General features: G+C 38.5%; 6 protein-coding genes across 6 annotated transcripts; 3 read left to right on the top strand and 3 right to left on the bottom strand.

Moving 5' to 3' along the window:
* Positions 1 to 7,451: 7,451 nt before the first annotated feature.
* LOC129764647 (actin-1) lies at positions 7,452 to 9,376 on the top strand. The gene is made up of 2 exons (XM_055763927.1): positions 7,452 to 7,583; positions 7,804 to 9,376. Exon 2 carries the CDS (start codon positions 7,840 to 7,842, stop codon positions 8,968 to 8,970), a length of 1,131 nt encoding a protein of 376 aa, XP_055619902.1. The 5' UTR covers positions 7,452 to 7,583; positions 7,804 to 7,839; the 3' UTR covers positions 8,971 to 9,376.
* An 8,533-nt stretch (positions 9,377 to 17,909) lies between these two features.
* LOC129765943 (uncharacterized) lies at positions 17,910 to 19,605 on the bottom strand. The gene is made up of 2 exons (XM_055766399.1): positions 19,467 to 19,605; positions 17,910 to 18,568 (listed from the first exon to the last, which is right to left on the bottom strand). The coding sequence occupies exons 1-2, from the start codon at positions 19,603 to 19,605 to the stop codon at positions 17,910 to 17,912; spliced, it is 798 nt and encodes a 265-aa protein (XP_055622374.1).
* A 632-nt stretch (positions 19,606 to 20,237) lies between these two features.
* Positions 20,238 to 30,679, top strand: LOC129765942 (fibroin heavy chain-like). The gene is made up of 3 exons (XM_055766398.1): positions 20,238 to 20,255; positions 20,548 to 21,207; positions 29,177 to 30,679. The coding sequence occupies exons 1-3, from the start codon at positions 20,238 to 20,240 to the stop codon at positions 30,677 to 30,679; spliced, it is 2,181 nt and encodes a 726-aa protein (XP_055622373.1).
* Positions 30,680 to 41,142: 10,463 nt separating this feature from the next.
* On the bottom strand, positions 41,143 to 44,028 carry LOC129765941 (uncharacterized). The gene has a single exon (XM_055766396.1). It carries the CDS (start codon positions 44,026 to 44,028, stop codon positions 41,143 to 41,145), a length of 2,886 nt encoding a protein of 961 aa, XP_055622371.1.
* Positions 44,029 to 49,903: 5,875 nt separating this feature from the next.
* Positions 49,904 to 51,202, top strand: LOC129771312 (uncharacterized). Its single transcript, XM_055774831.1, has 2 exons — positions 49,904 to 49,989; positions 50,507 to 51,202. The coding sequence occupies exons 1-2, from the start codon at positions 49,972 to 49,974 to the stop codon at positions 51,107 to 51,109; spliced, it is 621 nt and encodes a 206-aa protein (XP_055630806.1). The 5' UTR covers positions 49,904 to 49,971; the 3' UTR covers positions 51,110 to 51,202.
* Positions 51,203 to 65,944: 14,742 nt separating this feature from the next.
* LOC129765940 (uncharacterized) lies at positions 65,945 to 67,122 on the bottom strand. Its single transcript, XM_055766395.1, has 2 exons — positions 67,048 to 67,122; positions 65,945 to 66,628 (listed from the first exon to the last, which is right to left on the bottom strand). Exons 1-2 carry the CDS (start codon positions 67,063 to 67,065, stop codon positions 65,945 to 65,947), a joined length of 702 nt encoding a protein of 233 aa, XP_055622370.1. The 5' UTR covers positions 67,066 to 67,122.
* Positions 67,123 to 72,089: the final 4,967 nt, after the last annotated feature.

The following is a 72,089-nucleotide window of genomic DNA, read 5'->3' as shown; positions in this document are numbered from 1 at the left end:
CAAACACTCGTGTCAATGTAGCGCCACACAGTCTGATAAGTGAATTGATCTATTTACGTGTGCTTTGCTCTTCTCTCACAAACACTATTACTCCATTTTTACACGTGGGTTTACCTATACTACTACAATGGCTAGCTTCCAGCTTCACCTTAAAGAAATCGAAAACCTAACTGTTAACCTAATTTTCTTCTGAATATTTTCATGATGTACTGTATATTATCAGTCAAGTAATTTCATTTGACCAGATATTGAGGGGATTGCAAAAAAAAACATTCATAATGTATTCATAATGTGGTATGTTCTCCATGTGAAGCCATTCAACAATTTTTCGCGGCGGCCAAATTGGATTTTCAAGGTCATGGAACACGCAGTTTTATAATGACAGCAGATATAAAGATGTGCTCCAAATTTCAGATCAATCAGTCAACAGGAAGGGGATCAAATTTATATTAATGTGGGACAGCACTACAGACAAAGTTATAAACCTACATACAAACAGGGCAACCTAAATAAAACCGTTTCAAAAAATATATATCGCCATTTTGTGGTGGCGGCCATTTCGGATTTGCATTTTTCATAAATAACTGTGTTCTACTAGTCAAGACAAAGTTACAAACGTTCATACAAACGGGTCAAGCTAAAAAACCGTTTGATAAAAATAAAGATGGCGGTATCCTAGCTACGACTGCATTGTTCACGTAAGTCAAGAAATTATTTAATTTAGGCCGCTTTGTTATTATTTTTTAAGAATGGAACGAAATTTGAGTATTGACTCCTTAGTAAATGTATGTATGTTTGGAAAAATTATAAAGCAGTGTCCAAGACACAACCGCATTTTTAATGTAGGACTACGGAATCATTGCACTCAATTCCTGCCTGTTTATTAATTCCGATAGAAATGAAGGAATGAAATTTCATAATTGACATTTCAAAAGAATTTGTTGATGGCCCAGATGCATGATTGTGGTATAATTTTCTCGCTGTCTTTTTGAAGCAGTTTTTAAAATTTTTATATTGAGTCTGTTGGCTATTGACTGCTCACTGTCAATAGTAAATCTAAATTATAGGAAATAGTGTTCAAGGGACGGACCGCATTGTTAACGTAGGACTACACAATTATTATATTCAATTCGTTTGTTTATAGACGAATTTCATGCCAACTCGTCTTAGGAGTTGGCAGTACCATCTCAGATAGCAGCAAAATGCTGTGGGTGTAAACACATGGATCTTTTAAGCCACTTTGCAGTCTTTCAAAAAAAAATTGGACTACTTTTTTGAAAGGGCCATAAATTCTTCCTTGATATATTACAAAAAAAAATAACTTAAAAAACTATAATACCTATTTTGTTCAAAGTCAAGATAGCAATATAGTGTATTCGACAAAGTTTTAGATCTTAATAAAATATGAACTTTCGTCGAAGACGTCAACTTTCTATCTTTTCTAGTTTCTGGAATATAGGGCATGTTCTGCTTTTTTCCTTTCATGTCAAACATGTCAAGATCCTGTCAAACGCGAGAATTTACACACAAAAATGTAACGAGTAAAACATATTTTTTTCAGGGGTCTCCATACAAAATTGCCCTATATTCCAGAAACTAGAAACTGCTGGAAGAAGCACAAATTCATTTCCAATTGAATGCTAAGACCGATTGCTTCATAGTCCCTTGACTATCCTCAATTGAATATGACTTTGCAGAGCTGAAATGTTCCAATGATCGTATACGAAAGCAATTTCGTATGACGATAATAGGAACAAGACAGCTTTCGTTATCGCAATAATTGATGTAAAATTGTACCAGTTATGAAAATACAAATTTTGTTCGATAAAATCGTGTAAGTTCGGATCACAACATCAAGAACATTTTGTGAACATTGCATGCGACTACAATGTGTATCTGAACTGCCTCTTTAGAGTATGGAATCTCATTATGTCGATCACATAATCCTTAGTAAAATGCATTTCATTCGTTCTTTTTTATTGATTCGATTAACTTTTTAGATCGCTGTAGATCTCCACGTGTCATGAAATTTTAAGACATTTGGCATCAAATTTTTTTTTGAAAACCCCGATTTCCGGTGATTTTTCGGTTTTCAAAAAACTCAAATTTTAACGTCTACGACACCAGTAAATGAAGTTCGCATGAGCTAATATTTTGCATAGGGTATATTATCGTCAAATGAACATTTCGTAGCAAGTTCCGAATGAAAAATCTATTTTTATTGACACCCAAAACCATACTTTTCGTTTTACACTCCGAAAAAACAGAAGTCTCAGAGTGCCGATTTTTGACAAAAAAAAATTTTTTTCGAGATGACACTAAATCTCGACGTTTTATGCAATTTCAAGATATTAGGCATCAAAAATTTTGTTTCAAAAACCACGATTTCCTTTACCTCCCCCCTTGGGTGTGATTTTTCGATTTTCAAAAAACTCAAAGTTTGACCGCTTTGCGCCACTCTCCCTTAAGTCCGATTGAGCTGATATTTTGCATAGGGTGTTTTGTCGAGGTGGTGAACATTTTGTATAGGGTAACTTTTTGAAATTTTAGGGTCGATTTTTTCCCATACATTCATTGGCACCCTAATATACAGGGTTTTCCATTTCGGGCTTCCGAAAGTATACAGCCCTGCGCTGACAACCGTTTGACATAGCTGTCAACCAAAGCGTCATATCGTTAGTTGAATGTCTGCCATTTTACAATATGGATCGTTTTAGCATCGCACAACGTGTTAATTTTGTTAAATTATACTATAAAAATGATGAAAAACCGGCAAATGTTTTTCGAGCATTACGGACGGATTTTGGTCGTCATTGCTGCTGTTGCTGCCAGTGTGGAGGATGACCCGAATGTTTCGATTCCACGGCGTGCTCAGCAATTCGGCTTGTCAAACACATCATTGTGGCGAATTTTGCATTTGGACTTGCACCTACATCCATATAAAGTCCAACTGCCAAAAGTCACTGTTTGGTGCGCATCATGGTCTGGTGGAGTCATCGGGCCGTATTTCTTTGAAAATGAGGACGGCGAGACGATATCTGTGAATGGTGAGCGCTATGGCCGCATGTTAACCGATTTTTTTTGCCACAAATTGAAGATATGGATACGGATGACATGTGGTTTCAGCAGGACGGCGCCACGTGCCACACAACACGACCAAACATGGCCATATTGCGAACGAAATTTGAGGGACGCATAATTTCGCGTTTTGGTGATGCCAATTGGCCGTCCAGATCATGCGATTTGAACCCGCTAGACTTTTTTTGTGGGGTTATGCGAAAGACCGTGTCTATGCCAACTCTCCGCAAACTCTTGAACATTTGAAAGACAACATTGGTGAAGTTATGACCGAGATACTGCCCCATATGTGCCGAAAAGTCATCGAAAATTACCTGTTCCGGATCAAGGTGTGCACAAAAACAGGTTTGCCTGTATAAATCGGGTGAAAATTGCCGGCATTATTTTTCGAGCTGTTTGGTTTGCAATGCAACAATTTGTGGTGTTTTTGCTTTGGGAAACATTTCAGCAACGTTTCAAAATATAAAATTCATCGACGTTCGAGAAGGAACTCGATTCGATAAGATTCTATCGATTTACAAAATACGAAAGTCTGTTCAGTGTAATAGTTCTAGGGATCGAATTTGACCGTTCGATTGAATTTACATAATAGGGTCCAATATTTCCGATAGAGGGTCCTTATACCTCTAGGTAATTGAGGGATACAATAATCTTGATCTTGAGTGAATTTTTATGGAAAATAAATGCTTTGTTTGCTCATAAATGACAATTCCCTAAAAAAAATCAACGATATTGATTGATGAGACTTTACAGAAAATAAAGTATTCCTTATCAATTATTTAGTAACCGATAATTATTTGTATTTTATAGAATAATTTATTCTAGAATATTTATTAGTATGACCTATGTTTTTCCTTTAATTAACACGTTGAGCACCGCGTCGGTCTCTTGTGGCCGACGTTGAGCTTTTGGTAGGAAAGTGCTAACTGACTGGGGCTGACATCTACAAAATAGGAAAATAAAAATACATACGGTTTGTTTTCGGATGTTTTACCAAATCTGACTACTAACTAGTCGAATTTCTGACTATTCTCTATTCATGCAATAAGTATCTTTGAGAGCTGGGACCGACACTGATATTATGCAAACGCTCCTGATGCGGGTTGAATGGAAAGCGCAGCGATAAAAGATCGGGGCTCAACGTGTAACCCTCCTATCACAGAGACAAGCACAGCCTATGATACCGTGCGCGAGTATGCGAGTTATGATTTTCGCGCGTGTACAGGAGGGTTAAAACTTTGTTTTATTCTCTAGTACTACATTCATTTTCTAATGACTTTTTGATACAGTCAACGTTGGTAGACCGCCGCCTAACATTTGAACAATTAGTCGCCCGTAATGCCCAAAAATAAATCATCCAACTTCAATCAAATACCTTATTAAATGCGGTTCATCAGCCCCTCCGTTAGTGGAGTTGACAACTCTAATTGGATCTTATCAATGTGACCTGAAACGGATGTCATCACCGGTAACTCCATGGTTCCTATCATGTGCATTCCTCAGTGATACAAGTTCTTCGGAAATTTGAATATTTAATTGAAAACAAAGATATCTTGTTGATGAACGAAACGTGGTTACGAAACAATATTACGGGAACACTGTTCATAATATTTAGTAACCGCTCAATTACCGTTGGATTACGGGAACACTGTTCATAATATTTACTAACCGCTCAATTACCGTTGGAAACATTCACTCTGATAGCAAAACGTTTCAATTTGATATAGAGCCCGACGTTTTTCCGTTGAATTTCGTCAACAAAATATACATAATATTTGAACTATTGAAATTACAATATGATCTACGAACTAAAAATCGTCATAGGATAAATCTCTTATAAATAACCAAATAATAATGTAAATCTAATAAATTGAACAATAACGATTCAATCTAAGCATGGGAAAGTTATGTACCATTCTGTCGAAACATAGAACTAACGTTCCAGCCAGCTCAGTTCCAAATATTTATATATGAGGTTGGGGAACAAGTAATCAATTACTTTTGGGTGACATTCCAAACTATTTTTAATATACTTCAGATTGTCCGATTTGGGTCGAATATGCACCGTTTTGTTCTCTTACATAGGTTTTTATTGGCGGAAAACTCTAGCAATAGATTTTTATAATCTTCTTTTGATCACAATTTCTCATCATTCTGGAAATTTTACAATGCGTGAAGAACTTGTAATCGCATGGTGCCAGTTCCGGATTATATGGTGGATGCATCAAAACATCCCAATCAAGCTTTCGGATTTGTTTTGTCTTGCATTGTCCCGATGGAATACAACACCTCTTCTGTTGGCCAATTATGGACGTTTTTGGTCAATCGTTAGCTTGAAACAGTCCATTTATTGATAGTAGAGATCTGAATTCAATGTATTGCAATATAAAAAAATTGTTTGAATAAAAAAATGAAAAAAATAAAAATAAATTAAATTGCACGTTATTTTGAAATTGCACCTATGGCATTTTCGCCTTCATAAAAGAAAAAGTGTAAAATGTATCAAATTTTCTCAAAAAACAGCTAAAAAAATTTTGTGAAATGTCACCTTTATAATGGGCCTAAACCTAAATTGTATGATCGATATTACGCGAGATATTGATCACTAAAGCCAGGTACTGAGAAAATAATGGATAACTTTTCCCCCAACCTAATGTTACAAATAAGAGCGGTAATATGAAGTATCTAGATTGATACTAAGATGAATTCTTTTCCTATTTTGACTGTATATTTTTTGACGAGCTCAATTAACTGAGTAAATAGATTGGTTCAAATTATATTATTAAATTGTACTCGTTATTGTCTACAAAATCCCCAAAATAACTGCTGTAGTATCTGTAGAAAATAATGCCTTTATTTAATATCGCGTCATTTGCTGAAAGCAAAAGAAGCAACTCCACTTAAATCTTATCACAAAGTTTTAGGCATGTTTGAGTTTATGACTTATTATAAACACAAGAGCTTGCGCACAAAGACTTTTCATGGTAGCATCGATAAAGATTTTTCTTTGCAGTACAAAGTTCGATAAACGTCGGTTACATTTGAACCTGCTAATGCTAACGAGTGAGTTGATCGCACTATCCACATGACCACTGATCCCGATCCTCTATTTTAAAGTGTCTACCAATATTTGTGTTGTTTCGTTGATGAGCTTCAAGTTTTCAATAAAGTTTATTTAAAAAAAAATCAGTTCATTATCAATCAACCCCTTCTTGAACGGTGTTAACGTTCTCTGTGGAACTTTTTGCCGTCTCAACGTATTTACTAACTAGCGTCAGTTGCTAATATTAAGTTCAGATTTCTTAAGTCAAATAACACGCTTTGAATGTATTCCGAGGGGCAAGCTCTTGAATACGCGTGACCACAGTGCAAGTGGAAGGAAATTTCTTTGACGAAAAATCCCCCGGCCAGAACGGAAATCGAACCCGAACACCCGGCATGATAATGTGAGACGCTAACCACTCGGCCACGGCTGCACAACCAATTTATATGACTTTAATATAGCCTCTTTTTTCTCTTTTCTATCGTGGATCTTGAACCCATTTACTTTTCTGCTTCCGTACCCACTCTTCGCCTGTAATAAATGCAGAAAATTGTGTTCAATAATCAAGTTATTAATTCGGATTATTAAATGCTCTCATTGATTATGCTTATGAAAAGGAACGAGTTACAAATTGAACCAGAACAATCAAGATGAATATATTTACACTACCATCATTAATACTTAATAACTAACATAACAATATGGACACCATATCAAAATCTGTTTCGGAATCATGTGTTTCCAATCAAATTGTTTCTTTTGGTAATATTATCTTCCATATCCACACCAGAATATATTACACAACAGCTAAATTTTGCATGTTCCAAAAAATAATCATGAAATTAGTTCGGTAAGTTTGACTGTGCTTCAAATTTTATTTTACATTAATCATTCGATAACCAATCCAAGTCAAACAGTTTCCGTTAATGATATACGGTGCATTTAAAAATATAATTGAGCACACGCGATGACCTCCAGTCTATGATTTTACCAAGAGTACAACATCATTTCGCTCCAAAAGAAACTGCAACTTCCCTTTAAGAAAAAGTGAAAAATATCTTTCCCTGCTCTCCTCTTTGAAAGAGTTCGTCTCGTCATCCGACAGATGATCGTTTCCACTATCCGGTGATGATGAGTAGGTGCAGTGAACATGTTCATACACCATATACACAGCGCAGGTAATCCGTCTCCCGTGGGTTCATCCCAACGCGAGAGTGAATGTCACTCTCGAGAAAATTGTTTCCATCGAGGTGCAGAGAGCGTGGAAGTGAACTATAACGGTGGAAACTCTGGCGTATGTCCCGTATATAAACATTGATCCCAGCGATCATTGCATTCATTCCACTTGCAAGTTTTTCCACCGCAACACGTGAATTAGTCTCATAGCATCGGATTACCCACAGTGCCCCATAGTTCCCAACTGCGAAGAAACAGATCAACGGACAGCATCTTCAATTAAAGCGTGAGTGTTAATAAGTATGGTGATTTATACAATAGGAAAACAGTAAAAGTTCGAATAGAAACTGATCATTTTTTAATGATATAGTGATTGGATAATTAAAGTTTCAGCATCATAAGTGCGTATGAATAAATAAATTTTAAATACCTGTCGGGCGGTTGAAGTTTTTCGATTTATAAAATACAGTGAGCATCTGCTAATACCATCTGTTACTTTCAAATAGATTCACCCCGTCGAGATTTAAACCAAAACAGTCAAAATGTGCGATGATGATGCTGCTGCGCTCGTTGTTGACAACGGATCCGGCATGTGCAAGGCCGGCTTTGCTGGTGATGATGCCCCACGTGCTGTTTTTCCTTCCATCGTCGGGCGTCCGCGCCACCAGGGTGTGATGGTCGGTATGGGAAACAAGGATTCCTACGTCGGTGATGAGGCTCAATCCAAACGTGGTATCCTCACTTTGAAGTATCCAATCGAGCACGGTATCATTACCAACTGGGATGATATGGAGAAGATCTGGCATCACACCTTCTACAACGAGTTGCGTGTTGCTCCAGAAGAACATCCAGTTCTGCTCACCGAGGCTCCACTGAACCCAAAGGCAAACCGTGAGAAGATGACTCAGATCATGTTTGAAACCTTCAACTCTCCGGCCATGTATGTTGCCATCCAAGCCGTCCTGTCCCTGTATGCCTCCGGTCGTACCACCGGTATTGTGCTGGATTCCGGTGATGGTGTCTCCCACACTGTCCCAATCTACGAAGGTTATGCTCTGCCACATGCTATCCTCCGTCTGGACCTCGCTGGTCGTGATCTGACTGATTACCTGATGAAGATTCTGACTGAGCGCGGTTACTCTTTCACGACCACCGCTGAGCGTGAAATTGTCCGCGACATCAAGGAAAAGCTGTGCTATGTCGCGCTCGATTTCGAGCAAGAAATGGCCACCGCTGCCGCTTCCACCTCCCTTGAGAAGTCATATGAACTTCCCGACGGTCAAGTCATCACCATCGGTAACGAACGTTTCCGCTGTCCGGAGGCCCTTTTCCAGCCATCCTTCCTGGGTATGGAATCTTGTGGAATTCACGAAACCGTCTATAACTCGATCATGAAGTGCGACGTTGACATCCGTAAGGATTTGTACGCCAACACTGTCCTGTCCGGTGGTACCACCATGTACCCAGGTATTGCCGATCGTATGCAGAAGGAAATCACTGCGCTTGCCCCGTCATCGATTAAGATCAAGATCATTGCACCACCAGAGCGCAAGTACTCCGTCTGGATCGGTGGATCAATTCTTGCCTCTCTGTCCACCTTCCAGGCCATGTGGATCTCCAAGCAGGAATACGATGAATCCGGTCCATCCATTGTCCATCGCAAGTGTTTCTAAACCTTCCCTATGATTAATTAACCAAAGATGCAGGTAATAAGTATTCTAGCTTGCCGCTCACCAACTGAAGGTGATGATTTGCAAAATCATTGAACCCAACCAATAATTATCTGATTTGATAGTAATAAGTCAAAACGAAAGTGTGTTTCAAACTATTGTAGATTAGAAAAGACACCCGTACTTGTGATATTCGAAAATCAGTTCAATTGGTTTACAAGGATAAGCGATGTGAAAAACAGAACATGAGCTGAACTCCTATTCACAAGATTCGAAATTAAGATGTGATCTCAAGTCGTCTCTTGCATAGTCCTGTAATTGCGTGTAGGTTAAACTAGTGTAATTAGTGGTTTAAACTAGTCTAATTATATGCTAATAAAAATTAAACTCACTTTTTGAATGGTAACCAGATGTTGTTGTTCTTGAAATTAGTGGAATTATTGTCATCTGCTTTTGAAAATTTCTGTATTTTGTTCTCCGATTCCATTGAAAAGTGTTGCAAACATTTCAAAGCAAAACAAATCATTGAAAGAAAAAACAGTTGTATTCAATCAAATTCTAATGGAAAAGAGTCATGAGGTAGTTCAAAAATTAGACTAATCCTCAGCAGGATGCCTAGCAGGGTGAAATAAATGCATGAGTCTATGTCTTCAAAATAGAAATTGATACCCATGCCGACGAGTTTCTATAAAGTACACGGAGTGAAAATACCAATACTTTTTTGGAAATAGATGCACCTAATATTAGGTTGGGGAAAAGTAATCCATTATGTTCTCGATAGCTGGCTTTGATGATCAATATCTCGCGTAATCTCGATCATACAATTTCATGGTTCGGTTCATTGTAAAGGTGACATTTCACACATTCTTTTTCTGTTTTTTGTTTGTTCCATTCAGTTGTATGTTACAGGGTGTTAACAATGGACGTTAAAAAAGAAAAAAAAAATGGGTACTTTTAGCATTTTTTCTTTTATCAAGGCGAAAATGCAAGCCAGGCCGCTGAAATTGTGAATGGTGTTATTGGTGATTTTGTTTTAGTCTCATCAATGCCCTAGATTAAAGAAGGAAGGGCTGTGATAACTACTAACTGCTACTTGCCTAATTATTTAGTACATTATCTGTATTATTATTATGTTTAATCACAATGAAACCTTTTAACCTCAAAAGTTTGTTTACTTATTTAGTTTTCTAGTTTTTAGTACATTATCTGTCATCATTAGTATATTTCTCTACAATAAAACCATTCAACAAACTTTAAAAAAAAATACCTAATTTTCTTCGGAATATTTTTATAATGTTTTGTATTTTAGTTTTTCATAATGAAGTATGTTCTCCGTGTCAAGCCATTCAACCATTTTTTGCGGCGGTCAAATTGGATTTTCAAGGTCATGGAATACGCAGTAGATATAAAAATGTGTTCCATATTTCAGATCAATCAGTCAATTTTATTGAAATCAAATTAAGTCAAATTAAATTTCTATCAATGTGGGATAGCGCTACAGACAAAATTACAAGATTTGTAGCATGTAGATGCAACAACAGCTACAAAGTTACAAACGTACATATCTAAATAAAACCGTTAATAGGGAGGCGATCTGGCGTAGTGGTAACATCCATACCTCTCACGCTAAAGATCATGAGTTCAATTATCACTCCCAACATTCTCCAAATAAATGAAAGTAAAAGTGACGAACCAGCCAAAATGTGCTTGAAAAAAAAAAGAAAAAAAAAAGTTGATGGGTCTGAGCCTAGGGGCACGGATGGGATCTTGACATAGGACTGTGATTGTGTGTAGTAATTGCATTTAAATTGAGTTTTTCATAGTCAAAATCTGTATTTTTTTCTCTTTTAATACATCAAATGGATGCCCTGGAAAAACCGTTTCCTGTATGTACTTGTATCCTTTAAACGGGTTATATGACATAACGTGGTAGAATTCGATACCTTTAAAGCCATTACTCCCCTTTTCGTCTGTTTATTCAATCATGCAGAAGAAGACAAAGAGTTATCATGTATCATTTTTAAACACAAGTCTAAATAGTTAAGACCTCCATAAATATAAGCCTGAGTCAAATCAAGCTATGACTACAAAAATATATTATATATAAAAATAGCATTTATCTTCTTCGTTACAACGTTGTCCGGAACATTGTTTGTAATAACTTTAAAGCCCTGTAAGATCGCGACTACTCAAGCTATCATAATCTGATTCACGTGGGTATACCCTTTCGATCTTCTAAATCAGCAGCCATTTAAATTAATTTATTGCATTTTCACATAACCAAACAACATACTCGATATTATGACATCCTGGACCACAATTACAGTAGTGAAACCTACACGATAAGAACATGAATTGAGCACAAATTGATTGGACAACATACAATATAATATAAAATGAATGCCTATTATCGGTAAATGGAGAATAATTCAATTTACGCATCAACTCACATTATGAGCTAACGCCCGAATTTAGGCAAAAAGATTGCTCATTGCGTCGGGGAGGAAGCGAGTAGATAGTGTAATCGAAAGAAAACATACCCCATTAAATCGTCAAATTGTTAACTTTTTTTACTATATTCACTGTTCATGTTTCAAGCAATAAAAATCTGGATAAATTTCCTGTCTAATGATATAAAACACAACATATGTCGCAATAACCATTTTGAGTAATATGCGTTTGAAAACTCTTAATAAATCGTTACATTTTTCGGAGAGTGACCTCCCTACATAGAAATCAAAGACATAGCCCTATGTCAAAACCGTTTATAAACAGCATATTTTTGAGAAAAAATCATTTTTATGCTCAAATTAATTTAGTCCCACCTTTTTTTTTTAAATTGTTTGGTATTTCTTAGCGAAAACATCAAAGCAAATCCTATGTTTCATTATTTGACCAAAATTTTGGAAGTGTTATAGTTTTTAAGTGATAGTTGAAAAACAACTATATGTTTCTTATTTAAAAACATGTCAAGAGCATGTCAAACGCAAAAAAATATACCCAAAAATGTTCTTGGCAAACAGTGCTCCGTGTAGTCTCCCGATTAAGAATGTTGTCCAAGCACTCGAAAGACGCTCTATCGGAAGAAAAACTCTGTTCCGCGTCCTTCATCGTAAACAAACGAAAACACACTTAACACGAACAACGCCCACAAAGAGTAGAACAAAACCACACACAACTGTTTGTCTCACTTTAGCGCGTGTGGCGGAAAACGTGACATGAAATTAGTCCCGCTACTTATGACCCACCCGTTGGTGCTCACGTTACGTTTGGTTGAATTAAAGAGCGATGTTAACCCCACGAAATAACGGCATCTTCATGAACCCGTTGGACGAAAATGATGAGTCCAGCTCGTCTTGAACTTTTCTGAACAAACTGACAATGACCAGCTGGACTGGTCAGAAATTATTGAGGTTTGATGCTTTTTATGATCTGTATTTGTAAGTCATATCGAGAAATGGATACAACAATTGAGTGAATATGAATCATCCCTTCTCTCGAAACTAAGAAAATTTAATAGTCTGCCAGAGCAATGCTGACTGAAAATAAATTGTCGCTCAAAGGGTTAATTGAATCACACAATCCGAAATGAAATTGTAAAAGCCCCCGCAGAATACAGACTGTTTTATCGGCCGATAGTTTGGTCGATTTCTCATTCAGTACGGAGAGGTGTGCATATGCGCACATTATACCGATTCAGTTGGGTCTGTTTTTGCACTAGCAGGTCAACACGACCAAACTATAGGTCAATTAAAGGTCTATAGGCACCATGGGTTGTTTTCTTTCGGCCCAAGGAAAAAGCTTTGAGAACTCTTAATATTTCAAGAGATTTGCTGCGTAATTATAAGGGCGTCTCGATACATAAAGAGAGACCGGACAAACTGCGTGTAGAAGCACCGACTTTTGATGTGGCCAACAAGATTGTTGACCACGAAGTTTTTAACAGGGAGTATCACATCTACATCCCTTCTCGAGAAGTGGAGATAGAAGGCGTAGTAACCGACGCGAGTCTGAGTGTCGATGAACTAAAGAAAGCGTCGGGTTTCTTCAAAAACTCGATGATTGGAGATCTTGTAAAGATCCTGGATGTTAGAAATCTGCATTCAGCATCTTTGGAAGAAAATAAAAAAAGTTTATAAGCCCTCGCACTCTTTTCGAGTTACTTTCGCAGGTTCTGTTCTCCCAAACTATGTAAAAGTAGAAAATGTTTTTTTCCCAGTGCGCCTGTTTGTACCGCGGGTTTATAATTGTACCAAATGTAAAAAGTTGGGACACTCGGTTAGCCACTGCGGCAACAAATTTCGTTGCGGCAAATGTGGCGATAAACATAGTGAGGATTCTTGCACTCATACAGTGGAAAAATGTATTCACTGTGGCGAGAATCCTCACCCTCTACAAGAGTGCCCAAGGTACAAACAGCACTCCGATAAAGTGAAGCGTTCTATCGCTGGACGCTCCAAGCGGACTTATGCTGAAATGCTAAAGACCGCATCAGCCGCTCAAAATGAAAACCAATTTTCGGTTTTGTCGTCTCAAGAATCGGATTCTGATTCTGATGAGGGTCATACTTCGGCTGCACCAGAATCTTCAATAAAGGATGAATCATCAAAAAGAAAGCTCTCTTCACCAATGGTGCACCGTAAGAAAGCTAAAATGACCCTCGGAAGATTGTCTAATTCCAAGGGTAATAGTAGCAAAAAAACGAATCCGAAGGCTCCTTCTCAGCCAGTTCCTGGTTGCAGCAAGGATTTTACGTCATTACCCAGAGAAGAGAGAAATAAAAACGCTGCTCCTCGATCTTCTCGTAGAAAATTCGCGTCTAATCAAGGATTGATAGCTTTTTCGGACATTGTGGACTTCATACTAAACACGTTCAAAATTCAAGACCCCCTCAGAAGCCTTATTTCTGCCTTGCTTCTATCTTTAAAGTCTTATCTTAAGCAATTGACTGCTTCATGGCCCCTCCTTGCATCAATCATATCTTTCGATGGATAATTCATCTACCGTAGTAGAAGATATGATCAATGTGCTACAATGGAACTGCCGTAGTCTAGTGCCTAAACTAGACTTCTAATTTTGGGTGACATGAACTCCCATGGTACTGGGTGGGGCGATCTTTATGATGACACTAGGGCGGCTATTTTTTACGATTTATGTGACGATTTCAACTTGACTATCTTGAACACTGGTGAAGTGACACGAATTGCAAAACCTCCGGCTCGGGAAAGCCGACTCGATCTATCTTTGTGCTCAAACTCGCTATCATTAGATTGTCAGTCATCAGGTCATCAATGATCCCCATGGTAGCGATTACTTGCCAATCAATATATCAATCAAGTGTAGCCCGCAATCCACTGAACCATCTCGAGTTCCATTTGATCTAACAAGGAACATCGACTGGCAAAAATTTGCAACGGCGGTAACAATCGGTGTCGAATCAATAGATATACTTCCACCATTGGAAGAATATCGATTCTTCGTCGATTTATTGTATAAAAGCTCACTGGAAGCACAAAAAAGAAAAGTTCCATGTGCTTCATTTAAAAGAAAACCAGCCACTCCTGGCTGGGACGATGAATGCACAAAATTGTATTTGAAAAAATCTGATGCTTTCAAAGCTTTTCGCAGACATGGAACATCCACACACTTCGAGGAATATTCAAAGCTTGAAATACAGCTGAAACAATTAGTTAAAGCAAAAAAACGCGGTTACTGGCGCAATTTCATCGAAGGTCTTTCTCGTGAAACCTCAATACGCACCTTGTGGAGGGTAGCTCGCAACATACGTAACCGCTCATCTACCAACGAGAGTGAAGAATACTCCAACCGATGGATATTCGATTTCGCTAAAAAGGTCTGTCCAGACTCAGTTCCAGCCCAACATATTCTCCGAGAAACGTCTCCGAGCGGTGGACCTCTGGACAGACCATTCTCAATGCTGGAATTTTCTATGGCTCTTCTTTCATCGAACAACTCTTCACCCGGAAGCGATATGATTAAATTCGTTCTTCTAAAAAATCTTCCCGATATCGCGAAAAGACGCTTGCTAGACTTATTCAATACCCTACTAGAAAACAATATTGTGCCACCCGAATGGAGACAGGTCAAAGTGATAGCAATTCAAAAGCCTGGCAAACCAGCGTCTGACCATAACTCATACCGTCCGATTGCTATGCTCTCGTGCATTAGAAAATTGCTGGAGAAAATGATCCTTCGAAGACTCGATCAATGGATCGAGACAAATAATTTGCTATCAAGTACACAATTTGGGTTTCGCAAGAGCAAAGGAACAAACGATTGTCTAGCGTTGCTTTCTACAGATATTCAACTGGCCTTTGCGCACAAGGAGCAACTGGCTTCAGTATTCTTGGATATTAAGGAAGCTTTTGATTCAGTTTCCATAGAAATTCTGTCAGACAATCTGAACAGATGTGGACTTCCTGGAATTTTGAATAACTTCTTGTACAATTTGTTGTCAGAAAAGCAAATGAACTTCACCCTCGGACAGCTGACAACTTCCAGAAATAGTTATATGGGTCTACCCCAAGGCTCATGTCTCAGCCCCCTTCTTTATAATTTTTATGTGAAAGATATTGACAGTTGTTTGGTAGAACAATGCACGCTAAGACAACTTGCAGATGATGGTGTGGTTTCCGTCAGCGGTCCCCATACCGAAAACTTGCAAAGACCATAGCAAAATTCTCTAGATAACTTGTCTTCTTGGGCAAGGAACTTAGGGATAGAATTCTCGCCGCAGAAAACAGAACTGGTAGTGTTTACTCGAAAGCGGTCCCCAGCCCAATTGCAACTTAAGCTTTTGGGCAGAAACATTACCCAATCATTGACCTTCAAGTACCTTGGTGTCTGGTTTGATTCAAAATGCACTTGGAATACCCACATTACGTATTTGAAGCAAAAATGTCAAAAAAAAGTCAACTTTCTCCGCTCGATTTGCGGCACGTGGTGGGGAGCTCATCCGGGAGATCTCATAACGCTTTATAAAACAACTATTCTATCTATTCTGGAGTATGGCTCTTTCTGCTTTCTCTCAGCAGCTAAAAGTCACCTTCTAAAATTGGAACGAATTCAATATCATTGTCTGCGTATAGCTCTCGGCTGTATGCACTCAACGCATAACATGAGTCTCGAGGTTCTGGCAAGAGTAACTCCTCTACAGAACCGATTCTGGGAACTTTCTCTCAGAATACTGGTGAAATGCGGTGTCACGAACACACTTGTGATTGAAAACTTTGAAAAAATGCTTCATCTAAATATACAATCTCGGTTTATGAGAATTTATCATCACTATACTTCATCAGATATTTATCTTCCATTGTTTACTCCAGACCGTGCTCACTTCACCATCAGCAGTTCCTCAATTGAATACGATCTGTCGATGAAACAAGCAATACTTGGGATTTCTGATCAGCTTCGACCAACTTTCATTCCCCGTATTTTTAACCGAAAGTACCAAAAAGTCAATTGCATGAAAAGATACTTCACTGATGGGTCTCGCCTCAATGGATCCACTGGCTTCGGTGTTTTCAATGAAAATTCAAGCGCCTTCCGTAAACTGCAGGAACCTTGTTCCTTTTATGTTGCTGAGCTGGCAGCAATCGACTTCGCATTGGGGATGATCTCCAACAAGCCTGCAGACCATTACTTCATTTTCTCGGATAGTCTCAGTTCGCTTGAGGCTCTCCAGTCGATGAAAACTAGTAGGCACCCATCTTATTTTCTCACAAAAGTGAGACAGCAGATGAGTGCACTGATTTAAAGATCTTATAAGTTAACCTTTGTTTGGGTCCCCTCTCATTGCTCAATTCCTGGCAATGAGAAGGCGGACACTCTCGCAAAGGTGGGTGCCCAGGAAGGCGAATTGTTTGATAGACAGATTTCATACGATGAATTTTTCCAATTACTGCGTCAGAGTTCCCTCTTGAGTTGGCAAACCGATTGGGACACTGGAAGTCTTGGGCGGTGGTTATATTCAATTATTCCAAAGGTTTCTTCGAGAGCGTGGTTCAAAGGTTTGGACGTAAGTCGTGACTTCATTCGTGTAATGAGTAGACTTATGTCCAACCACTACTCGCTAGATGTGCATCTCCACAGAATAAGTCTTGTTCAAAGCAACGTCTGTCGGTGTGGAAACGGTTACGATGACATCGATCACGCAGTTTGGCAATGTACGGATAATTATGCAGCCAGAGAGTACCTTTTGAATGCCCTTGAGGTCCAAGAAAGACAACCCTATGTTCCTGTTAGAGACGTGTTGGGAACTCGCGACATTTGCTATATGCAGTTGATCTATATGTTTGTGAAACGGTCTAGTTTAAGTATTTAATGCTTCTGTATTTTTCTTTTTCGTTATTAGTTTGTTTGTCTTGTCCCCCCATCTCACCGTCGCCCACCCTCGACAGATAGTCGAACACCAGATGCTATCACTGGTCATTATGCACAATGCTACAGTGCGTGCGGCAACTCTCGGTTGAGACAACGATACCTCATATCCATATCCCCAACCTGACCCGTCCCACAAAAATGTTGCCCTTTTAACCTCGAGTAAACCGCGAGTATTCGGTCGAATCCTACTAAACATAGAAATTAGTTGAAACTTTGTATAAACAAACCTTGAATTAGCGGCTCCGCAAAGCTTATGCGATTGAGCCTTACAAATAAATGAACTGGATAAAAAAAAAATAAAGGTCTATAATAGTTATGTGTAAAATAGTTTCCTTAGGAGCTTTTTTTTGCGATTTTTCCTTTTTGGTAGCAGCTGATTAAAAGATGAGTTTGTCCAGTGACAAGTGAATTATTAGATAACATGGACTATAAATGGATCTATATTGAAAAAAACATGTTCGTTTGTTTTTTGTATTGTATTGTTTAACGGTGATTTTAAATTTGTACTACGCCCGACAGTGACTGGTTTGCGAGAGGATTTACCTACGAATTGGTGGCCCATATACTGGGGATGGACCAGCGTATAATGGAGCAGCAGCAGCGTAGCTCGAAATACCGGCACCGGAAGATCCACCGAAACCTCCACCAACACCTCCGCCGAAACCACCACCGACTCCACCGCCAATTCCACCACCGACTCCCGCTCCAGATCCAGCTCCACCAGTGGCAAGAATGATAATATTACCAGCTCCTCCACCTACACCGCTGCCGGCTCCGCCACCGATTCCTCCTCCGAATCCAGAACCGCCACCAAATCCAGATCCTCCACTGATTCCACCACCAAATCCAGATCCACCTCCAAATCCGGAACCACCACTGGTAGTTAAAACGTATCCGCCGGAGCTGCTTCCGAATCCTCCACTTGAACCACCTCCGAGGCCGCCACCGACTCCTCCGCCGAATCCAGAACCACCACTGATTCCACCACCGACTCCACCGCCGACTCCACCGCCGAGTCCTCCGCCGGATCCACCGCTGGTGGCGAGGATGATGGTTGCACCAGAACCGCCACCGCTACCTCCACCTAGTCCTCCGCCGATGCCACCACCGAAACCGCCGCCGATTCCACCACCAATTCCACCACCCGAGCTAAATGATGGGGTAGGGTAGGAATACTGTGGTGTCGCCAACACAGTTCCTGCAAGGAGCACAACCGAAAGCTGAAAATGAATGAAAATATGTTAAAGTAACATATTTAACATCATAAAACGTTCTTAAAATATATCACAAATTTTTCATAAACTTTTTCACTGCTAATAAATATATCCAAGTTCAAGTATGAATTTGTTCCTTGAGGTTTAAAAAACACTTTGAATGCTCGTAATTGTCCATGTAACAAATGTTATTATTTAAATGTTACAAATGTTTACGTTTAATGATGATTCCTTCGTTGTGTCCCCGTTTCATATCCCTCCTATCCGATCGATAAACTTTTACTTAGTCGCGGCAATACATACACACACTCTTTACAGATACACGGGCCAAAGGTTGTGCAGTTCACTGAACATTCAACAAGAGCCAAAGGTTGTACCGCTCATGACAACTCTACACGAACTGATGATTGCGCCGGCTAGTGACCATTCTATCCTGGATTCCTTGAGTCGAGAAAGATGCACAACGCTAGATATGGGTAACAGACTAGGGCGGCGTTACTGATTAATGGTCAGCTGCATCCTAATAGGAAGTATCCCGTGTCGGGCACACGTACAGAGCATTGGAGACAACAACATCCCAATTACGAAAACACTTGTAATACTAACCTCGAGCCAACCGCGAGTAATCGGTTATATATTACTAACATAGATAATAAGAAAAATTGTCAAAGTATTGGACTCCCGGCCCTGTGAGGCTAACGCCATATGAGCCTTGATAAAAATATATATTTTGGGAAAAAAAATGTTTTAAATCCAAATCGTCTCATTATTATTTCAATGCATAATATAGCACTAAAAACGTTCGTTGATTCTTCAACACTTTCATTTGCACAAAAGTCTCATCGGATGTCACGTATTTTCTTGCTCTTGATCTTCACTCACCACTTTGAATCCCAACATTTTTGGCACTAAGATCAAATTTATACTGCACAATGTAGAACTTCTTCGGGAAACTGTTAGAGGTCTTCACTTCAGGAGACCACGGCGAGGACAATGATGATGCTTTACCTATCGAGGGCATTTATATATCCAAATCATTTACGGTGCAGCCAATTTGTCTCTTTCAACTTCTGCCTTCTAAATGAATATAAAAATAGTTACATTTCGCCCAATGTCACACGGTATATGTTTTTGGTCAATAAATGTTATTGAATGAAAAAAAATCCAATTTTTAAATAATTATGTACCGCACGACTAGAGATACAAACACATTTGACAAAATTCTCAAAGCAAATCTTTGAAAAAATGGTACTAAAAATATTATAATAGTTTCAGCATTCGAAAACGAATTCATTCTTGGCTAAAAATATGTATACATGTTTCATCCGCCGGCAAATCCCCGCCTTTGCTCTAACACTAGGCTCCAAAAAAGAAAGGCGTCCTGCTAAAAATAGTTATCACACAGCTCAGCCGCTAGCTCTTCTTGCGAGCCTGGAGCTTTTTTTGCACTATTCGAGGTTTTGACCGGTGGAACTAAACTTTCTGAGTGCAGCCAAGAAGAAGGCCGCTATTATTCTATCGATATATAAATGCGCCCGATGCGCGAAGCATTATCATTGTCCTCACCGTGGTCTCCCGGAGCAAAGACCTCGAACAGATCCCCGGAATAAAGTCCAACACTGTGCAGAGTATCAGTTTATCCTAGTGACAAAAATGTTGGGATTCAAAGTGGTGAGTGGAGATCAAGTGCAAAAAAACATTTCCGCTGGAACTTTTGTGTAAATTAAAGTACAGAAAATTTAACGAATGTTTTAATGCATATTATGATATAACACGAAATAGTAATGAAGCGATATTGATTTGGAAACATGTGTAACGTGAACAATGTCAAACACTTGAAGGAGCAAAATCCACCTGAACTTCGATTCATTATACGATAGTGAATATGTTTTCGAAAAATTTCCAAATTTGTGACACACTTTAATGATGGTTATTACTTAATCATTTTGTTACCCACTTTCAGCTTTCGGTTTTGCTGCTCGCAGGAACTGTGTTGGCGGCACCTCAGTATTCCTACCCTACTCCATCTTTTAGCTCGGGTGGTGGAATTGGTGGTGGAGTCGGCGGCGGTTTCGGTGGTGGCATCGGCGGAGGATTAGGTGGAGGTAGCGGTGGTGGTTCTGGTGCAACCATCATCCTCGCCACCAGCGGTGGTTCCGGCGGAGGACTCGGCGGTGGAGTCGGCGGTGGAATCGGTGGTGGTTCTGGATTTGGCGGAGGAGTCGGTGGCGGACTCGGAGGTGGTTCCAGTGGAGGATTCGGTGGCAGTTCCGGTGGATACGTTCTATCTACCATCGGTGGATCCGGATTCGGTGGTGGTTCTGGATTCGGAGGTGGATCCGGATTTGGCGGTGGAATCAGTGGTGGATCTGGGTTCGGTGGCGGTTCCGGATTCGGAGGAGGAATAGGTGGAGGTGCCGGCAGTGGTGTTAGTGGAGGAGCCGGTAAAATTATCATTCTTGCCACTGGTGGAGCTGGATCTGGAGCTGGAGTCGGTGGCGGAATTGGTGGAGGTGTCGGTGGAGGTTTCGGTGGCGGTGTTGGTGGGGGCTTCAGCGGATCATCCGGTGCAGGCATTTCGAGCTACGCAGCTGCTGCTCCATTATACGCTGGTCCATCCCCAGTATATGGGCCACCAATTCGTCGTTAAAACATCTTGCTATAATAGCCATAAATTGTCGGGCATAGTACAAATTTGAAATCACCGTTTAATAAAACAATACAAAAATGAAGCACAAATGTTTTTTTTCCAATTTAGCTCACATTCCATGGCAAACAAAAAGGAGAAACCAATCTATTAGTTTACTAGTCATTTAACAAAACCATCTGCTACCAGATAAGAAAATTGTGGAACTGTAAAAACGAACAGTGCCGAGTTTGTTGACCACATCCACGTCCGAAGGCTCCAGATTCGCTTCGAAAGCATTTAGAACGTTCTAACGCAGTCTATGGTCCACTGTACCGCTTCGGCATCTTGATTAAACCCCTTCCGGGAAACAGACGAACGTTTCTTGAAACATTTTAGCACTGCACAAACGGTGGGTTCGGCCATGGTTTTGGAAAGAACAACTTAGGCCTTTATCTAAATGTATTTATTCTATGGCATATCTTGAGATTTTCCAATCCAGGAAGTCTCTAGACCGATCGGGAATTAAACCCAATACCTATGTTAATATTAATGGGTGTTAAATAAAAAATAAGAATTTTTTCAATGACATATAAATTTTTTTTTATTTTTTTTCAACGATTTCAGTATTTTTTATTAATAACGTAATGTATTTTCTTCAAAAAAATGTCAGTGAATGTTTGAGTAAGGGCCGTGGTCTGCTGTTCGACGCAACTTTGTCGCGATGCTCTCACAAGAACGTTGTACGGCACTTACGTCCATTTTCCGGATACAATTCCGGATTCTTGTAGTCAGTTGCTTCGTGTCCTTGGCCCTCCAATTGTTTTTATACACTAGGGCACTGAGTGAGCCAAAGAAATCCTCTATTGGGCGGCACTGGGCAAGTTTGTTGGGTTACGATCTTTCGGCACGAACGGTATCTTTTTCTCCTCAAAATACGCCAGCGTCTTCTTGGCGTAATGGGAAGACGCCTTGTCCGGCCAGAAGACGTACTTCCCATCCGCGTGATGCTCGTTCAGGAACGGCAGTAGGATTTTATCGAGGCACTCGTCTCGATAGATTTGTTGGTTGATTGCCAGACCGCTCGGCTTAAACCAAGGCTTTGAAATGCCCCGGTCGGAAATGGCGATGCATAACAACCTTTTTTTCAAACTTGTGCTTGAACTTGTATTTCACTTCAGGTGGTGTGGATGACTTGTCGCTCGAGTAGTAACTATCATTTCCTGGAATATGCGTTTTGGACAGCGGAAAATAGCTTTCGTCGTCCAGAACGAATATTTTTTGGTCATCCACCAACACTGTGATTTAACCGGTGACCGGAATAAATCGCCACAGTAAACAACTGCAACAGAAACAACCGCTTAGAAAAAGTGTAGTAGGCTAGAAATATTTGGCGCGGGAAAAACATCATGTGCCTCACATTTCTATTATAAATTTATTCTCTTGTTCTCGTTTTTCGAAATTTATTCTGAGGACAATGTAATGGGGACGAAGTCCCCATTTGGCGAGGATAAGGAATCGAGGCGGCCCATGCCGCCAAGATGACGCAATCCGAGTCCACCGCCGACCCGCCGTCGGAAGCGGCGGTGTCTCGCACGCAAACCTGGGATCCACTGATTGCCCGGTTAGTTTGAAACATAGGATACGATCCTTTAGCAATGTCCGACCGAGCTCTAGCGAGCGTCGGACGGTATACGTCTGCCCGGGGCGTTACGTTTGCCTGGGGCGATACGTTTGCCCGGTTAATTCTTGTTTTGAAATACAATACCGCGCCACAATATTTATAGCCTACTACACATTTTATAAGCGGTGGTTTCTGTTGCAGTCGTTTTCTGTGGCGATTTATTCCGGGAACCGATTTAACCGTCTCAATCTGCTCCTCCGTGTATTCCGGGGACCTCGCCTTCTTCCTGCAGACGATTCCTTCCATCTTGAGGGTCCGATGGATCAATACGTGGGAGCAGCCATATTTTCGACCGGCGTCACGCAGGCTGTTTGCGTCCTTGTTTTCAAACAGCTTCTTTAACGATGTCTTCCACTGCTTCGTCATTATCGTCACCGGACGACCACTTCCGACCTTCCGCTCTACGTTCAGGGAACCCAGGATACGATATACCGTACTGACTGGTACATTTTATTCCTTAAAATGTGCCACCGTGAACTTTTTTTCTTGCTGGAAATGCGTTCGCGGAGCACGTGCTGTTTCGACGCCATCTTTGCTTTGACTAAATTCAAACTAGCAAAACCAAACACGCCTACTGTTTCTAGGGAGCCCAAAGAGCAATTTTCTTGGAGAAAGAAAATTTTACGCTCTTTATTTGAGTTACTGAAATGTATTGAAAAAATTCTCATTTTTTATTTAAAACCCGTTAGACATGAATTTACAAGAGGAATCCCGCTTAATTAGATTCCCGGCAACGGTTTGCTAATGCGATCGTTCTCGAGTCCAGATAGCTGAGCAAAACTAAGCCTAATTCCAGCCGACGATTCAGACCCTACATTAAACTTGGGATATAAACTTATCAACCTGAATCGGCAATAAGATCTGTTTAAACCTACTGAAATGCTTTTATCTAATGTTAAAACTGCCTTCGCTTATGTTCGATCTCTAATTTGTCTATGTTTATCAAGGCAAACGGGCCCAAACTGTTGAAAATTTCACATTTTTTTCAAAAAAAATTGTCACAATATTTCAAGAGAAAAATCTTGTAAACGAACTACTGTCAAAGAATCCAGAACCGACCACTGGGAGCGCTGTATTAAATAAAAAACGCACCCTTATGGAAAATTTAAAAAATATATTTTCCGATAAGGAACAAAACTACAAATTTTCATGAAAATCTCTCTCTCGAAAATCCACTAGATCGGTTTGGCATGGAATGGCTGTATCTAGTTATACAATTATAGCGATTCTTTCATATTTTTTGAGCGGCCGTAATTTAAAAGAAATCATACGGTTTCATTTGAAAACGAATTTCAGAAGTTTCGTACTTTTGAAAAGAAATTTCAGGTATTTCATACGGAGCATGATGTTCGAATTCGTGCGGTCAAATTTTCGTATGAACATTGTATGAAACTTTTGTTTGACTTTGTATGAAAACGTGGCAGTACGGATCGCCTATTCCGAGCTAACAAAATAGTTTGTTCTTTAACGTAAGGTTTTTTTTGGAATATGCAAGACATAATGAAATCGAACGAACCTATAACAATAAAAGAAAACATATTTGTTTTGAAGCAAATTATTGAATAATTATAAAATGTCAATTATTATCTAAACGGGCTAAATCTCACGTTCCGATTTGTCCAATTTACACTCTTCAAATTGTGCCGATCTTTACAAGCAAAGAATGTAACAGCGTATTACAATTTGAATATAGGGAAAGTGGGGGGAAACTGGCCACCCTAAGGACGATGTCCATTTCCTGCTTCCCCACACAGCTACAATCCCAGTTTTTCGAAGAATGTTGTAGCTTAGCTAATTGTTATTCAGGATAACAAACGGGGGTTCGAGCCTAGGGGCACGGACGGGAGTTTGACATAGGACTGTGATTGCTCAGAATACTTGGTTATTTTAAATGTAATTCTTTTCATTGTCCAGAAATCTGTTAGTTTAACGCTTTCGAAACTCAAAATCGTAGCTCTGAAAAGGGCCGTTTGTTGTATGTACTCATAAGCTTCAAACGGTTTGTAACGAACAAAGAAAGGCAATAAACTACTGGCAGGAAGTTCAACTGTCTAACTGAAAATGATTATTGAATTTCAGTGTGACACATAACAGGATGGAATGGTGGATCAAGTATATGTGGATCGATAAACAAAAAAAAATTTCGTCATTGATTACATTGAATATGAAATTTATGAGGAAGAAACGAAAAAACAAGTTGAAAATACTCAAGATTCCGTGAGTATTTTCCCAAGACGGAAACTGTCTCCGTCGAAGTTGTTACATATGATAGAGCGCTCTTTTTTATGTTATCAAAAATAGGGTGACCAAAATTGTCGATGAAAAAAAATCTAACTTTCTTACCTTATAGATAGAGATAAACATAGTTCGACAATGTTGTAGCCCCAATCGTTTTAAATAACTTTGTAGAACAAAGCTTTTTTCTATCTTTTTATATAATCGATTTTAGCGATTTTTTCCTAAGTTGCTTTAGGGTGACCATGAAAAAGCGGGTTTTTTGCTCTAACTTTTATATTTCAAATTCTACATCAAAACTGTCTTCATAGAAATTTAGAGCTTATCAAGACCAACATTTTGCGATGCAGAACTTGTTAATATCTTAATCCTACTCAAAGTTATTGATGTTTATTACCTAAAAACTCATGATTTCAATTTTAATTTACTCAAACACGAAAAATAACATAGTTTTCAAAATCACACATCATGTATAGTAAACTATGTTCTTTCAAATGTCGCCAATAAACTTTGTTTATGTTTGCCCCAGAAAGAATGACAAGCAATTGCAGAGAACGTATTGTTTGGGAAGAAATATCAATAACTTTGGGTGAAATTGAGATATTGATAAGTTCTGCATCGCAAAACGTTTGTATTAGTAAGCTCTAAATATCTTTTGAATATAGTTCGTATGTAGAATTTGAAATATAAAAGTTAGAGTATAAAAACCGTTTTTTTTTCATGGTGACCCTTACGCAACTTAGAAAAAAGGCGCTATTTCGGTTAATTCAAGAGATAGAAAAAATACTTTGTTCTACAAAGATGTAGGGGGTCTCCGTAGCCACATTGGTTGCGCGTTCGCTTAGTAAGCGATCGATCGTGAGTTCAAAACTCAGGGCCCCCATTGACCATCTTTGTGTTGTTACGGAATAACTACGTCCACGCAACAATCATCAGCGATGGAGATCGATCCACGGACGAAATAAGATCGATTCATCCATACAACTGCTCTGCTCTGCAAGAAACATCGGGCTGCTGTTCTATAAATAACTCAACAATGGATCAACGACTGTCTCCGCTGTCCAGTCTTAACTGGATAATGGAAGAACAGATAGAAAACTCTTACGCCTAAATGGCTACTGCGTAAATTTGTACCATTTGCAATGGTATAGAAGGGAATACTCTAACGCCGAAAAATGGCAAGTGTAATGTGCTAATTATAGATATGATAAATATGTGACATGTACACGATTAAAATTCGGCTCTGTTACAGCTAAAATGCCAATGAGCCTAAAATAAACAAAAGGGATAAATAAATACAAAGATGTCTCAAATAACATAACAACATTGTTAAACTATGTTTACCTCTATCTATAAAGATATGAAAGATATGAATATATATATTTTTTATTTCGTCGACAATTTTGGTCACCCTATTTTTGATAACATGAAAATGAGCGCTCTATCATATGAAACAACTTTGTCGAAGACAGTTTTTGTCTGAGGAATAACCGTCGAGCTCTAAATGCTAATTTCCACCTTAATGCATCTCCTGGACCATTGTGCAATGATACTAAAACTAAGATTATGCTTCAAAATTGAACAAATAAATTTAACCCTTTGCAGTCGTATTAACTTCGACATGTGTATCGTACTGGTCGCATTTTTTTTTACTTGAAAATGCAGTGATGTATAACTTTGTGAGATTATGAAAGATGAACTAGATTCTTTTGACGTAGAACTACGTATTACATTAAGGGTGCCAAATCAGAAAACAGGTCACGTTTTAATGAAATAAAGTTAACGTTAATAACTATTTTTGCCGTGAACCGATTCTGGTGATTTATCTAACCAAACGAATCGGAAATTCCTTAAGATTTGTTTGATATGCTATACATTACAATCCCATAGTCTGTATATGATTTAAATTGATGAAAATTGGATACATTCCCATTTCCTCATAATATTGAGATAATATTTTTTTCAAAATTTCAAACTTTTCGTAGCTTTATAAGATAATCCCCTTTATTCCGCGCGGCGTGTGACATGAGGTGACTCAAGTCACGGTGTTCCTGCAAGCGAATGCGGTGACTGTAGATTGTCACTTAGATGAGATTCGGAGTCGTGTCCTCATATGTTATGGACTTGGATATAAAACAGGTGCTGAAAAGAAACGTGGCTTCCACAATAAAGGGAGAAATTTTGCTATCTCACGTCATCCGCCGCGAATAAAGGGGAATATCCGCAATTATAAACGAGCGACTTGAATTAAACTACAGCGTAGTTCTACGTCAACAAGGAGTCGTGTCTTGAATACAACGTGCTGTAATTTTTTTCAATTTCTATCGATTTTTCAAATAGTGACTTTTGTTGTGACAGCTAATTTCTTATTCGACAATTTAGGCCGGCATTTAGGCAATTTTTTTAATTTTCAAAAACCACATGCAAAAAACAAAAAGTACACCTTTGCATATACCTTAACCAATTGCCAAAATATTCTAACTCTTCCAGAGTAGGGTTCCCCCATACTCTTTCGAAATACTTAAATTCATTTAAATTCGAATTTGGTTTAAAAATTATTCCGCTGTTCTTAGAGCAGCTTCTGCAAGGGATTTTAGAATGAAACTATAATTGTCAGTTCATTTATAAATTTAAATAACAAACTGTTAAAAAACTAATTTAATAAATTTCAACTTTGATCGAAACAAATAAGACTTAAACACGGAGTTTTGAACTTTGTCCGAACAGTATCCGAAAATCATCTCAATTGGTTTTATAGTTCCCTAGATAAATGATCCGTTAGCGAGGTACCAGCTTTTAGAGGGCATTCGCGCCCACTACTACCAGAACTCTTTGTTTCATATATTCGTTTCTCAAAACGACTAAAAACACAGCAATTTACAATTATTTATAACGAAATGATTGAGATTTATCTGCAGCAATCGATTTTATTCGCAACCAAAAATTTCAAAATGTTGTCTGATGATAATGCTATTAGAACAGAAAGTCTCGAACGTTTTTCGTCGGATACAACCGTCGTCTTAAAACTAAACCAAGTTCCCTCCAATCGTCAGATGACATCACGCACAGGTTAAAGTGTAATCCCGAATCTCCCTCATATACTCATTTCGAGACTGTGAGCAGTCCGTCAAACTTGTTCCTAGGATAAATATAAAATTATACAGGTATTAACGAACTCTAATTCAATGTCAAATGTTGCCAAATTAACACAGTTCATGACAGCTTAACCTTTCTCCACACAACACAACATTGGGCAGCGCTCTTTCGCGAGAAAAACCTGTTAGCAGTTTTGACACTCCAGATTAGATATTCTGCTCGGTCTGTATGAAAAATCACTCGTTAATCGCTGGATCATTAATACCAGAGCCGCTACAGCATATGAGTTTTGTGAATAAACCTATCTTTTTACTGCCGATTCTGTTAAGAAGATTGACGAGGCAGCGTCGCGAATTTATTCCTTCCGTCCCATTTTTCCATTTTTCTTTCCCAAATTTCTCGTTTTGATCACATCGCCCCAGTGAATGAACGAATTGGCGCGCTGGAGATCCGTCGCAGGTGTCGCAGGTCGCGTAAACTAGACAGCATGGATCTGCTCGTTCTTCTTTCTCGTTCACTATCCCAGAGGTCTCCCAAATGTCGATGGCTCCCGAATGCAATCAAGACGAGGTTTGACTCATCATCATAATCATATGTATATAAAAGCGGTCGCGGAAACAATTCTTGTCATTGTCCTCATCGCGATCTTCCAGAGAAGATCACGAGTAGAACGCAGGAGCATCGGTCGAAGTTCAAAAGTGTGACGTTGGTGTTAATTTGTGCCACGATGTTGGGACTCAAAGTAGTAGGTGGAAACTGAAATTCGATTCGATCTGTCAATTGTTTCAAAATGCGCTCAATGAATATCACTTGAAGAGCAAAGATAAATCTTTTTGCGTTTTTTATATGAAAAAAACCTTGAAAATATTGTATCCATTTGTAAAATAAATTAAATATTATTTACATTTAACATAAATTTTTTGACATTTTTATTCTTTGTTCTAATTCTAGCTTTCAATTGTGCTGATGGCAGAAGCCATCCTGGCTGGATCCTCGGGATACACATATTCCTCTCCGTCGCACAGCTCCAGTAGTGGGCTCAGTGCTGGATTCGGCAACGCGATCGTAGGTGGACTTGGAAGCGGTTCCAGCTCTCTCATCCAATCCACCAGTGGGCACTCTGCTGGGTTCAGCAGTGGACTCGTAAGCAGCAACAGATTTGGAGGCAACTCCTTCGGTGGATTCAGCGGAGGACTCGGTGGTGGTTCCACTGGAGGATATACTTCCTCTGCAAGCCTCGGTTCCGTTGGAGGATTCAGCGGAAGCCTCGGTGCAGCACATGGTAATGGATTCGGAGGCAATGCCGTTAGTTTCGGAGACAGTGCCGGTTCGGCACTTAGTGGTGGATTCGGAGGCAGTACCGGTAGCATAGGTTCTTCGAGTGGATTCGGTTCGAGTCTTGGCAGTCGATTTGGTGGAGGACTGAGCAGTGGATCTTTGGGAAGCACCGGTGGATTTGGAGGCAGTATCGGCTCTTCCAGCTTTGGCTCCAACAGCGGATTCGCTGGAGCACTTAGCAGTGGTATTGCTGCCAGTACTCTCAGTGCTGGCGCAGGAGTTGGCACTGGTTTCGGAAGCAGTATTGGCTCTTCCAATATCGGCGGATTCGGAGGATCCCTTAGCAGTGGCTTGAGCGGCAATCATGCTAGTTTCGGAGATAGCCATGGAGCCGGACTTGGCGGTAGTTTCGGTAGCAGCATTGGCTCTTCCAGCATTGGTTCCAGCAGCGGATTCGGAGGAGCACTCAGCAGTGGTTTTGGTGGTAACAATGTTGGAGATAACATTGGGGCAGGAGTTGGTGGTGGTATTGGAAGCAGCATTGGTGCCAGTAGCGGATTAGGAGGAGCCCAAAGCAGTGGTATCGGCGGCAGCGCCATTAGTTTCGGAGATAGTAATGGTGCAAGTCTTGGTGGTGGTTTCGGAGGAAGCATTGACTCCTCCAGCTTTACCTCCGGCAGTGATTTGAGCGGATTTGGTAGCCGATTTGGAAGTAGTGGTCTTGGAGGTATTACTTCATCCAGTCTCGGAGCTGGTAACCAATTCGGCGGAGGTGCCCTAAGCAGTGGCTTCGGAGGTAACAGTGCTAATTTCGGAGACAGTGTCGGTGCTGGACTTGGCAGTGCTTTCGGAAGCAGTTCCGCGGGGGGATATACATCTTCCAGTAGCATTGGTTCCGCAGGTGGATTTGGTTCAAGCCTTGGTAGTAGATTCGGTGGAGGACTAACCAGTGGATTCGGAGGAAGCTCCCACGGATTCGGAGGCAATTCCGGTAGTTTCGAACATAGCATTGGTTCCGGGTCTTCCTTCGGAGGAAGTTTCGGTGGAAACATTGGTGGTGGATTCAAAGGAGGAGCGATAGAAGGTACTTCAGACCAAGGCTACTCGAGCTATGCCGCAGCAGCTCCAAAGTACACTGGACCAAAACCTGTCTACGGAGTACCACAAGTACAATAAAAAGCAGCATCGTCAATTTTTAAGATTCTATGTCGATTCATTGTGAAATAGTTTAAGAATAGATGAATATATAATAAAACATGAAAACACAAACTTTAGACTTGACCACGGTAAGAGAACATCTGAAAATCATCCGATCCCAGCTTGGTATTCTTTTAACACTTTAAGGACCGAGAAGAAATCTGTAAGACATACGCCTGGGACCTCACGTTTTGACTTGTGTGAAGTTGCTGGCTTTGCTTGCAAGTTTTTAAGAGGCTTTAAACTTTGCAGTTCATTCACCTCTATGTGTGAAGTTAGCGGATGAAAGTTCAGCGGATAAAAGCTGTTGTCGCGTGCAAGTTTCTGTTCAACGTCTTGATGGATTTAATGAATAATGAATTATTTCAGTTGAAATAAATTGACTGTTTATCAAGTAATAACCTTCAAAATCATGCTCATTAGATAGAGAATTGAATCATCCATCTTTCCACATAATTCATTTTGACGTAAAACTACGTCTTTCATAAGGGTGCCAATCAGACAACAGGTCACGTTTTTATGAAATAAAGATAACGTTAATAACTATTTTTGCCGCGAACGGATTTTGGCGATTGACATACCAAACGAATCGGAAATTCCCTAAGATTTGTTTGATATGCTATACATTACAATCCCATAGTATGTATATGGTTTAAATTGATGGAAATTGGAAGCATTCCCATTTCCTCATGTATTTGTTCTGTCCATTTGTGTGCTTCCCGTACAGAGCTGTCAATAACGAGCAACTTATCGACGAGCAACGAAGGGAAAATCGTAAGATGTGAAGTCTCCGTGAACAAAGGAAAAGAAGAAAAACAAAGGGAAACATTTGCCTAGAATATAAACAGTTGATCTCGCTGTGGAAAAGCTTCATTCTTCGTGAGGAAATCGACTGTACAACATCGTTGCTGGGCGAGCTGGGCGGCGAAGGATCGAATTTTTATTTCGCATGACGGTAGGAAAACTCTCTCCGCAAAGGATGATAGCTAAGCTAATCTAGATTGGCAATATTAACAAAAGGGCTTCTGTTGAGAAGAGCGCAAAACGGAGATAAGTGTGTGTATATTTAGTGGCTTCAAGCCATCGATATATGGATATTTGTGTGCGTACGTACACACCATCTGTATTTGCTCCCGTGTGCATTAGCCCTGTAACGATGTAACAATCGCCTAGTTTTTTATGCTATGATTGACGATTGTTTTGTGTTGCAAATTATGCAGTCGTAATGATAAATATAAACAAGGAGGGAAGATAGCGGGAGGGAAATATTTTCGCTAGGTTATTAGTAATGAATCTCTGCTGAGGCAAATATTCAGCCTTTTTCCAAGCAGTTAACATTTTTGTTTTCTGTCATCAATGCAATGAACTGACGCTATGGTAAAGCAGGTTGTGCACCAAAAATTATTTAGGGAACACCAACTTATTCAATAAGTTATATTAAGTTTTTTTTTTTGCTAGTCGCCGAACGGCTTTGAACTAGGATTACATTTGCGCTAATCTTCATCATAATGAAGCAGTGCTACTCTTTTCGAGGTTGTTGAGATTACCAGATAGAGTTTATTTCGTTCATTCAGTCACCAAGAAAGTAAATGTCGTTCTGGAATTGTGTATGTGCTTTCGCTTGCCAGTAGCAAAACTTTCTCCACTAAGGACAGCTGCACTTATCTCGAGCATGTATTGTTCTGCGAGCACAAGAATGAATCATCAAACAATTATCGTCAAATGATTCTACAATAAAAAAAACATTTTAGAGCGACCAAACCGGTAGAATGGTTATTTTAAAATTTTCGTAGCATTATAAAATAATATCCGCAGTTATAAACACTCGACTTGAATTAAACCGCAGCATAGTTCTACGTCAACAATGCGGTCGTGTCTTGAACACAACCTCCTATAATTTTTTTTTTCTTGATCGTGACAGAGAAAAGTTATAGACTGAAACGTGAGCATGGGTCAATATTGGAAAATATACACAGCCACAATTTGATCAATCGGAAAAGGGTCTGTGAAAAGTTATAGGCCAAGTTGTATGGGAGGGAGTCAACTGCGAGTAATCGGTTTTCTACCTTACTAACCATAGAATTAGGAAATTGTTCATATGTAGTTATAAAAATATAGTTAAGAATTCGGCCCCTTAAAACTTGTGTAACTGACCCTGTAAAAATAAACGAATTAATACAAAAATAAGTTGTATGGGAGAAATTAATTATTTTAAAGAAAATTAAAAAAGTTATTTGAAAGGACCGAAAACACATTCTCGAGATAGTACTCATTCGATGAAGAATATTTTTATTTATCTTTAGCCAAATTTTCATTGGTTTCGAAAAGGGTATGAGAAAAGTTATTGGTCAAAACGTTCACGAGTTGTACGGGGGAAAGGGTAAGGGGGGTGTCGGAGTGGAAATCGTGAACTTCCACCGATTACTCGCAGCAGTACTAAACGCACACACAAAGCGTGATGAGGTACTTTCTCCCGCGAATCTAATGGTCATACAGACATACTCACAACCAAATTGTATGGAACAATTCAATAAAGTTAAAAGTCTGAATTTATATCTTGAAGATAAAACACGCGTTCTTCATTTTTTACCCGCATTTCGCTTACGACAGCTAAATCTCCACGAGTCGAAGATTGATTCCAACATATTGGTCCTTCGAACCGGATAGGGACCGTCGGCGAATAATTTACGCGTTATATCCGTGAATTTCCTGAATCTCTATCCGGATAGTCGATCCTAGAGTAGTGGACGTATAATAATCGCAATATGTCGAGAAGTGATAAAGCTAGCGTCTCGGACCAAGCTCATGAAGACAATGCCATTGTATTCGGTAAATTATTTCGCGAAAAGAAATCGTTGGACGCGCGGTTGAAACGAGTTGATTATAATGTGAAGAAATTTTGTGAAGAAGGTGAAATTGACGACGTAGACATCCAATCAGAACTGGAAAGTCTACAAAATATATGGAATGGTTATCTGAACGTGCATAAGCGGATGGTAAATGTATGTGCCGATAGTGAAGTGGATACGGTTCTTGATGAAATGTCCAATTTCGAAGAAAAATCGATCGAGTTAAAAACCACGCTTCTAAAATTATTGCGAAGAGTCGAACAATCCTCGACACCGCACGGTAGCCACGCTACTGCAAAAGTTGGCGCCGACGCCATTCAACAATTGGCTGAACAGCAAGCAGAGTTTCTACGAATCTTTTCATCTACTTTCACCAATCAATCACTAAACGCTACAACCGCTACTGCCAATAGTGATGTTAAATTACCGCGCGTGAATATTCCAATATTCAGTGGAAATTTCCTCGAATGGCAATCGTTTATCGATTTGTTCGAAAGCTCAGTGGACAATAATGCATCGCTACAAGATGGCCAAAAATTGTACTTTCTGAAATCTAACCTAGCTGGTGATGCAGCGTCGCTAATATCGCACCTCCGCATCGAAGACGCCAACTATTCTACAGCGTTACAAAAATTGAAGGAAAGGTACAATCGCCCGCTAGAGATTGCCGCACAGCACATCCGACGCTTTCTGAAGCAACCAACGTTGACATCAGCTACCGCAACTGGACTAAGGTCATTGCACGACACTTCTGATGAAACAATTCGTGCTCTGAAAGCCATGCAACGCGTTTGGCTAATGTTCATCATCGAGGAAAAATTAGATCCCGAAACACGGCGGCAGTGGTATCAAAAAAGAGCAGACATGGATATCAACGAGGTCACATTCGATCACCTATTGAAATTTGTGGACACCAAAGGCACCGCACTACAATCATTGCAATCTCGTGAGCGGTCCGCATAGTGTTAAAAATGATCACTGTTTGTTTCTTATTATTTGTGCTGGATACTGAAATTCATCTTGTAAGGGAGAAGAGCTTAAGATCTACAAGAAAGTAACTAACTACCGATGTCGTCGCTTAGCTTTCTCCTAGAGCCTGGTTAACACAGCAACAGCCAATAATAGAGGAATACATGTTACTTTCTTCAATGATTCATATCTGCCCTTCGCCGTGATCGTTACGTGACAAAATCCATTTACATTCCTGACTAAATTCACGCTCCCCAACATGCTGGAGCAGTTAGCTTCGATTCTGGGACCGAATGAAGTGTGTTTCCTGAGTCAAGATGATAAAGCATGTGTTGTAATGGGCTTAACAGCCACCAGTAAGAATCATGCATGTCGAATATCGTGTTTATCTACCGGATCATGATTTTGTCATGCCTGCTAAACATAAGCTAAACAAACGGCGCAGGAAAGCACCGTTCTTCGAAAGCATTTTCTCATGACCTCGTATGCGTTTGGAAGGGTATGCGAGCTTCCTAAATTGAGGATTATTCGGCATCAAGGAATAATCAAGCCAGTTCATAATTCATATTCTTATTGATGAAGAACCAGACGAGTACCCTCATCATAAAAAGACCATACATATTTCCGATTGAATCTCGATGCGATATTCGTTACTTCAAATGCTCCAGGACATAGTGCTTTAAACCGAGTTGAACGCCGGTTGGCTCCTCTTTCCCGGGAGTTGGCAGATTCAATACTTGCTCATGATCATGATCATGGCGAAAAACTCAAAACAAGGGTCCCAGAATAGGAAACGAAAAATTGTGTGTATGCAGGGGAATCGTCAGCTGATGTGTGGAACAACCTAGCAATCCAGTCAAAGAAGAATATATTGAGTCCGCAAACTCCCAAAATCGGTAAGGCGGAATTAGATATTCAATCGAGTGGTTTGCTCATCACGTAAAGACATCCCAGTACCTTTTGCAAGTAGTGAAATGTAACGACAGGAACTGCTGCATTGAACCAAGGAGCGGTTACTTTTGTATGAATCAACATAATGGATGGAGTATATAATTGGGGGTGTACGTAAATCAAACATTAGACAGTCCCGTATTCTTATTTCTACAGAGTGCAGATGCACTGGACGTTAGGGCAAAGATTGCTACTTTCATAACTATCTTTATCTTCATAAAATAGATTATTTTACTAATTTTCATTGTAATACTAGCTGACCCGGCAAACTGCGTCCCGCCCAAAATATGTTTTTGTTATCAACCTCCAAACATTCACGTTTTCTTACTATGAGCAAGTTGTTCGCAGAATTGTTCATTGATTGATCTTCTATTTGTCCCCGTTGAATTATTTTTTTTTACTATAAAAGTCCTAGTATTTTTAACAAAACTCATCATTATAATATCAGATCATTTTCAAACACAATTCTCGTTCAAGATTTTTCAACCACTTGCAAATAACATGTTTCTCCGTTACATGGAATAAATGTTTTATACAGAAAATATGATAGAATAAAGACATTTTCCCTTTTTCCTTCAGAGTTCTCCGAAAATTTTCAATTGTCATGTTTGGTTGGAATATTTTTGGTTGAAATATGTGTAATATTTTTATGGGACTCCCTTTCCATTCCAGAGGAGGGAGGGATGTTATACCATTATAGAAACATTTCTCATACCCAAAAACCCTCACATCCCAAATTGTGCTTGATTCGTTTTCAAGTTATGCAGAAATTCGTGTTTCATTTGTATGACAGCTCACTCTTAGAGAGCGAGAGGAGTGTCTAACCACCATACAAATATTTATTGCATCCTAAAACCTCCACATGCTAAATTTGGTTTCGTTTACTTGATTAATTCTCGAGTAATTCAGAAATTTGTGTTTCATTGGTATGGCAGCCCAAAACAAGAGAGGGGGGTGGAGAGTCCAACCATCATAGAAACATTTATTGCACCCTAAAACCTTCACATGCAAAATTTGGCCTTATTTGCTTGATTAATTCTCGAGTAATGCAGAAATTTGTGTTTCATTGTATGGCAGTCCCCCCCCCCTTAGAGAGGGGGTGGAGAGTCTAACTACCATAGAAACATTTATTGCACCCTAAAACCTCAAAATGCCTGATTTGGTTTCATTTGCTCGAATCATTCTCGAGTAATGCAGGAATTTGTGTTTCATTTTTATGGCAGCTCTCCCTTAGAGAGGGGGGTGGAGAGTCTAATCGCCATAGAAACATTTATTGCACCATAAAACCTCAATGTACCTAATTTAGTTTCATTTGTTTGAATAATTCTTGAGTAATGCAGAAATTTGTGTTTCATTTGTATGGCAGCCCCCCCTTAGAGAGGGGCGTGGGGAGTCTAACCATCATAGAAACATTTATTGCTCTCTAAAACCTCCATATGCTTAATTTGATTTCACTTGCTTGATTAGCTCTCGTGTTATGCAGAAATTTGTGTTTCATTTCTATGGCAGACCCCTCTCCCCCTCAGAAAGGTGGGAGGAGTGTTGAAACACCTTAGAAATGTTTCTTGCCCCCCTAAACCTCCAGATGCCAAATTTGGTTTCATTTGCTTGATTAACACTAGAACTACCAACCGGTCAAAATGACCGGTTATATAATTTGTTCGCAAGATTTCGTATTGAAATTAATTTTTATATTTTTTAATGATGTTATGACTTTTTCTAAACTCATGTATTGATCAATATTATAAATCATTTTGGTCTCTCACTTCCAATTTTTCTGATATACATATGTGGTATACCTATTTATACCGACCGGTCAAAATGACGTCGCGATTTTTAATGTTTCTAATTCCAAGACTGCTTATAAACAACATCAATCTGCCACTACGGTGTCAGCCAATAAAAATTTCTAGAGCTATTACCGATTCTAAGCAATATTATAAATCATTTTGGTCTCTCACTTCCAATTTTTCTGATATACATATGTGGTATACCTATTTATACCGACCGGTCAAAATGACGTCGCGATTTTTAATGTTTCTAATTCCAAGACTGCTTATAAACAACATCAATCTGCCACTACGGTGTCAGCCAATAAAAATTTCTAGAGCTATTACCGATTCTAAGCCACAAAATTTGGGATTTTTTTCTAATTTTGTAATATATTGTGATGCAATTTTGTTTTCTCATTGACAATTGTTGTATACTGTAGAAATAGGTAATATTGACATTAGTGCAGTTGAAATACTCACAATATTGAGGACAATTGGGTTAATTTAAAAAAAAACAGTTGTGGTAGTTTGCAGTGTAAGTAAGATATGAATATTATATTGAGGGGAAAAATAAATATATATTTTTATCTAGTTATTAAACTTAACTCAAAAATGCCGAGCCGCACGAACATATCCAGAGTTTTCAGGGACGTAACAGATTCAAGAGAAGATTTTTCTGATATTGATCAAGATATTTATGAAATCAAACTCTGAAATTTTAGCAGTATCTGGAATATAGATGATCAATTCTAAGAAAAAATGTTTGTTTCCTCAGAGAGCATTAGTGAAGAGAATCAATTTAAGTAGATCAAGAAGAATGTTGATACTGTCGTCATCTTCGGATAAGAATGACCGTCAACATAGCTATAATTGATTATGGAACTATCTGCAAAACAGTTGAATGCACTCCAGGAAGGATATAAATAAACAGCATTTTCAAAGTAATAATTAGAGGATAGAGTGTGTGTGGGTATATGTGAAAATACGTAAGTATATGTGTGAGTATCATCTCTTCCTACAATCGTCATACCCACAAACGCATGAAAACGGAAGTTGCGAATCGTTCATTTGGAGGGTACGCATAGCATTTTGTAATTTCGGTACAGTGTGCGATGAAGTGTTGCTCTAATTTACTCCAAACTTTGATCGATTGGCTCGAAAAAACTGCTGAACGTATCAATATGAAATGTTCTCAGAAGTTTTTGGGATACACAATGCTAAAAATTTACCTACTAACAAAATTAAAGAAGATTTTCTAAAACACTATAAAAAACGTGATTTTCACACATTTTTAAAATTGATGCAAAAAATTCAAACAGACAGAACAGAAATCCACTTTTATATATTTAGATATTGTTATGGAGTGTCCAAACCGATTGATGCAAAAATCATGTAAATCCATCAAGAAATAACTGAGCAATCAACCTTCGAAATTGGACATTTTCCACGATGCGTACGATCTTCGCTTTTCAATTTGTAACACCACAAAGCTCAAGAATATGTGAGACTGTAGTGCAAGTCAAAAGGGTTTCTTTGACGAAAAATTTCCCATCTGTTCTGATGGGACAAGACGAATATTGCATAAATATTGAACAACGAGCTCCCTCCACAGGTACTTCATTTATTATGAACATAATTTTTCATTCTGTATCAATATTTATGAACATGGGGTTGGAGGAGATGAAACAAACAAAAGAGTGCGCTTGATGGGTTCAACATAAGATTCGCCATAGTCAGTACAACGCAATTCTACGATGCCGTGAGTTGTGTAGACAATTTATGATCGACATGTAAGCGAAGGAAGAGAGCGAACGACTGTGATTCCTAAGACACAATCAACAGAAGCGGTTTACGAAAGAATACATTCACTTGCGAAACGATATCATGAGCAACACCGACACAGCCTTTGCTGTTGTCGAGTAAAAACGTATGCATTGTCATGACAGCACGTGTATTCAAACGAAAAAAAAAGTCTTTGAAGAGCTCCATTACAACATTACACGTATTCCGTCCTACATGTCGCTGTATTCGGTAGAGTATTCGGTGTTCTGTCTAACAGAGTAACACATTCTCTGCATGTAATCTCTGATCTCTGATAACTCCTTATATTATGGATGAAGTTTTGGTCGTGATTTATGGAAAAATAGATAGATACTATGTCGCACATATGTATTTAAGGCAGTATTCTAGTCGAGAAAATCGAAGAAGATAAATTTTTCTATCCTTCATATTTCTGTAGTTTAGGCAATCAAGATTATACCCTAGAAAGTACTTATAGAAAATCCTAGTATTTATCGAGTTAGAGCTATTTAAGTGATGCGGTATATAACATGACACGGCTAGTGATCCCCGATTTTTGAAATTAATCGTCCATCAGCCAATCGAATACTTTGGGGCTGTCCCATACCACGTGGACAGGAAAAGCACTGTTTTAGACTCCCCCCTCCCCCTCCGTGGACAAGCGTGGACATTTTCATACCCCTACCCTCCTTTGTCCACGTGGACATTTTTACCTTTTTAATTAAAATAATAGAGTGTATTGCGCCTAAATTCCATGTAAATTCCATGTAAATTGAGTTCATTTTATTTCAAATTGTACTTGCTGTACCCTGCTGTATCAGCTATACTGTGGCCCATTGTTGTTGTACGGTAGAGAAATGAGTAGCATAACAAGGCACATGTTTCGTTTAATTTTGAAATATTTGTGTGCATACAATATATATATTTTTGTTTTCCCATTATCAGCGAAATTATAAAGGCTATCTGATTTGAAAACACGTAAAGTACAATTGACCAGTTGAGGAACAATCCGCATCTGAATATAAACTACACAACTTCAAAGATTGATCTTGAGCTTTACTTATTGTGATTGCATACGCCAATTGAATAAAAATGAATGAATTTAAAATTATTTTGAAATGCAATTTTAATTCACGATTTTTCAAACAGTTGCTAAAAAATGTGCTGATATCACATAAAATACATATTTGATACGATAATGTTATTTTAAGTTCACAGCTTTGTTTCAAAAGTGTACTTATTCCATCTGAAAATCCTTTGACATCCTCGCCCGTAATAATCCAATCAACCTGTGTTCGCTACGGAACGGGTGATATCCGATCGCGGCTTGTTGCACGCGATGGTACGGTGAAGAAATCCCGTCGGTGGGTCAGCGACACAGGCTAAAACAAATCCTGGATGTTGCTGGGAATTTCCTCAGGTGGGGGCAGTAGAACTACTGCAACGGTAACCAGTGGACTGTAGAAAACTTTACTATTTACTCTTTAGTCTTAAAAAAAGACTTTTGTGGCGAGAAAGGCCTAGCAAGCTACACAATAGAAAAAAGTGTGTGACAATTCAACTATTATATATATTTCGACAATTCAACTATTATATATATTTTTTGTGCTCCCGTGGCCGAGTGGTTAGCGTCAAACCTAACATGCCGGGGGTTCGGGTTCGATTCCCGTTCTGGTCGGGGAAATTTTTCTTCAAAGAAATTTCCTCTGACTTGCACTGTGGTCACGCGTATTCTAGAGCTTGCCACTCAGAATGCATTCAAGGCGTGTTATTTGGCATAGAAATCTCAACTAAGTACTAATGAAAATGACGCAAGTAATGCTACGTTGAGACGGCGGAGTTCCTCTAGGAACGTTAGTGCCATATAAGAAGAAGAAGAAGATATATTTCGATGTTCACTTTACAGAGTTTGGATGTGGAATGAATTGTTCTCGATTGCGCTCCTCTATTTATACCAATTTGAGTTGGGGGGATTTATTTCGTCGATGATCGGATGTGATGTCTGTGTTGGGGAGATGGAACGGCTGGCTGTTGGTTGGTTCATTCCATCTATATTGCGTTGTACGCAACATACCGGCCACCAATGGAATATGCATTCCATTCAAGGAGTCTCAGGATGCTCGGCTGTTGCTGGTGATCTTGGTTCTATTCCGGATGGTCCCGTGGATGACACGTCGATCGGGAGGATGCAGACCTTAACCACAGGGCGATCGTAGATTGCACCGGATGGCACTCGGACAGTTACAACACGTACCAGGCCGTCGGTACTAGGATGTACGGCGGTGATGCGAGCTACACTCCACTTCAGCGGCGGCAGGTTGTCCTCCTTGATCAGCACCAGCATTCCAACCAGGATGTTGGGACGCTTGAAGAAATGTTTTGTGCGTTGTTGAAGCTGGTGCAGATAATCCTTGGACCACAACTTCCAAAAGTCTTGAGTCTTGCGCTGCATGGCTTGCCATATCGACAGTCGATTGGCGGGAATTTCGGCAAGGTCGGGTTCCGGGATTGATTGGAGCGCCGATCCAACCAAAAAATGTCCCGGGGTGAGTGCTTCCAGATCATTAGGGTCTTCGGAGAGTGCTGTCAACGGACGAGAATTCAGGCAACTTTCGATCTGACAGAGCACTGTCTGCATGGCTTCAGCTGTGATGATCTCGAGGACGACGACTCTACGCAGGTGATGTTTCAGCGACCTCACTGCCGCTTCCCATAAGCCGCCGAATGTTGGAGATCGTGCTGGTATGAAGTGGAAGTCAATGGTTGTTTCTGCGCAGAATGCTGTTAACTGTTGTTGCTGTTTGAATTGCTTCAATAGCGTTCGCAGTTCCCTTTCGGCTCCTGTAAAATTGGTACCATTATCGCAATAAATATTTACAGGCAACCCACGTCGTGCGACGAAACGCTTCAAGGCAGCGATGAAGCTTTCTGATGTGAGATCACTTGCTAATTCCAAATGAACCGCCTTTGTTGCCATGCACACGAAAACGGCTACATAGCCTTTGATTGGCGACGCTGATTTGCTTCTCACGGAGACCTTCAGTTGCAGAGGACCGCAGAAGTCAACTCCGGTGTTTAAAAATGCTCTGGCCGGAGTAATGCGGACGGTAGTCAATTGACCCATCAACTGACTTTCGGAGCGAGGATGGACCTTGAAGCATCGGATGCAGTTGCGGACGTGTTTCCGTACCATGTTACGGAGGTTGAGTGGCCAGAAGCGTTCAGGGATGTGAGCGATCATAAGTCGAGGTCCAGCATGGAGGAGTTTCCTATGAACTGATTCGATGAGAAGTGTAGTGAAATGATGAGATGCTGGTAGTATTACAGGATGTTTTCGTTCAAAGCAATACGTAGAGTGGCTCAGCCGGCCACCAACCCGAAGTATTCCATCTTGGATGAAGGGATTTAACGATCGTATTGGAGATTTATTTAAATTATTTAGTTGGTTTTTACGGACGAGTGTAATCTCGTGCTTGAAGGTTTCACTTTGTACTACTGTAATCAAGCCGAGTAACGCATTACGAAGTTCTTCGGCAGTTAGGTATGAAGGACTATCGACTGGAATTCCACGTCTTTTCAATCGGCATCTCTGTATAAAACGTCGACAATAAGCGGCAATTCGGAGAAGTTTCGAAAATGACGAGAAGCGTTCGATGAAAGAAGGTTCATCTGGGGTATCATTTTGACGCGCAACCGCCGCAAGCTTCATAATTGATTTTTCTTCGAGGACTTCGGAGGCTACATGTGTTGGATCAAACTGGGTGGAGTTATTATTCCAAAGTGATGAATCGTACGACAACCAAGGCGGACCTTTCCACCACAATGCAGAATTAGCTAGTTCACTGGGAGTTGCACCGCGAGAGATTAGGTCAGCGGGGTTCTCACTACCAGCCACATGCTTCCATACGCTTCCTTCCGTTAACCTTTGTACTTCTGCGATTCGATTGGCTACGAAGGTCTGGTACTTCGATGGAGAATTAGCGATCCAATGAAGAGTTATCATGGAATCAGACCAGAATTGTGGTTTAGTGATAATACTTAGGCTCTCAGCTACCTTACGATATAGATTGCTGAGTAATACAGCAGAACAAAGCTCCAGTCGGGGTATAGATATTGATTTTATGGGAGCTACACGTGATTTTGCAGTGAGTAGACGAACTATTACTGTACCATCTTCTCCGATGCTCCGGATGTATATACAGGCACCGTAAGCATCCTTTGAGGCGTCGCAAAACCCATGTATTTGAAGTTGATTACCTGCTCTATGTGCCTTTATTAAACGGGGAATCACTATGAAGGAGAGAGCTGCCAAATTACTCCTGTAACCAATCCAGAATTCGGCCAAATCTGCAGATAATATATCGTCCCAAGAAACATTTGCTTGCCATAAACGTTGTACAAACATTTTGGCAGTAATAATTACTGGCCCGAGAAAACCCAACGGGTCGAACAATTTTGCCATTTCTGACACAACAACTCGCTTAGTAATTGTGCGATCATTGAACACTTCCGGAACCTTGAAGTGAAAGGTATCTGATTCGGGATGCCACAGTAGTCCCAATGTGCTAATGGAATTACTGGTACCGTTGTCTATTTCTAGAATCGATCTGTTGTCCTTCAAATAATCGGGAATATGGGACATCAGTTCAGATGAGTTCGATGCCCATTTCCTAAGTTGAAATCCAGCTGAGCAGAGAATTCGTTGAACTTCGTGGCGTAGCTGAATGGCCTCTGGAACTGTATCGACGCCACTGAGAAAATCATCTACGTAAAAATCTGTTGCTATTCTGGATGCATAATCATTTTCATGTTTCGAGTAGTCAAATGAAAGTTGCTGTAAGCAACGAGTTGCAAGATACGGAGCGCTTGCTGTGCCGTATGTTACGGTGCTAAGTTCGTAGGAACGAGGATCAGGATCTGTTTCTTGTTGCCAAACTATGCGTTGGAGGTGTCTATCGTCGGGGTGAATCGATATCTGACGATACATCATGGTAACATCAGCAACTAATGCAACTTCATGGATGGGAAACGTACGACAATGGAGAATAACGTTTCTTGGATGGTTGGTCCTACCATCAGACAGTCGTTCAGAGATATTCCTGTGGAGGACTTGCATGACCCATCAAATACGACCCTACATTTTGTCGTTGTACTAGCTGGTTTAATCACTGGGTGGTGCGGTAAATAATAAGAACGGTTATCTTCTTCGATTGTGTCCACAGGACGCATGTGGTCAAGAGTTAAATATTCTTGCATGAAATTGGAATATAGTTCCTTGAGTTGAGTACATTTTGATAATCTTCTTGTTAGCAAATTGAATCTACGAAGAGCGGTGGATTTTGAGTCGCCAAGTTGACTCAACTTATTCTCCTTTATTGGGAGACGTACAACGAACCGTCCAGATTCAGTTCGTTCAGTGGTTGCAGAAAATAACTTCTCGCAAGCCATTTCTTTCTGAGATAGGCTTCGAGTTTCTTCGCAGCTTTCAAGCTCCCAAAATTTTGTGAGTTGATGTTCGAGTTCGGAGACTGTGCAATGCAAGGCAACACTGGAGGATTCAGTACCGCAATCTTTGATGGATACTGGTCCACTGACTACCCAACCTAACACTGTATGCTGTAATATAGGTTGACTTCCTTCACGGTCGCCAAGAGAAAGTTGACCGTTGCATAATAGGCTATAAAATAGCTGTGCGCCGATAATCATATCGATTTTTTGAGGAGTTGCAAACCCAGGATCTGCTAATTGCAAATCGTGAGGAATATTCCAATGAGACTTGTTGATTTTCATAGCGGGAAGGTCATTTGTAATTTTGGGTAGAACACAGCAGTTCAAGGTGTGTCTAAACGATGAATTTCGGGAACTGAATGTGACGATTGCACAATGCGTAATTTTGTCTAATCGACTGCACATCATATGAACCAGTATAGAACTCCATGCCGCAGTTGGTTCCCCCAATGAATTAAGAATTTTAACATGACGCTCAAATTTGTCGACGAGAGTTAGTATTGCATGTGAATTTTCCTTGTGAACAGGCTCAATACCAAAAAGAGCAGTAAGATGATTATGTATTAGGAAACGCTTATTATCATATCTATTGACTAAGATAGTCCATGCAATCTCATAATTATCCGCAGTGATTTTTATTGTATCCAACAATCTTTTGACCGGTCCGACAAGTGACGCCATTAGATAATGGAATTTATCTATGGGTGCTAAACCTTTGTTTCCATGGATCAGACTCTGATATGTGTCTCGAAAAGGGATCCAATTCTTAACATCTCCATCAAAAGTTGGCAAGTTAATTTTAGGCAACCGCACAACAGACGAAGAAAACGGTGTTAAACTTTCCGATGGCGGTTTATTCACTTTCTGTGATAATAAAAAGTCACATATTTCATAATACTTCGTTTTCTCTCCTTCTTCATTATTTTCATCCACAATTAATTCAACGGCAATTGATGCATTTATGTAACGTTCGAATAATGTTTCCAGTCTCGAAAGACGCAAATCAATTTTATCGCGATCATCTTCTGGGTTGTAATTTTGAATAAACTGATCGATGGCTAAAATCGACTTGGCAGTAACGTGGAGAACTTTCACATGCTCTCTCAATTGCGCCATTGTTACATAAATGTTAATATAATCGTGTCAATAATCCGTTTTTATTCAGTGTATTTTATCACAAATCATAAAAATGATACACTTTACTCACCGCCTTTAGTGAGTAAGGCTTGCCGTCTCGTGCCGCCTCGTGCCGTCGCACACCAGTCCACGCCAATCCGCGCCAATCCGTGCCAATCCGTGATGATGGTCGTCGAGTCTTCGATGATATCCGGAACCACAAAACAACCTCCTTTTGGGCTTTGTTCCGACTTTCGGAATAATTTCACAAATTCACTGTTGCGCTTGTTAAGAGTTCAATGCGCTTTGTTACTTTAACTTAGTGGCTATTCACAATGTCACTGTATTGTTCACATAACAATTTGCTATTGTTCGCATACCAATGTCTATTGTTCTTGAAACAATACTGTATTGTGTTCACTACATAATGCTCTTATTTCACTGACGCTATTGTCTATTGTGACGCAACAATAAACTATTGTTTTCTTGTCACAATGAACTATTGATTTTTCATGACAATGCCACACACAGTTTCCAATTATGCACAATGTCTTTTATGCCAAGCCACGGCACTTGCAGCTTGAAATGCAGATGTGGATGCAGATGACTTCCTTCGATGATCTCATCGACCAAAAAATCCGGTTCGGTGGGGACCAAAATGTTCGCTACGGAACGGGTGATATCCGATCGCGGCTTGTTGCACGCGATGGTACGGTGAAGAAATCCCGTCGGTGGGTCAGCGACACAGGCTGAAACAAATCCTAGATGTTGCTGGGAATTTCCTCAGGTGGGGGCAGTAGAACTACTGCAACGGTAACCAGAGGACTGTAGAAAACTTTACTATTTACTCTTTAGTCTTAAAAAAGACTTTTGTGGCGAGAAAGGCCTGGCAAGCTACACAATAGAAACACGTGTGTGACAATTCAACTATTATATATATTTCGATGTTCACTTTACAGAGTTTGGATGTGGAATGACTTGTTCTCGATTGCGCTCCTCTATTTATACCAATTTGTGTTGGGGGGATTTATTTCTTCGATGATCGGATGTGATGTCTGTGTTGGGGAGATGGAACGGCTGGCTGTTGGTTGGTTCATTCCATCTATATTGCGTTGTACGCAACAACCTGATTAATTCGTTTCCATTTGATTTATATGAAATTCGACTACGATCTGTTTTACAGAGATATTCTCGATCGAATGAAAAATTATCCTTTCATTTTGGATTATGATTATTTGGATTATGATTATTTGGATTATTGGATTATGATTATGATGACATAAGGATTGCACAGCAAGTTGTGAAAACTTTGAAATGTTCTATACAAAACCCATTTATTGCTTTGACAAATGCATTGTTTTATGACAGAGTTACAGCGTTCCCAAAACCATTCAATTTTTTCGATGTCGTATTCTGGTTCTTTATTACTTTTTCTGTTTAGTGCAGTTCTCCCCACTTCGGAATATGATCGATCACATCAAATGTTGATTAATCTCCACTCTGGATTTCCGATTCACCTTTCGTCGGTAGCACAATACGAAACCTTGTCCACCATAGTTCGGAGAATTTTCAGAAGGTATTAAAAGCGTATTAATATATATATATATATATATATATATATATATACATATATATATATATATATATATATATATATATATATATATATATACATATATATATATATATATATATATATATATATATATATATATATATATATATATTGTTTTATGACAGAGTTACAGCGTTCCCAAAACCATTCAATTTTTTCGATGTCGTATTCTGGTTCTTTATTACTTTTTCTGTTTAGTGCAGTTCTCCCCACTTCGGAATATGATCGATCACATCAAATGTTGATTAATCTCCACTCTGGATTTCCGATTCACCTTTCGTCGGTAGCACAATACGAAACCTTGTCCACCATAGTTCGGAGAATTTTCAGAAGGTATTAAAAGCGTATTAATATATATATATATATATATATATATATATATATATATATATATATATATATATATATATATATATATATATATATATATATATATATATATATATATATATATATATATATATATATATATATATATATATATATATATATATATATATATATATATATATAGAATTATTGAACATTTCTTGAGACCCATTTTTTTGCCTTAAGTTGACCCCAATTCAAAATTACGCTTCTAGTATGATTCAATTGCATTCATTTGAAAGATGAGAAAATTTAGCATAACATTCTGTTGTAAAACATTTTAAATAATGGAAGATAACAATACAATAACAATATAAATACATTGTGGTTTCAAGGGAAGGAATTGTAGAATGGTTGAAGAGCCTCAATTTTGTTGATAGAAACAATCAAATTTATAATGCATTTTTGGGAGAAAAATAATAAAACCCTTAAAAACAAGGAAAAATATTTTTTTTCCGGCTTCTAGAAGGTATTCCAATTCATCAATTCAATTTTTTTACAACTACACTCTAGGCGAAGTTTTCACAAAAAAATATTAGAATACTGGGTCAATTGACTAAAGTTTGACGACTGGTGTTGCATGGATCATCTTACGCAAATGTTAATATTAATTCATAGGAATTGACGAAATTCCAACACTTTGAATACAGTAAGTAATACAGAGAGAAAAGTAATACAGAAAAATTGATTTTACACGTAATTCTGCATGATAAATTATATACATTTTTATCGTATCACTAACTGTTCTCGAGATAGAACAAAATGTATAGAAAATTATATTTGATGAAAAAATCATATGCGTAATATCATGAAAACTCAACCATTATAGTTGTTCCCTTTAAACCGAATCGCTGAATTTTTATAGTTTTTGGCTATGAACGTCTATGCATTGCCCGTAACTATAAAAGTCATAGGGTCATAGGAATAGCTCGGTTATCCACAGTTTACGTGAATTATTTCCAGAGTATGGATTTCAGTAAAAAAGTTCAATAATTTAGTAAAAATATATGAAACACTCTCAGGCAGCTCAATCCGTTTAATGATAAATACGATAAACTCAGGTTGGGCGCAGTTTTAGAATTCTTGAATACGGAATAGCTTTTATTTTATTTAAAATGTGTCGGTGATTATATTTGAAAAAATATTTATTCTTCGTGTCCACGTGGACACATTCTATACCCCCTCCCCCCTCTCCGTGGACAAGGATAACGTGAAAATCACATCAAAATGCAGAGGGACTATTCGATTGGGCCCAAAAGTGTAATGTGGAGCAACTAACGCAAATTTTTTTTACTATGCAACTACAACGGAGCGGATTTGATTACTATTCAAGGAACACAAAAAATACCATTCATTTATTCCAGTTTCTGTAGATAAAATAGAAGTTAGATTTTAAAACTCGAAAAACTTCCGAAAACGACCGAAATATTAGGTAAATTTTGTTTCAGAATCACTGTATCTCGGGAACAGTAGCGATTAGAAAAAGTTTTGCCTGTACCTTTTTTATTGCAAATCTCGCGTACTTTCATAAAATCGGGTGATGCTTTATGTAACAATCAGATCAGTAATGTACAAGATTTGATCTAAGATCATCGGCGACTTAAACATCACATTTTTTCAATTCAATCACGGTTGATTATTTTACAAATATATAAGAATCCATTTTTAACTGAAAATTGATATAGTAATGATGAACTTCATCCACTGTCCCATGCACTGGAACTGAGCACATAAGATTTATTATATATTTTTTGACTAATAGCAATTGCTCACTTAAGTTTTTCGACGTGTTAATTCTTGTTAATACTATTTGAATGAATTCTACAGAAGCACAACTGCTCCCGACTAAACATTCGAACTATATGCCGATGTGAAACGAACTAATTTACTTTCCACTTATGGCGCCCACATACTGTTCAGCACTTGCGCTATTTCAGCACAAATTTTCTATTCACTAATTCTAACTCTAACCGGCCATTCTTGCTAACATGCAGATTTGTCTTCTCCTAAGACCTAAAAAACGCGAATACGATCAGAAGGCTCGCCCCTAAAAATAGTTATCAGCCGCGGTACCATCCGCGTTCGTTCTTATTTTTATTTTCCAACCAGTCTGGAGCCTATCTTTCGAGCACATTTCCGAAGCCGAGATCCAGAAACGACCGGGATGATAACCAAGAAGAGGACCAAAAACCTTTCTAGCCGTCCGTATATAAGTGGGTCCGTGCTGGGAGGTGTCATCACAGTCCTCATCGTGGTCTTCCAGAGAAGGTCTCGAGCAGAATTCAGTCAGAGCAAGTGCCGTTTAGTATAACTAGTGCAAACATGTTGAAGATCAAAGTGGTAGGTGTGACTAGGAAATGAGATCCGGTAGTTGAAAAAAACAAACGTGAAGAAAATCACTCCACATAAGGCACAAAATCCGTCTATATTTTTGTGCCGATACGTTTACTCAGATTTAAATCTCAAAATGGGAACTTGCATTACGAACATTTTATCGGCACTGTTAAATAAAAAAAAATGAATTCATCGAATTGTCAATATCTGATCAATGAACCGTCCCTAATTAACATAGTTTCGGCAGAATTGATAAGTGGCAATAATTGAAAAAAGAAACTGGTACTGATTTCATTTGAGATAAAAAATCGGGGAATATAATATAATCCTTCGCCTTCTCAATGAATGACAAAGTGACACTGAATTTCCAATATTCATCAGTTCATAAACGATAAATTTGAAATTGTATTTTTTAAAAACTTTGAATGCACATTTTGATTCAATACTGCTCACTCATTCATTGATTCCTTTTGGGGTATTTCATTATTTCCTGACACTAATCTAATTTCTCTTATTTTTACAGCTTTCCATGCTGCTTATGGCAGGAGCCGTAATGGCCGAACCCGTTGGATATGCCTACTCTGTCCCATCGTTCACCTCGGGCGGTGGCATCGGTGGTGGAATTGGCGGTGGATCTGGTTTCGGGGGAGGTGCTGATTTCGGAGGCAGCTCTGGCGGCGGTGGTGGTAGCGGTGGAGTAACTACTATCATCCTTGCAACCGGTGGTGGTTCCGGCGGTGGAGTTGGCGGAGGCTCTGGATTCAGCGGAGGACTCGGTGGTGGATTCGGTGGTGGCTCGAGCGGAGGATACGTTGCATCCACTAGCGCTGGTTCCAGCGGTGGATTCGGTGGAAGCTTCGGTGGTGGATCCGGATTCGGCGGTGGAGTCAGTGGTGGATCCGGTTTCGGAGGCGGTGCCAACGGTGGTGCTCAGGTTATCGATGTTGGACGAGTGATCGTTCTTTCTGCTGGCGGATCCGGAGCTGGAGTCGGTGGAGGCATTGGCGGTGGAATCGGTGGCGGTGCTGGTTTTGGCGGCGGTTCGTCCGGAGGTTTCTCGAGCTACGCCGCGGCTGCACCAAAGTACACCGCACCTTCCTCAGTGTACGGCCCACCCCAACATTAATGAAAAATTAACGGTTTGGAATTGGAATGCTTAACTGAACTCGAGCGTGATCATTGAACAAAATACGTTTGTTACCTGATGAAATAAAACCTCAGACAATTAAAACATAAATGGTAAAATATTTTGTATTTAATTTCCCACATTCACAGAAAATATAAAAAAATCATTTCGTGATGCACAAGTATCATGGCAGATAACGTGATAATTTTCTGTTTCGCCTTCGGCACTTCAAATTGGGTTCGGACAGACGATTTTACAGTATTTCACTATTTCACTTCACTATTTCACTATTGACTTTGAGGACCTACCTTTTTTTATTTTTTATTCACAAATTGAAACAATAATTTACAGAAACAGTAATCTGTACAAAGTGTCTAATATAACTGTTACATTTTCATTTTGCTTCCATCAATCTCAATTCAAGATTTGTCTGTGGGACCGTTTAGCCGTGACCTACTCGGGATCAGTTCACGTTCTCACATAACATTCACACATTTACCATTCCAACATTTACCATTCTCACATCCACCCACAAATGCCCTTACACATTTCTTTATTGGACTGACAATCTTAACCTAACTTAAAATTTAATGGGAGGCCGTTTACCCGCGGCCTATTCGGGATTATACTAACTTAACCTTTCTTAACCTACATTAACAAACATTCAAGTAATTTCCGAAGTGCTTTCTAAACAATAATTGGCTGTTCCATCTTTTTTCCCTTATGGTTTTGCGGAAATGGTACATTGAACAAGATTCAAAATATATCAAATTATAGGCAAAAGAGTTCTGTCCATAGCCATGGAGCTGCCTTTTCGTTTGTTTATTTGCCATTAATTTTTTTACGATCATTTCTTCTGGGTCACAAATTTTTATCCTCATTTTTTCATTGATTATATATAATACCCAGTTGCAAATAATTTTGGATGTTGTACACTTTTTTTATGCGATGCATGGATGAATCTACGGTCCCACAGGTATCACAAATCGAGAGTCTGTCCCACGTATAGAATGGCGAAACAGTTTATTTTTACATGGGGCAATGTCATTTAGAATTATAAATAGGGCATTTTTTCCACTTGTGGATAAGAAACTCTGGTGCACATTCTTCCAAATAATCTCCCATTCAAGACTTGGCAATTCTAATTCTATCCTCGGAACGATTTCAGTTCATATATCAAGCGTTTATATATAAGGCTAACTGACCCGGCAATTTTCGTCCCGCCCAAAATTTATTTTTCGTTATCACATCCACGTTTTCTTACTAAGCGCACGTTCATGGGTCCAATCGCAGAACTGTTCATTGATCGATCAACTAATCTACCCTTTAAAATTATTTTTTACTATAAAAGTTCAGTACTACTACCAAAACTCGACATTATATTATCAGATTATTTTCAGACACAATTCTCGTTCAAGATTTATCAACCACTTGCAAATAAAATGTTTCTCCGTTACATGGAATAAATGTTAGATACAAAAATTATGATGGAATAAAGACAGTCCTAAATCAGACAATTCCTTTCTCGAGTTTTGCTCTTATCAACACATTCGGCGATCCATTCTTAGGAGTGCGTTTTATTACATTAAAATACATTTCCGCTTTCGAACAAAGATCAATTTCGTTAGCTCAAACATTAAATAGGCTAACAACGCTTGTCAATATGTAATTGTCGAACATATGCGAATTGAATTTTTAGAATTTTCCCATTTTCCTTCAGAACTTTCCGAAAAATTCCAATTGTCATGCCAAATTTGATTCTGTTTGCTTGATAAGTCTATCGTCCTTTAAAAAAGAACGACCGTTCGTTCAATCTAGTTGGCGAACTAGTTCTTTCGCTAAATTGTTTACTTGTTTTACCATCTTCACTATTTGAGTTATAATCAAGAAAATTGCTGCATAAATTTCCTATCTAATGGTGTATAGCATAACATATACCGCATTAAAGCTTTTGCGTAATATGCATTTGAAATCCCGTAATTATTCGTCACATTTTTCTCAGAGTGAGCCCCCTATGTACAAAAAGAAAGACGTAGTCCTACGTCAAAAATATAGCAATTCCCAAAATAAATGGTATTACATAATCAGTTGAGGATGGTCGATTTATTTTTGCTCATATAAGATCAATACAAAAGCTGACCATCTGTTGCAATTTGTTTTATTATGTCAATGCACACTCGGCACAAAATATGCAAAGCGAATGTTCTTGTTCTTCTTTGTGCACTGCGTTCCATAACTATAGAACCACCCCATTTTTCTGAATTTCCAGAGATATGTAAGAAGTCGGTTGAATTGTAGTATATAGTGTAGAATACAATAACTATTTTCACTTATAAGACTGGCTTTTTGAACTTTATTGTTGTGTTCAGGCTCGAAACATTCAAAAAAATTAAAATTCCTGTGTTTTATAACTATAGAACCAGAAGGAAAAACTATCACTCCTTCACAAAATTAACGTCAATTTCACATGAATTACAAAAAGTTTCTAATTCGTAGGTCTTCTTTAGTTCTCAATTAGTTCAAGTAATCCATTAGGAGTGGTTTCGACCAAGCAGCGCCATGTTGTAGTGTATATCTCGTTCTACGCAGAGGACACTGCTCGTTTGAGCTCTTCAAATCACTTATACCGCTTGTAAGCTGGATCTACGATCACTCCTCATAAGTTCTTGACATGGTTTTCAGTTGGCAAACAAGCACAAAACTATTATAGAAACTTCGATGCTGATTACTGAACAGCAAGGCAATATTTAACATCGGCCAACCCACACATTCAGATCACCAATACAGAAAACCGAACAACACTAAACAAGATAACAAGAAAGTGATAGGAGAATTGGCGATCTAACGCAAAACGTAAACGATCGGTGAGACATCTGGATTTTGTTTTTGAACTAAGAAAATGATGCTAAAATAACCTAAAGCTCAAAAACAAATCACGTATATTTTACTTCCGGGCTTTCCAAGGTAGTTCTCACATGCAGGAATCGTGCATTTTTCTACTTGTGTTTGATTGTGCTCTCGAATTTCATTCTTTATTCCACCATTGTCAACATTTTTTTAGTTTTCACTACTGAAAGAGGTAAATAAATAACATGTTATATATAAAATTGCGCAGAATTAAATTTCTTACAAACTCATCGCAATCAAATAATCTTTTATGATTATAACATTGTAATTTATGGAAAGTACTACAAACCGTCCATAAGCTCACATGGCAAAATTTAAAACCATCATCACTTTCACCGCAGCGCCGCCTAGGTGTAGATTTGTACGTTAGATCGCCAATAGTGTACGAAACAATAATTCAGAAGAATCAAACGGGAAGACAATTGACGAATTTACGTTTGATTTACAACCAGATGGCGCAGCAAGTGAAATGAGGATGTTTTGTTTTTTTTGGTATGAAATTCGTTCAAATTTTCTAGAAAAATCAGAATTTATCTTCAAATTTCCCGGTTTCATCTATTCTTTCCACGCTGAAAAGGTTAGAAAATCACCATTTTACAATGTGCAATGTGTATTACGAGGAATGGCTTGTTATAAGTATTATAACTTTAATTTTTTTTCAACTAAGTAAACGATGAATAAGGTGTTTTGCGCTAAAAATACTGCAAATCCTTCTCGTATCGGCCCCTACATAATCAATGATATCAGCCAAATTGCTATGATATCGATTTCATCGCAATTAACCATAGTACCAATAACCGGTATGCATCATCAAACTTAAAATTTTCGAAGATTATCTATGACCTTTGTCAAATCGCGTGTTGAAACCATCGTAAATATACAAAACTCCAACTTTCTTACCATATACTGACGACATTCAATGGCTGAAATGAATCTAAATTGAAATAAAATTAATAATCACCACCGAATCTTGCTTTTCAGTGCGTAAAATAAACAAACACCCTCACTTTTATGGTTCTGAGCTCTAATGTAGATGTCGCATGAGCTGATTCAGCTTTGCGTAAATTCGTCAATAGAGAAAAAGTTATATAGGAATAGAGTTGGAAGAAAAACGGCAATTGGAATGGTCGACATAATTATGTCCTGTAAAATATAATTGAATTGTAATAAATTGTAAATATATGTTGAGTTGTAAAATGTAAAATAAATGAACTGTAGTGCATAAACCAAGTTGGGCCGTGTTATTTGGCGGTTTCTCACCCCGCATAGTATATATCAAGGAAAGAAAACCAGACAGTTCCATGTCGAAGGAGAGCAGGATAAGATCCTGCGCAAAGCAAAGAACCAGATACCAAACAATCAATCTACTTCTGGCAACGCATAAAAACAACAACAATGTGTGCGTGTGATGTGAAATCCGACGCTTTGTATCATTTCATCGAGTCACAAAGTGGATTTGATGTTTAGTACAGAATCTTTACACGAATTGATTTACAATACATTATTGATCCTCCGAAATGGTTTTGATCTTGCACATCGTGTCAAACAAAAACGACATGAGAGACATCTGCATTACAAATGGCTGTTGTCTTCTTCTTCTTCTTTTTGGCTTTAAGAGGGTTTAAACTTTTCAGTTCATTCGCCTCTAAAACATGGCTGTTGTCTGTCCGCTGGCCAAAGCGAGACTGTGTAATGGAAATTTATCTTTCTCTGTTTATCTTATACAGATTTCAAGCTTTCATCTCTACTGTAATCTACCGGAACTGTATGAAAAGCGCGCTGGTGGCAAGGATGACCGACGTTTGAATGTCGACCAATTTCTTATCCATATTCAGCAACTTCAACGATTCTAGTAGTACCTTTGGGACAATTTCGTAGCCTCAACCGAGCGCCACAACAACGATATCAAAATTGTAAACAATCCAGAATTTTGTTCAGCTCTGAACAAAATGGTTACAACCTCAATCGATTACTCTTCGGGCGCTCTTGTCGTCAATCATAACATCTGGACGGTTGTGGTGGATCGAAACGTCGGTCAGAAAAGTGCCATCCCATTACAAATCGAGACGATCATTTTCCAGGACAGCTGCAGATTAGTACCGGAAGTTCGTTACGATGTCTTTCAATGAAGTTGTGACGATCGGTGAAGGCTGCGTTGACCAGAAGTGGATAGCCTACCACAACTGAAGGGGCATGGAGTCATAAACCCTTCAACTGAAGATATAAACCATGTTGAAGTTTCGCTGGTTATATACCGCCGATGATGGCGTGGTCTTTGCAGCCATGAGTTTTATTTTTCTTGCATTCTCTTTCACCCAATTTCTCCAACGAAGTATCCCGGACATCGCACTCTTCGACGACAATAACTAGCATCTCTTCAATTTCATCCCAACACGTCTTAACCGTCGCGATGTAATACTGAGGTCTCCCGAATACAAGCCCAGATATTCGTCACATCGCTGATATCTGATAGAGCTTCGCTATACTCAAGCTTCTCATCATTTATGTGGTCATAAACACGAGTCTCGTTATCTCTGAATATTATAGTTTTAATGCAGAGTCAAAGTAAACGACCTTTCAACGATCCGGTATGCTGAATACAGTAGGAATTGACAATTACATAATTTTTAGAGTAATTGTTGTAATCGTAGGTTTAAATGCAGTATGAAGACACGTGCTTCTCTGTGCTATGTACAATTAGGAATGGCGTTTAATTGTTGTAATGAAGGTAATATAAACGTGGTAAAAGCAAAATACAGGTCGGACTCGATTATATACAGACTCGATTATATACAGACTCGATTATATGTGGTTCGATTATATACAATTTGGGACTCGATTATATACAGTTGGAAAAAAAATATGTTTGAAATATGACTTATTTCAAGAAGAAATGTAACCTTTCAATGTTAAGGTGTAATTTAAGTGACTAATTCATGTACAGTGGGGTAAAAATCGTGATTTTTGAAGATTTTGCTTGAATTTTCACCAGGAATTAATTATATCGATATTGCAGCCAAATTAAGATAGATCTTCTATCTTAATTTGGCTGCAATGTTGGGTGTCAAAGAACAAATTGTAGAGCGGTTAGAGAGCTTCAATTTGATTGATAGAAACAATCCAGTTTAATAAATAAAATCAGGATGACATTAATAATAACACATTAAAAATTACTAACTTTTAAGTTTTTCACTTCCAAAATGTTATTAAAATCCATTAATTTAGATGTTCTACTACTATATCCTGTATCAAATTTTCTCATCTTTCAAATGAAAGCAGCAGAATCGTCTTCCGTAGCGTACTTTGTAATGCAGAGCCAGTTCGAGGTAACAGAGTCCGAAACAAAAAAAAAGGTCTATAACTCTGTCATTACTGAAATTCGAACATATGCGTAGAAGGATTTTTCCATCAAATATGATCGTCTATCACCCTCTAAGAGAATCTGGATAAATTATTTTTTTTCATGTGAGAAAGGTATTTTCTGACTTTAAGGGGATGAATCAAAAGTCAAATTCCTCTTTTATATTAAAAAAAAAAGAAAAATACATGCAAAAAAACCAATAAAAAAATTTTTTTTTTGATTCGATTATATACAGGATTCGATTATATATAGTGAAAAGAAATCAGAAACTGTATATAATCGAGTCCGCGCTGTAATACAATTAGGATATGCAAATATCATAACATCTCTTTCATCGTAAGAATATTCCTACTCAACTATGGCCGAAGGTATCTCTAGACGTAGAGTTCGCAAGTGCACAGTTTCTAGTAGGAAGTGTTACTGTGAGTTTTGTTTTCGATTGGGCTCTGAACTGGTTGATAGAAGAGGATTTCATAACATCACACCTTCTAAATGTATCGTTTGCCACCTGCAGCTCCGGATAATTTTGCTGAAATACTGGCCCTGGCTTCCGCTGATCACCCTGCATTCAGCTCGATCAAGCAATGCAGTTCCCCTACCCTTCCCACGACCCTTCAAAACCTCCATTTCTTCGAACTAGATAGAAATTTACGAGCAACAACTCTGTCGCTCACATACGTATTGGGTTTTCTTCCCCTAAGGAAAGACTTTTGCTTATTTACCTTCTTAGTCATTGAATCGATCTTTGATTTGATCTGTTGTCCGAAAACTGTAACGAGAAGTACTGTTCTTCGATATATAATCACGTTATGATATGCACACCAAAGGACCACGATCAGCACATTCCAAACATCGTACGATCGCGGCCAGCCAATAGCCATCGTTCCGCTGCATCAGCATTACTCATCGATATATACCAGCAGCAGAACCCACGACGCCGTTCAGTTCTCATTCAAATTCTTTCCGTGACCGTCCACGTTTGCTTAATAAATGATATTTAGATAATAAACTGTATGTTGATTATAATAAACGTTTTTTAAAAGCTGAACGTCGAAGGCCACAACAAGATTGGCGCAGCCGTGCGGTTTCAGTGAGTGGAATAGTAACGAGTGTGAAAAAACAGTGTTATAATCAGGATTGGTAAATCCGATTAGAGTGAATCCGCGAAACATTAATACGAACTGTAGAAAGTGCTAGCATCTGACGCCGCTATCAAAGTGACGAAAGAGTTGAGGTTCCACCGCACACCGCACCCCACCACTGGAAGAACCGAAGAACCCCGCACACACGATTGCAAACGGTAAGTTTTTTTTCTCTCTTCTTTCTACGCCCCCACATTCTAAGTGAAATAAAACTCGCCCCGGTCAGTGATTTTTTTTGTTGTGCATCGAAGTCCGTTCTAAGAGAGAGACTCGGACGCAATTTTAATTATTACTTACCGCGTGGAGTAAAAGTGTTCTAAGAGAAGTTTTACTCCACCTGGAATTGTGAATTCTAAGCGAAGCACACTTCCAGAAGCCACACGAGTTCTAAGCGAACGTGTGTGCTTAAAAATTAACAAATTTGTGTAAACGGTGCAAGGCTTCATTAATGCCAAAAACACCAAAAAGTGCTCTGAAGAAAACTCGCAGCTTGTGGAAAAGCATTAATCACAGCAATTGCGACTCTTCGGACTCAGAAGAAACCATTTCATCCGTTGACTCAGGAGACTTGGCACACATCCCAATTGAGAATCCCCCCTCATTGGAAAATTTATTAATTGAAGAAAGCTCAGATATGGAGCAAATCGGCGCGCAACTCCAGAAAATGATGGAGATGATGGACGCATTTTCCACCAAACAAAAGGAACATGACGCCATGTTCCTGCAAATTGAATCGCATTTAAATGGAACAACGCCAGCAGAACAACCTACTGCACAACCGGTAATATACGAATATCACCAACCAACAACCAGTTTTGAGATGCTATGCAGAATTCCGGATCCAATCAAAATGATTCCAACATTCGACGGCAATTCGAAACAATTGAATGCGTGGCTAACAACTGCTCAGGAAACACTCAATGCTTTCAAAGAGCACGTTACGCCAGTGCAATTTAAAATGTATACCACTGCAGTAATACATAAAATCCAAGGGAAAGCAAAAGACATAATATGTCTTGCCGGTAACCCAGACAATTTTGAGCAAATTTCGGAAGTTCTGACAAATGCTCTCGGCGATCGTCAAGAACTTTCCACGTATAAATGCCAGTTATGGCAATGTAAAATGACTGAAAATATGAGTATTTCGAGATACTACAATAAATCAAAAAATATTATTCAAAATATTAAGACCTTGGCGAAACAAACAGAAAAATACCGTAACAACTGGGAAGTCATAAACGATTTTATAGAAGAAGACGCCTTGGCTGCTTTCATCGCCGGACTAATCGAACCATATTTTGGCTATGCTCAAGCCGCAAGGCCGAAAGATATAGAAGATGCCTATGCATTTCTATGTAAATTCAAATCAAAAGAAATAACAGCACAAAACATGACTTTTGATTATTCTCCAAAAAAGTATCAGAAGAACAAAGATTTCGATAACAAATCAAGCAGTAAAAATCCTCAATTGAATAAAAATCAGAAACCCTTCAAATTGGATCAAAAAAGAGAGCGAAATGAAATTGAACCGATGGACGCTACTACTACACAGAGCCGTCTGACAATAAATAGGAAAACAATAAATAACCATGAGACAGTCAAAGATGATCCTGAGGATGATATTGCAAAATCAGACACTGAATCTGAAGATGATCTTGATCTAAATTTTCACTTGGGATACACAAATCTAAATCCAACTTAAATTACTTACCCTATCTCAAAATTAAACATCCTAAAAATAATCAAACCCTAAATATTTTGATAGATTCTGGAGCAAACAAAAATATTATTGCACCAGGAATCTTGGGAAAAACTAGCACCGTACCAAATACGAAAATAAAAAACGTGTGTGGAACCAACAGTGTAACCGAAAAAGGAAAAATTGCTTTGTTTAACGGCGCTTTCAAACCCTTCACGTTTTACGTCTTGAAATTTCACAACTTTTTCGACGGCTTAATAGGATCGGAAACATTGGCAGAACTCAAAGCACGCATCAATTACGAAGACGAAACACTAACACTATTAGACAAACAATTTTCATATGCCAAATTTTACCCCACCAAACAACTTTACAATCATTTTGTAACAATTGAGACCACAAATAACGGTGATTGGCTTGTCCCCTCTTATCAAAAACTTTACAAAAATATCTTTATTAATCCTGGACTCTATAGAGCAGAAAATAATAAAACAACCGTCAATGTAATTTCCACATGTAGAAACCCCATAAATATCCCGAAAATTGGATTAACAGTTAACAATTTTGAAACCATTTCTCCCTTCCTAATAAAACACTCAGAATGTATTTCTGAAAATGAAATTAATGACATCATTAGAACAAATCATCTTTCATCATTAGAAAAAACCAAATTAATTCAAATTCTTCACCAACATCAAGCAGTTGTATCTAAAAAGGGGGAAAAACTCACATCCACATCAGCCACTAAACATAAAATTTTAACCACTAACGATATGCCAATTTACACAAAAAATTATCGGTACCCACATCATTTCAAACTAGATGTTCATGAACAAATACAAGAAATGTTAGATAATGGAATAATTCGACCTTCCAAAAGTCCGTACTCCTCACCCATATGGGTGGTCCCAAAAAAAACAGACGCATCTGGAAAGAAAAAAGTACGAGTCGTAATCGATTATAGGAAGCTTAACGAACATACTATAGACGATAAATATCCTATGCCTCAAATTGAAGAAATTTTGGATTCCCTAGGAAAATCTGAATATTTCACAACTCTTGATTTAAAATCGGGATTCCACCAAATTCCAATGGACCCGAAACATATCGAGAAAACAGCTTTTTCTACAGACAAAGGGCATTTTGAATTCACTAGAATGCCTTTTGGGCTTAAAAATGCTCCCGCAACCTTTCAGAGAGCAATGAATGATATCCTCGGTGATTATATTGGAACGAAGTGCTACGTGTATCTTGACGATATAATTATTATTGGATATAATCTAGAGAACCACTTAGAAAACCTTCAATTAATTTTAAAGCGTTTATCCGATTTCAATTTAAAAATTCAATTAGATAAATGCGAGTTTTTGAAAAGGCAAACAGAATTTTTAGGACACATCATAACATCCGAAGGAGTAAAACCAAATCCCGAAAAAATTGAAAAAATTCTTCAATGGCCTTTACCGAAAAATCAAAAAGAAATTAAACAATTTCTAGGTTTAATCGGTTATTACAGAAGATTTATTAAGGATTTTTCAAAAATCACACGACCCATGTCGAAGTATTTAAAGAAAGACTCGACAATTGAATTACAAGACACTTCATACATAAATTCCTTTAATACTCTTAAAAAAATACTATCCACAGACCAAGTACTGGCATATCCGCAATTTGATCATCCCTTCATTTTAACTACGGATGCATCTGGCTTTGCATTAGGAGCTGTCCTATCACAGATACAGGACAATGTCGAAAGGCCAATCGCATTTGCATCACGAACACTTTCGGATACCGAGTCACGATACGCCACAAATGAGAAAGAAGCATTAGCCATAATATGGGCGGTAAATAAATTTAAACCTTACCTGTATGGTCAAAAATTCACTCTTGTTACGGACCATAAGCCTCTAACGTTTATCAAAACTTCTGATAAGAATTCTAAAATCTTACGATGGCGCCTAGACCTAGAGAATTACGACTACGAGATTAAATACAAGGAAGGAAAATCCAATGTTGTAGCAGACGCCTTAAGCAGAATGCCAATTGAAGCAAATGTTTGTATCACAAATAATAACACATCTTCTAATATTTCAGATCCTAGAGACCAAGAGGACGGTGAAGCATCTGTCACCAATAATCCCCCACAATCGGACAATCCCGAGAACCATCCAAACCTTTCCGATTCCCAAACAATTCACTCTGCCGACGACTCCTCCAACTATTTCATCCATTTCTCCGAACGCCCGTTAAATTATTTCCGTAACCAAATGATTTTCAGAATTTCTCGACTGGATACCATAATACAAGAAACCCTATTCCAAAATTATCACAGAACTATAGTATCTCAAAATTCTTTCGATAAAGATCAAGTTACACACTTTCTCAAACTCTTTCATAACGGTAGACAAACTGCTCTCATGGCTCCAGAAAACCTCATCCAAACTATCCAGGAATCTTACAAGGAAAACTTTAGTCAGAAAGGCCATTTTGTTTTCACAGACCGAATGGTAGAAGATGTTCAAAATGAAAATAGACAGGACCAATTAATTGCAAAAGAACATGAAAGGGCACATCGCGGTATTACCGAAGTTGAAGCTCAAATTAAAAGATCTTATTTTTTCCCCAACATGTGCATAAAAGTGAGAAAATTTATAAACTCTTGTGAAATATGTAATACCCATAAATATGAGAGGAAACCATTCAACATAAAAATTTCTCCTAGGCCCATTACCGAAAAACCATTAGAAAGAATACACATGGATATATTCATAATAGATAAACATTCCTTTTTGTCACTTATTGATTCATTTTCAAAACATCTTCAAATGATATTTATAAAATCAAAGAATTTAGTACATGTTCAAAAAGCACTAGGAAAATACATAAGTACATTTGGAGTGCCCAGACAAATCATAACAGATCATGAAACAACATTCAGATCTATTCATCTTAAAGACTTTCTCAGCCAACTAGGAACACAGATAGACTACGCAGCATCTTCCGAATCCAACGGACAAATAGAACGTGCACATTCTACCATTATTGAAATATTTAATACAAACAAGCATAAATTCAGAACTATGGGCACAAAATCAATTGTTAAATTATCTGTAGCATTATATAATAACACTGTACATTCTTCAACACAATACACACCAAACGAAATTCTCTTTAACCAAAATAATATTGTTAACCCTCAAGAAATAATTAAAGACGCACAAGAATTATTCCTCAAAGCTAAGTTAAATATGGAAAAATCACAAAAACAAATTGTAAAACAAAATTCAAAGAAAGAGGAACCTCCAATTATTAATGATAAACAGGAAGTTTTTGTTATTCCCAACATCCGTACCAAAAAACAAGCTAGAGCCAACAAAACCAATGCTAACGAAGTAACAGATCGCACATTCAAAAATAACTGCGAAATAAAAAGACACAAAAATAAAATTAAAAGACCAAAAAAAAGATAACTTTTCTCTTTCTATCTCACATTGTATTACAGATGCTCATCTCATACATAGGAATCATCATCGTCATCTCAAGAATTTCATGTCAGGAGCTCACCATAAGAAATCTTCATAACGATCTTATATTAATGCAGAAGATTGGTTCTTGCAAAATCCAAACGGGAAATATTAGGATAATACATCCAATTAATCTTACAGACCTAGAGTCAACAATCAACCAACTTACAAGTTTGGTATACAATAATCAAAAGAATAATAATGTACTTAATCAGATTAGCAAGCATAAAATACGCGAATTGTATTCTAATTTTCTACAAATTAAACCAACTATTCATAAGAGGACCAGAAGATGGGACATCATAGGCACAGCATGGAAATGGATCGCCGGCAGCCCCGACGCCCAAGACCTACGAATCATCAACAGGAGCTTGAACCAACTAGTCAGCGAGAACAATCATCAAATCAAAATCAACGAACAGATTGGCAACAGTATCTCTGAATTAACAACCGCAATTAATCAAATAATTGAGAAACAGCATATCAATCAAATCATCCTCGACGATATCGACATAATTACAACAATTCTGAACATCGACACTATCAACAAAATTCTAATCAACATTCAAGAAGCAGTACTCTTCTCTAAAATGCGAGTTACCAATAGCAGAATATTATCCAGCAAAGAAATTAACCTGATAAAAACCATCCTCAACAATCAAGGAATTCAAATGGACATACCTGAAGAAGCACTCAATCTAGTGACCCCAAAAATAGCCACTAGCGAAAATACTTTACTGTACATTATCCACGTCCCAGAAATGGAACCGGAAGAATCAACAATTATCCGTATATACCCAATAAATCAGAACGGTATTGTTATAAAAGAATATCCCCAATTCGTAATCAAACAAGGTAGACAACTCCTTACCACAACGGAACCAGAAAACTACGTCCAATTAAACATTTACACAAAAGAGTTCAAAGACTCATGCATTTACCCACTTATAATGGGCAACGATCCGCATTGTGTGATGGAAAAAAGTGAAGAAACATCTGCAAAATTAATAGCTAATAACAAGGTCCTGATCACTAATGCAAAAGACCAGGAGTTACGTTCCGATTGCGGACCTAGTAACAGACATCTTTCCGGAAGTTTCATAATATCTTTCTCGAACTGCACGGTTACCTACATGGAACGCAACTTTACTTCAATCGACAAAATTAGCGAAGTTGAAACATTCCAAGGAGCTCTTCATGACCTTTCCATTAAAAAGCAAATCATAAACGATCACGATGTGGCAAAAATAGAAGAAGTAGCACTCTCGAACAGGAAACATTTAGACAAAGTATTCCTTCAACAAGAATCCGACCAAAAATGGAAATGGAGTCTAGTAGGAGGGACATCCCTGTCCTCAACTCTATTGATTGATATTATTCTATTTTTAATCTATTATCATCTGAAAGCTACTCAACAAAGGAAATCAAGGAAACGCCAGAAGTTGATAAACCTCGAACTCAACAACATCCTGCCAGGAATTCAGAATAACCAACCAAGTGCCGAGGACGACACTTTTTCACCCCCCCGATGAATCACGTTATGATATGCACACCAAAGGACCACGATCAGCACATTCCAAACATCGTACGATCGCGGCCAGCCAATAGCCATCGTTCCGCTGCATCAGCATTACTCATCGATATATACCAGCAGCAGAACCCACGACGCCGTTCAGTTCTCATTCAAATTCTTTCCGTGACCGTCCACGTTTGCTTAATAAATGATATTTAGATAATAAACTGTATGTTGATTATAATAAACGTTTTTTAAAAGCTGAACGTCGAAGGCCACAACAAGATTATATATATATATATATATTTAGCAGCTCATTTTGAATTTCGGAACGTGAACACTTGATTTTGTTCTTGAACGTTTTAACATATCGTTAAGCCTGGCCATTCGAAGCGGGATGGTATGGTGTGTTTGTGTGTGACTCCATTCTCCCGAAGAATCTTTTGGAACTGTTCTGACATGAAAAGAGCGATATATTCAAATTTGATGACGTTTCCGAAATGGTATGAATTTGTGACTATTTTTGAGCGATAGATCTGATCACCCAAATGTGCATAAGACGTTCATATTTAATTTCAACCATATTCATTTATTTATTTACAATCTCTTCATTTTTGTTATAATATAAACTCAAAAAGACATATTATTCTGAATAATTTTATAGTGATTTTTTTCAAATTATTATCACTTTAGCGACCGTGAGGTGGTCCGTAAACCGCTTTTGGTGCAGAAACGACTGGGGCAGCGGCAGCATAACTCGAGTGGCCTCCACCGACTCCGCCTCCGAATCCACTACCGGCTCCACCGCCAAGCCCACCACCGATTCCGCCACTTGAGCCGCCGCCGGTGGTAAGGATGATGATTCTACCCTCACTAACTCCACCGCCAATTCCACCACCGACTCCACCTCCAACTCCACCTCCGACTCCACCACCAACTCCACCGCCAATTCCACCGCCAAAACCTCCACCGACTCCACTATTGAATCCTCCACCAACTCCTCCGCTGGTAGCAACAATGGAACCACCGCCGAATCCTCCTCCTACTCCAGAACCACCGCCGAATCCTCCTACTCCGGCCCCCCCGCCGAATCCACCTCCAACTCCGGCACCTCCACCGAGTCCTCCGCCTACTCCAGCTCCCGAATCAGCGGTGAGGATGATGATTCTGCCAGCGCTGATAGCACCTCCAGAGCCCCCGCCAAAACCGCCTACAGAGCCTCCTCCAAAACCACTTCCAACTCCTCCACCGATTCCACCGTCAATACCACCGCCCAATCCAACACCACCACCGCTACTGAATGATGGGGTCGAATATGAGTACCCTACCGGTGGTTCGGCCAAAGCAGCTCCTGCTATCAACAGGACGGACAGCTGGAATGAAATATTGTTTGGTTCCGGTTTGAGTCTCGAACAATTTTAATGTATGAAAAATAAATGAGATGATTATTTAGTTCTATTTCGTTTCCAAGGGAAACACTGAGGTCAGTTATTTGATATCTTCCCAAATGTCACAGGCCGTACACTGACAAAAATAGATTTTCCACAAATTTTCTCAGGATGCTGTTTTCACAATAAAAGACACTAAATCCTTTTCAGTACTTCTGATCGCGAATGATTTCAGTCCACAATGTTTCGTATGACCACTCTTTTTCATCGATCATCGAGATCAACCTGCATATAACCATGCCACACTTAGGTTCCCATCACACCAGAAATACTATTGAGCACAAAACACATTTCCCTCAGGGAGCTGTGCCCTCTTTTTCAAATTTTCTTTGGATTTCACTTACCACTTGAAACTTGAACATTTTGCACGATTTTAGAGAACACAATTTAGAACTTTAGGTATGCTGAATTCCCGCCGAGATCTTCTCCGGAAGACTGCGATGAGGATAGTGTAGAAGCTTCCCCCCAGGGTACTCTTTTATATATGCATAGTATCACAGCAAATCTACTCCTCGTTTGCATCAGGACATTCATTTTGCTCCCCTCCACTTGCAAGTAGAGGCTGGTCCGGGTGCGTTGATTTTTGAATAGCATTCCGATAAGCAGCTTCTTGCTCTTTTTTCCGATGCAAACAGAATCGTGGGGCTGTTGGATGGTGCGAAATAAACGTGCCAAAAATTTTCATTTTTTCACTGAAATCGTGCATTTCCAAATGGTGTTTGATGTGCCGGTGCGCTTTCGTTGGCACTACTGTAGCTTCCAAAACGTAGCGAATATCATTAGATATTGATTGAGCATTCAAAGATGCAAAGTATTTAGCGAAACAGTAAAACTTATTCCTTCTTTTTTGTTTTGCAAATCTGCGATGCGTATTTGACCTTTGAAGCCGAAGTGAGTTTTGATTCGATAGCTCCGGGTCGTGTTCTTGTCTTGATCGAATGCTGCGCTAGAAACCTGACACCAAGTCATAGAGAAGAAGTTAAAGTAAATTGACATTTTGGAGAATCTTTCTGATAGGGTATCAATAGATGCTAGAAACATAATAAGAAAGATTGTGAAATTCATCAACTGTTGTTCTTATATTTCGTATTGGTTGGATAAAACACCTGCCCCAGTTCTATACAACGCCACGCCATTTCCAATTGTTTTTGACGTAGGACTACGTCTTTAAGAAAGGGTGCCAAATCAGAAAACAGGTCACGTTTTTATGAAATAAAGTTAACGTTAACAATTATTTTCTCTGTGAACGAATTCTCATGATTTGCATACCAATCGAATCGGAAATTCTCTAAGATTTGTTTGATAAGCTATACATTACAATTCGCTAATCTCTAAACGGTTTAAATTCATGAAAACTGGAAGATCCTTTTTTCCCATACATTTGTTCTGCCGATTTGTGTGCTAACCCTACCCGTATTTCGAATGCCTATAACTCGAACATTTCCTAACAGATCGGAAAGATGTTTGCATCAATTGATAGGAAATATTTCTACGCGTCTATGACAATTACTAAAATGTTATTTTTCATGAGATGAACAATTGAATAACTGTAAAATGTCAAGCGTTATCTAAACGCCATGTTTTGATTGGCCCGATTTACGGTTTCCCCAACACAGATTTCAGAATCGATGTCCCTGTAGAAATCCACTTTGTAAATATACATGCAAGTCTGGGGTATTTTTGTTCCCTCCGAGCTGCGTTTCCCTAACACGGACTTCAATTGATGTACCTGGGGGAATCCGCTTTGCAAATACATGCAAGTCGGGGGTAATTTTTGGTGTTGAGTACTTTTGTACTCGCTTGTCGTTGTGCAGACCGGAATATGTTTCCTTAAAACTTACTTTTAAACTGAGAAGCCTGGGAAAATCGTCATTTCAGATACTACAGGTGAATGAACTTTCACGGTTCGAGAACTTCGAAAACATGAGATGTGCAATAATTTCAGAGGGAAAAGTTTGACAATTTTTCCATTCAAATATTTTGGTAGTCCTAGGCATCATATCAAACGTAAAAGGACGTTCTTCAAATTTATTTGTTACGAAGTACATAATCTAGCTTTAGCTTGAGCTTGAGCTTGGGTAGAATGTACAATTCGTAGTTGCTCTCCGTGATTGACCTGAACCAACCAAATTGCACAAAGAACACACAGAATGACGCTTGGGACTAGCAAATCATTCTCGTTGTACAATTTTCGGTGATTCGAGTCTTAAATGGCCAATAACGACGCCGGCCACGTCCTTACAGTCACCAGGGAAAGGGAAGGAATGTTAGTATGATATTCGCCGCCCGAAGGCCGGAAGCGTCGCCTCTATAGCGTGGTTCCCTAGCGTTTATCATGGAAGGGACAGTTGTTAGTGGGAATGGTTAAGAAAAAATCAGGATTCACTGCGGTAAGTGATGTGATTTTTCATTAAGTATATTGTAATTATAACGTAATGTATGTAATTGTTGTCTACTATAGTTTGACAAAATAAAGAAATAAAGAAATTCTAAAAACGCGAACTCTCAACTATTTGGCGAAATGAGATTTGAAGAAAATATACATTCTTATTGGATTGATCATGCATTTCGTTATTCATCGTGCGCAGTACATAAATATTTTTCCTGACCTGATAAGGTCATAAAAAAACTTCTTTGAAAACTTTCGATCTATATATTTTTATTCAATCGAGGAGACCAATGTTATTTTTGGCAATTTAAGAAAGTCGCTAAGAAACCTTTTTAATATTCCTCTAATTGACGATATATTCTTAACCTGAGAAGGTCGCCGAGAAAATTATTTTAAACTCGCTAAAACAGACTATGTGTTTCGATTTTCGTAACTTGTATTATCTTTATTAAGATTCTCATTCTGAGAAAAATAGCCATTCCAGCCAGTACAACTATGAGACAAACGGATGAAAGAGTAAACAAAGATATAAAACTGCAATAGGAGACATCCAAGGGAAAGTGAGAGACAACCGACAATACTTAGCTTGAATCCATCTATCCAACAATTATGTTTATGTTCGGATTTTCTGGGAACTCTTCCTCATCTCATGCTCAATTTCGCACGAGAGGGTTACATGTAAAGAGAGATGTAGTTTCTCCCTCGCGAGCAAACATCAGATAGGAAAAAAACACGAAGCTAACATTCCGTCCGTTTAACTATTCTCTAACACTTTTTATTCTCTCCCTCTCTTCTCATCTACGAACACGATCATATTTTCAAGTACCACCACCCACATCGTTAACTACCGAACTAAAATTTTCACAGCCGCTACATGAAACAATCTACATAAACTGATGATTCTAATGTCCGGCATCCTAAAATAAAATACCACAAATGCCAACAATGATCTAAACCAAAATGCCAGCGAAACACGAAACGATCAAGTTCACTTTTATTTCCTGCACATAGCTTATGAACGCAGCCATTTTCTTTTTATTGCTACTACTATTGCATTTGTTCTTTCGCAATATGCACACAAAAGATGATAATAGCACATCACAAAGCGCTTCAAACGGAAAATCTCTGACACAATAACACGGTAACTCTAGATCGATATTATTTTTCTAGAAAATGCCATTTTCCACATTATAAAAGATTAAAAACAGAAGCACTGCACAGGCGCGACGAAAGGAAGACATTTTTCCGTGTCGAATCACGGCAAGCGACCAAAAAAAGCACGGATCGAGAGAAAGCTCGTCCGCACTCAACGACTGTCCGATGAAGACTCTTTATTTGTTACGAAGTACATAATCTATTACAAAAATTTCGATGCATTCTAAAATAATATTCTAAGTTGTAAACAAGTGGATTGCATAATAAAATCGCTGAGCTTTCTGTTAATCTCAAGACTATTCAGCTATGCAATCCACAGAGAAAACAAACAAACTCTACAAAATACAGAAATCAAACTACTATGAAAGTACAGCGAAAAACACTCGGCATGTTCAACAAATAATTTCACCATAACTCTTCAAAATAAATGAAATGATAAATATTGCAATTGTTCATGTTTAATCAAAACTCGATGTTACATTTTTTTTTTTATTTTGAATCATTTTATCATTTCTTTTCATCACAAAAGAGGTAAAAACAAATTGTAAAAATTTGTAACTTCATACAGTCATAAAACTGATTCCAGTTTCGTTGGACAAAATGGAGCAAAAATGGAAAATGGAACTTTTGACGAATTTCATGCCAACTCGATTGAGAGTGAAGACATTGGCCATTTAATCAATTTTGCATACTTGAAATATTGGACTTGTTTTGGTTGGACTTGGTTTTGAGAAGGGCTAAGATTTTATTCTTATTTTTTTACAAAAACTTTTACTCAAAACCTATGATATTCAAACAATTTTGGTCAATGATAAAAATATATCTTAGTTAATGTTTTCATGAAAAAATACCTAATTTTTTTTAACTCTCAAAAAACTATATGTTATAGAAAAATATAGACAAATATATATGTTATAAATTATAGAGAAGAGATTAAAAAGTTGTTGTTAAAAAAACTTTTTCTAGCAACAATTTTTTAATATTTTGTTCAAAGATATTACTACTAATGTTCAGCTCGTAACATTTAAATGTGTAAATTACCACGAATGACATATTCTGCAAACTTCTCTCTATTTAGCAACACTTCAAGAACATGTAAAACGCGAGAATTTACACACAAAAAATGATCCGAGGAGTTTTCAAGAGTCTCCATAAAAAATTACATATATTCCAGAAACTATGAAAGATAAAAAGTTGACACCTTCAATAAAAGTTCATATTCTAATAATATCTAAAACATTGTCGAAAACACTATATCGCTATTTTGTCTTTAAACAAGGATTAGGATTAGTTATATTTTGACATAGGACTATGTCTTTGATTTCTGTATAAGGGGGTCACTTTATGAAAAATGTAACGATTGATTAACAGTTATGAAACGCATATTACTCAAAATCGTTATTGCGGCATATTTTGTGTTATACACAGTGCATTCAAAAAGTTCCGGGACTGCTTTTTAAAGAAAAAACGAGATACTCGAAAGATTAGATATTAGTTTTCTACATATAGGCCTTCCCTTTCCACACAAATTTTTGAACGTTCGTAGCAGGTGTCGGAAGCAAGGTTACCATATCTACCTACAGGTTACCTTCATACAGATATACAGATTTTTCAAAATAACGATCCAATGTTAATTATGGTTTGATCTCAATAATATTTTTTACCCAAATCATCAATTTTATTCATTTAACATATTAATCAGTCTGAATGAGAGTCATTTTTGCATTCATATGTAGCGTGTAGTGGTGCTCTCTCATGCGAAAAGATGCAAATGTCTGCGTCATCGGCTAGCTTTATAATAAATAAATAACACTGTTCACCTTTTTCTTTTACTAAAGCACA

Source organism: Toxorhynchites rutilus, chromosome 2 (genome assembly GCF_029784135.1).
Source record: "Toxorhynchites rutilus septentrionalis strain SRP chromosome 2, ASM2978413v1, whole genome shotgun sequence".
In the NCBI taxonomy this organism is placed as follows: Eukaryota; Metazoa; Arthropoda; class Insecta; order Diptera; family Culicidae; genus Toxorhynchites; species Toxorhynchites rutilus.
The sequence above is the reverse complement of the archived record's forward strand: the minus strand, read 5'-3'. Positions and strand labels throughout refer to the sequence as shown.

What these genes read in the sequence shown, in the direction of transcription:
- LOC129765941 (XM_055766396.1), bottom strand. Translation starts at nt 44,028, where the DNA reads ATGTATCGTCAGATATCGATTCACCCCGACGATAGACACCTCCAACGC.
- LOC129765943 (XM_055766399.1), bottom strand. Translation starts at nt 19,605, where the DNA reads ATGCCCTCGATAGGTAAAGCATCATCATTGTCCTCGCCGTGGTCTCCT. An exon ending in AAATGTTGGGATTCAAAGTG is followed by an intron (nt 18,569 to 19,466) that starts GTGAGTGAAGAT and finishes TGCTCCTTGCAG; the next exon opens with GAACTGTGTTGGCGACACCA.
- LOC129764647 (XM_055763927.1), top strand. Translation starts at nt 7,840, where the DNA reads ATGTGCGATGATGATGCTGCTGCGCTCGTTGTTGACAACGGATCCGGC.
- LOC129765942 (XM_055766398.1), top strand. An exon ending in TATACGCTGGTCCATCCCCA is followed by an intron (nt 21,208 to 29,176) that starts GTATATGGGCCA and finishes TTCTAATTCTAG; the next exon opens with CTTTCAATTGTGCTGATGGC.